This window comes from Pleurodeles waltl, chromosome 10 (assembly GCF_031143425.1).
Source record: "Pleurodeles waltl isolate 20211129_DDA chromosome 10, aPleWal1.hap1.20221129, whole genome shotgun sequence".
Taxonomy (NCBI): domain Eukaryota; kingdom Metazoa; phylum Chordata; class Amphibia; order Caudata; family Salamandridae; genus Pleurodeles; species Pleurodeles waltl.
The window spans coordinates 553,513,355-553,585,443 of NC_090449.1; the positions used below are offsets into that span (position 1 = coordinate 553,513,355).

A 72,089-nucleotide genomic window follows, 5' to 3' on the forward strand; every position below is an offset into this window, starting at 1 on the left:
GGTGCTTTGCCCTGTTCAGCGGTGCTTTTCCATGGCGGTCTCTGACCTGTTCAGTGGTGCTTTGCCCTCTTCAGCGGTGCTTTGCCATGGCGGTCTCTGAACTGTTCAGCGGTGCTTTGCCCTGTTCAGCGGTGCTTTGCCATGGCGGTCTCTGACCTGTTCAGCGGTGCTTTGCCATGGCGGTCTGCGACCTGTTCAGCAGTGCTTTGCCCTGTTCAGCTGTGCTTTGCCATGGCGGTCTCTGATCTGTTCAGCGGTGCTTTGCCATGGCGGTCTCTGACCTGTGCATTGGTGTGTGGCATGACGGTCCCTCATTGCCCAGCTGGGCTGTGGCTGCCAGGGCCCTCCTGGGCACTGACTCTGGCAGTGGCCTCCTGACCAGTGACGATACTGCTGCCCTCCTGGGCACTGACTCTGGCGGTGGTCTCATGACCAGTGACGATACTGCTGCCCTCCTGGGCACTGACTCTGGCGGTGGCCTCCTGACCAGTGACGATACTGCTGCCCTCCTGGGCACTGACTCTGGCGGTGGTCTCCTGACCAGTGACGATCCTGCTGCCCTCCTGGGCACTGACTCTGGTGGTGGTCTCCTGACCAGTGACGACGGTGCTGGCGGTGGCGTCCCAGCCGCCGGGGAGGATGGCGTCCTTCTCCGCCGTGCTGCTCTTACCAGACTATGCAGACTTCTTCTGGCCCCTCACCACCTTTGGAGGAGTCACAGCTGACTCTGCAATCCCCCTGGGACCCTTGTGAGCAGTTTTGCCGCCAGGAGTCTTCACCCTGTCCCGTCGGCCACTTTCCAACTTGAGGTGCTTTACAGGGGGTGGACTGGCAGTGCTTTGGCTCCGTGTCACACTGGCTGCCCTGGTGGCCGGTGCACTCCACACACCTTGAACACGCACCACAGGTCCTGGAGTTTTTTTGGCTGAGGTGCTACTACGGGACTTATGAATTTGAGGGGTGGGGGCAAAGAGGTCAACGTTGCTGAGGAAGAGTTGCTGACGAAGACTGGGATGGGTAGCTGGAGGGGGTCTGGGAGTGGAGGAAGAGGAGGTGGTTGTAGGAGGTGTAACTTTAGGTGTTTTGGGTGCAGGTGCAGGTACTGGAGGCTGTCGTGAGGTGGATGGATGTTGGGTGTGTGGGTGCCCGCGTTTGTGTACTTTGGGAGGGGGCGTCACAGACACACTGGGAGTGGACACAGGGGACGTGTAAATGGTAGTGGGGTTGGTGAGTGCAGGTGAGCGGGGTGTGGTGCTGGGTGTTCTGGTGCGAGTCCTAGTGCCTGTAGATGTAGTGCATGCAGGTGAGAGTGTAGACGACACTGGGAGGGAGGAGGGAGACAACGAGGAGGGGGACACAGTGGAGGAAGTGGATGTTGCTGTGTCTGTATGTGGGTGATGCTTGCGTGAGTGCCTGTGGGTTGTGTGGTGCCTATGTTTGCCTGAGCTACTTGTGTGTGTTGAGGTGTATGCATGCTTGTTTGATGGTGTGCTTGGGATAGGCTGGGGTACAGGGGATTGGGTCTGGGTGGAGGAAGTTGGAGGGGGGAGGCTAGACACAGGGACAATGGCTGCCATCAGTGCTGAGGCCAGAGATTGCAGGGTTCTATGATGGGCAGCCTGACCAGAATGAATGCCCTCCAGGAATGCATTAGTGTGTTGCAACTCCCTTTCTACACCCTGGATGGCATTCACAATGGTAGACTGCCAAACAGTGAGTGACCTGAGGAAGTCAATGGCCTCCTCACTGAGGGCAGCAGGGGTGACAGGGGCAGGGGCTGAGGTGCCTGGGGCGAAGGTGATGCCCACCCTCCTGGGTGAGCGGGCACGGGGCGAACGCTGAGGGGCTGCTGGGATTGCGGTGCTGGTAGGCGAGGTGGCAGCTGTACCTGTAGAAGTGGGGGGCAGAGATGGTGTCGCCACCACAAGGGAGCTCCCATCGGCGGACAAGTCCGTGTCGCTGGTTGGTGATCCGGTGACCGACGTGAAGCTCCCCTCGCCCTCCGTCACACTGGTGTATTCTGAGTCCGTGGTGTGGCCCTCCATGGCCATGTGGGATGCAGCTCCCTCGTGCTCCGGTGCCACTGTACCTCCGCCTGATGATGCTGATGCACAAAAGAACAGGGAGAGCAGAAAAAGGGGGGGGGGGGGGCGACAGAAGAAAGACAGGTTGAGTGCATGGCTTACCACTACCGTTGGCGGACAATACAGACACAGCAGCCCCCTGCACTACGCCGTGCTCTTGGCCACTACAGATGCAATTCCTGGGATCTGGCCTACATGGCTATGGTGGACATCTGCACACATGGATGCCACAGGGGCATGTATACCTGTACTTGGCCCTCTACTGAGGTGGGGTGGAGTGGCACATGGCCTGCATTACGGAGGGGCCTAGCCTACGTAAGTCACCCTGGCCTAGGGAAACCCACATCCCTCCTCCCCCACCCAGACCCCTCCACTGGCGCAAAGTCCCCAGAATGAGAGTGTACTCACCCCCTTGTGTTTGCTGTGATGCCCTCAAGCGCCCATCCAACTCCGGGTAGGCCACTGCCAGGATCCTGAACATCAGGGGGGTTAGGGTGCGACGGGCACCCCTCCCACGTTGGGAGGCCATCCCCACCTGAGCCTCTGCCGTCTTCTTGCTCCAGCGGCGAATGTCCTCCCATCTTTTACGGCAGTGGGTGCCCCGTCTCTGGTGGACCCCCAGGGTCCGGACGTCCTTGGCGATGGCATGCCAAATGTCCTTCTTCTGGTGGGCACTGACCTACATGACATGCACAGGGGAAGAAGAAAAGTCATTACCAACTGCACCGTTGATGTGAGTGGCCCCCATCCCTACCCTTGCCATGTGGCACATGCATTCACAGTCCTTCATGTTCCCTGAACTCTGCCCCCTTCCTTCTTACAACCAGCCCTCTCCACCCAGGCATAGCCCATACAACGTGCTCCCTTGGTACTTACCTGTTGGTCTGGAGGACCGTAGAGTAGCGTGTACTGGGGAGGACCCTGTCCACAAGCTTCTCCAACTCCTGAGCAGTGAAGGCAGGGGCCCTTTCCCCAGACGCAGCAGCCATTGTCACTTCCAGACCGAGGTCACAGCAGCACTTGCAGTGTAGGTCCTCTCCTGTTGAAGATCAGGTATCGAGTGATTGAACAGATAGAAAATGGCGGTGACGTCCACGGCGGTGACGTCCGCGGCGGTGCATATCATCACCGCTGGCGCACTTCATCATTGGCTCCTGGGACCCATAGGGTTCAATGTTAACCAATGCAGCATTGCGCCGCGGTCTACGACCGCCTACCGTGACGGGGTACAATGCCAGCGCGGATACCTCACATCCCATTGTCCTAGTTTAGAGGTCAGGCAGCCGCCATTTCAGGGGCCCACATGGCTTCATTTACTACTGTGTCACACATACCTAGGCCTACACTCAACACACATACAGGAAGGGTTTTGTGTTTGGTGTCGTGTTCTGTGTATCTGTGGGTACATACCTGGAAATTTGTTGACTCTGTGGTCGCTGTTGTCCTTCCTAGGCACCGTCAGCTTGGACATTTGAGAAGATGGCGGAATCCTCCGGTGTACCGACCGCTGGTGGACCTGTTGACAATGGAGGAGCGACATTTAATCATCACCTACAGGTTTGACCGTGCCACTATCCAGGAACTATGTACCCAGTTGGAGCCAGACCTGATGTCACCAATCCGCCATCCCACTGGAATCCCCCCTGACGTGCAGGTGCTGTCAGAGCTACATCGTTTTCCCTCAGGTGGAGGATTTGGCTACAGTTAAAGGTGACTCCTATGCCCTTGGACATATCCCCAACATCATAGGTGCTATTGATGGCACCCATGTAGCTCTGGTCCCCCCCACACGAGTGAACAGGTGTACAGGAACCGGAAGAGTTATCATTCGATGAATGTACAGATGGTATGTTTGGCAGACCAGTACATCTCCCAGGTAAATGCTATGTTCCCTGGCTCTGTGCATGACGCCTACATCCTGCGGAATAGCAGTATCCCGTCAGTGATGGGTCAACTCCAGAGGCACCGTGTGTGGCTATTAGGGGACTCTGGTTACCCCAACCTGTCCTGGCTATTGACCCCAGTGAGGAATCCCAGGACCAGGGCAGAGGAACGCTACAATAAGGCCCATGGGCGGACTAGGAGGGTGATCGAACGCACCTTCGGCCTCCTGAAGGCCAGGTTCAGGTGCCTCCATATGACACGTGGTTCCCTATTCTACTCACCGAAGAAGGTGTGCCAGATCATCATCGCCTGCTCAATGCTTCACAATCTTGCTTTGCGACAACAGGTGCCTTTTCTGCAGGAGGATGGTCCAGATGGCGGTGTTGAGGCAGCTGTGGAGCCTGTGGACAGTGATGAGGAGGAAGCTGAGGAAGAAGACATAGACAACAGGGAGTCAGTCATACAGCAATATTTCCAGTGACACACAGGTGAGAACATTTCTTTTTGACCATTACATTCACTTTCACACTTCTACCTCTATCATGTCTGTCATTCCATAGCACTATTTGGTCACTGAGTTGTACCTTTCCATTACGGTTTCACAGGTGTGGTTACCAACGTGTGTCATCTGCTTGCATCCTTCAAGGACTTGTGGTATGTGACATAGGTATGTTGGCTTTACAATTGAAAACGCATTTTGACACTGTCATTGATAATACAAATTTACCAAATCACAGACTGACTCCAGATTGTTTTGTGGTTCAAGGGTGTTTATTTAAGTGCTCAAAAATGGAGGGGGGTTGTAAAATGGCGATGGGGGACGGTGGAGGAATGTCCATGGCAGAGTCCAGTCTATTGGTCACACAGGTGCACTGCCCATATGGGCATAGGAAGTGGAGCTGGGGCAGTTAAAGTATGGACAGGGTAACAAAGTGGGACAGTGGGAGGACAATCAGGGTGGTCTCATTTCCTGGTGGGGTCTTGCCATCTTGCTCTGTCCTGTTCCTGGATCTCAGGGACCGCTTGCGTGGTGGTTGTCCGTCTGCAGGGGGTGGGGTGCTGGTGTGGTGGTCCTGTGGCGGGGCGTCCTGTCCACTAGCGCCGGCGGAGGTGGTGGGCAGTTCATCGTCCAGGCTAGTGTCAGGGGCCCCTTGGAGTGCCACGGTGTCCCTCATGGTCTTTTGTATGTCCTTCAGCACCCCTACGATGGTGCCCAGGGCGGAGCTGATGGTTCTGAGCTCCTCCCTGAACCCCAAATACTGCTCTTCCTGCAGGCACTGGGTCTCCTGAAACTTGTCCAGGACCGTCGCCATCGTCTCCTGGGAGTGATGGTATGCTCCCATGATGGAGGAGAGGGCCTCGTGGAGAGTGGGTTCCCTTGGCCTGTCCGCCCCCTGTCGCACAGCAGCCCTCCCAGTTCCCCTGTGTACCTGTGCCTCCGTCCCCTGGACCGTGTGCCCACTACCACTGCCCCCAGGTCCCTGTTGTTGTTGGGGTGGTGGGTTATCCTGGGTTCCCTGTAGTGGTGGACACACAGCTGATTGACGTGTCCTGGGTACGGAGGTATGGGCCCGCTGGGTGGGTGCTGTGCTGGTGTTACCAGAGGGTGGAAGGTCAGTGTTGGGCTGTGCCTGTGCAAGGGGAACCGACTGTCCCGAGGCCCACGAAGGTCCGGGCTGGTCATCAGGATCCAGTAGGGCAGAGCTGCTGTCGTCACTGTGGGCCTCTTCTGTGGGTGGAATGGAGATGTCTGGACCCTCCGGTGTGGTGACGTTCCTTAGTGGTCCTGCAGGGATATGAGAGCATGATTATTGCATGTGTGTGTGTAATGGTGTGCAATGGGTGGGTGTGCGTGTACCCCAGTGCAAGCATTCCTGTGCGTGGGTTTGTGTGATGATAGTTAGGGGGTTGTTCTGGGTATGTGCAGTGAGCATGCTTTGGTGAGGGGTGACCATGCTTAGTTGTGTCATGCAGGGCTTGGTGTTGGGATGAGTGGTTTGTGTTATTAGTACTTTGGTGAGGCGGAGTTGTGTGGGTGTCTGAATTTCGGCGGATTCCGAGATGTGTGTCATAATAGCTGTGGCGGAATTCCGCGGCAGTGTTTTGGCGGTCTTCTGCACGGCGATAAGCGGCTTTTACCACCAATGTTGTAATGACCCCCAAAGTTCTTAACTCCTGCTTCCACATCCTTGACACATTCCAGTGCACCCTTGCAAACTCTTGCAAAGTGCCCCTTCCTCCCACATTTCCAAAATATTGCATTCTTTGCAAAACAATTTGGGTATTTTTCTGTATGAAGTCCACTGCCACAACAATAACATTTGAGTTTGTTCTCGTTTTTAGGTTCTTTCACATTTTTGTCATCTTTCTTAGAAGTAGTAACTTTAGCTATCGCTCCTTCTTCACGCTCTTCTCTTCGCAACCATTTCACCCAACCAGCAGTATGTTCAATAGCTTCAAAGATAGCAATAGCTTCCTTCAAATTGGGATTTTTGGATAATAACTTTTCCTGCACCTTGATATTGTTGGTACAGCATACCAATTGGTCACAAATTAGTGAGTCAGTTAGTTCTTCAAATTCACACGTTCTAGCCAAATTTCTAAGACTCACTACGTAATTCCCAATACGTTCAGCCTTACCCTGCTGGCGGGCAAAAAACTTGTGGCTTTCTAAAACAACTTTATTTTGGGTTCCAGAATGCAGTTCTAACATTTTTACTGACATCTCATAAATATTTCTGGGGTCATCTTTCGCATTCCCCACAGGAATTTCATCTAAACTGTCATATATATTTCTACCCTCCACACCAAGGATGTGCATTAACACACCTTGTTTTCTAGAAGCAGAGAACTTCTCTCTACCAACCGCAACTAAATAAGAGTCAAAAAGCGTTTTCCATCTTGCCCACAGCAATGTGGGTTCACCCATATCACTTATAAATTGTGGAGGTTGCAACATCATACCTGTGGATGTCATTTTAATTACAATATAATAACCTAACACACTGTGCTTAGGTAAAACTAAAATAACAATCCCAAGCTACTATGTACAATGTACATAGGCAACCAGTCCTTCACGGGTGGTACAGAACATTTTCAAAGAACCTACCACAAGTTCAGGAAAACAGCGTGCTTATTCCTTTGAACTGCATGCTTGCTGCTGCTGCCACTTGTATCCTTCATTCGGAGTCGGTTGTTACAGGAAGATCAAAGATGTAAACAACATATTGCAACACAGTACACGTCAAGCATCCATACGCTCTTCCGTCTAAGCTTTTTGACGTACGCAGGCAGGCACTTCTCTTGGCAGTGACAGCGCTTGTGCTTCAATCCAGTTACAGTACTCCTGCATCCACACAACAATATGAGGCGTGCTATTACTCAACGTGCTCTCTGTTGTTACTCTCTGAGCAGATCCATGTCTCGCAGTGCTACAACTTCAATAGTAGGTAAAAATAAATCAACATATGTGTCCACACTGTACACAGTGTAGATAATAGTGGCAGAGGACAGCGACCTCTGTGAAATGTCCGAGGGGTTGGTGTTGACTCTGATCTGCCCCCACTACAGGCCCCACAAAACATCGCAAAATTTTCTAGTGTTGTGTTCTTGATAAATACACCAAAGAACCTTCAAGATGGGCAGAAATGGGTTCAATACCTTGGAAACTGGAACAACACCAAATATGTCCTGCCAATACTTCAGCCACCCTCCAACTGTCGTTTTTACCTTCCCTCAACATTCTGCCTAGAACCCCATGACATGATTGCTATTATGACATCATGGCATAAGTACATGACCAATAAAACATAACACTCTTCTTGTAATCTCTTTGCACAAATAAATCAATTATTTTTCTTTGTAATGATTCACATAATCAAGGTCCAAATACCTAATTATTTTTTTCTACTTCAATTTTTTCCTTTTGGAACTTCTCATATTTTTCAGATTGCTCATTTTTCTAATTTTGTTATTACGGGGTATAGGGCCAGATGTATCAAGCGTTTTTGCATTCGCAAATGGTGCGAATGGGCGTTTGCTAATGCAAAAATGCCTTTCATTATGTATGAAAGCCATTCGCTATGCAATTTTAAGGAATCGCTAAAATAAGGATTCCTCAAAATTGCAACCCTGTTTAGAGAATCGCAAATTGCGATTCTCTAATTAAGAAATCACAAATAAGGAATCCTTATTTGCGTTTTCTTAAGCACATGTATCAAGCTTTTCCTTAATGCGAATTGGGCATTGAGGAATCACAATTATCACGAAAAAAAAGTTGGTGGTAACCATGTGCAAATTTAAAAATGCATTAAAAATGCATTTTTAAAATTGACATGTAACACACACATGCCCCTTTGGCATGTGTGCGCCTTACATGTCCGCAAATATTTTTTAGGGGTTCAGCAGAGGGGGCATTAGGCCCCCAGCACCCTGGGGTTTGCATTTCTGAAATTGAGAATTCCAGTCAGTTATTCGCAATTTGGGAAATGCAAAAAATTTGCAAATATGGGCCTACAGGCCCATAGGTGCGAATGGGGTCGGAATCGCAATTTGCGATTTGGTAATAGCATTTGCGATTTTTAAGAAATCGCTAATACCAAATCGCAAATATGATACATACCATTTTGCAACACTGAAATAGCGATTTCTTAAAAATCGCTATTAGAGATTCGCAAAATGGTTTGTTGATACATCTGTCCCATAGTCTTGTCCCTTCTAGTATATTTTTCTCTACCTTTGCTGCTGTTCATTCCACATTGCATCTGTATATTTTCCCCTACCTCTTCTTGTTTATCTTTGGTAGTTCTCTCTCGCTCTAGTGCAAGCCATTTTCTCCAAAGCCCCTAGTGCTTCAAACTGTGTAGGTCTAGGAAGTGACTTCATTTCACAAAGTATTTCTCATAATCTTTAAATTATTCTCAAATTAAGTGTACCCCTTCTTGGAACACTCAATGGACCTTTTTTCTCAGTGATGTTGCACCACTGATAAAGCCATAGACATATATGTAACCCTTCCTCAATCATCAAATGACATGCTGGCTCACCCTCAGGATGTGCCTCTTCACCATCCGAACAGCATTGGTCACATCACCTCTTATTAGACTACTAATAGCTTTGAAACATTTCATGATTCCAAATTAAAATCAATTTATCACAATGAAATTAAATACTCTTTCTTCAATGTTTTGATTCAGGTCTGCAATGTCAATATTCAAAAAACCTTTCTTCCTATACCAGCATGATTCTGCAAACTAATCAACTAATCACTCCACAACGTTTCATGTAGCTCAGATAATCCCAGCCCGGCGTTTACACCATCCAACCAATACCAGTGTGGTACAACATGACGTAACAACTCGCTCCTTGCAGCGGCTCACCCTCCTTTACATTTACTTCGTGCACACACAAAGTTTCAATTCTATAACTCGAGGCAACATAGAATGACAATTATTGTCTGCTTCTTCTACAGGAATTATAAAACAATTCAACAACCAAAGTTTTGAGGTTCTTCACACCTTTTGACTTTTCAGTCATAGAGAATTTTACACACACAACAATGAAATCTTGACCAACAGGAAATCAGCTAGTATCACCTTTGTGCATCAAGCTCCACCAGCAATGAACAATATTAGTACAATCGCAACAGATTTGTTACAATCCCTCTCTCAATTGTACAGTCTAAGACATCTCCCAACCTGCACTTCAAATTATTATCAGACAAGAATACCATAAATCAACTCTTATTTATCTATCCTGGGATCATGGACTACTCCTTAGTGCAAAAACGTTTTATCTTCTTCTTTGACAAAAGTGCCTAAGCATCAACAATACAATTTCAACACCTCAACAACAATTCTACAGATCACAATTAAATATGAAATCAAAGATCACAATAATAATCACATATGCGATGCATAACCCTATTGATACCCTGGAAACAGGAAAATCATCAATCTTCAACTGCAACCAGCAACCGCTTCAGGAACTGCACTCCGTCAATCTTTGAACTTGGGCTTTGGGCAATCAGGCATTTATCTATATGAGGGTACTTTCTACTTTTTGCAGATCTTATTTTCTATTGTCTAACCATAACTCTGCTGCCAACTTTGATGAAGCTGCAAATTTAACACAGCCCTTGAGGACTACTGGGAACCTCTAGGAATATAAAGGTCCCACACCTCTACTGAACCCTAAAGACAAGGTCATTGAAGCAAGTTTGTAAATGACATTAAGAACTGCATATTCATTAATCAAGAACATTTAATTCAGTTCGAATAGAGTTGATAATGAGAGTTTGGGTTCTATGTGCAAGATTTTATTAAATCATTGATTCATCAATTTCTTTATTAGCATATCATTAAATCTCAATTCAGATTACAGAACAGAACATATTGTGTGTCCCAAAAAATCTAGTGCCTAATCTTATCTAATTTCATGGAAACTACAGTTCAGTTAAACCAACAAAGATTTTTAAGAAATTGCTATTTCTGAGTCGCAGAATGTAATGTAACAAAATTGCGAATCAGAAATAGCAATTTCTTAAAAATCCCTAATGCAATTTGCGAGGTCCAAATACTGAATCGCAAAATAATTTGCGATTCGGTGTTTGAAAATCGCAAATTGTGAAAACGCACACCTGGTACAGCCTGATGACATCACAAGCAGGAAGTGAGTCATCCCAGGCTGTTTTCAGGTGCCACACCCAAAGGAGCAGTGAGAGAGACATAGCCCAGCCCCAGGGAGCAAGTCTGTGAGCAAGCCAAGACTGCACATCACCATGTCCAATTCTGCTAATGGAAAGAAGAAGGGAGAGAGGAAGAGAAAACTGAAGTTCAGTGAGCAGGAACTGGAGGTGCTCACTGAGGAGGTGGTGAGGAGCCATGACCGGCTTTTTGGGAAGAGCTCACTCCAGGTCCCAGAGAGTGAGAAGCGCAAACTCTGGGCGGACATACAAGCCAAAATCTGCTCAGTGGGGGTTGCGCAGCGCTCAGTGGAGAAGATTAGAAAGAGGTGGTACGACCTGCGTTTCCGTGCCAAGGAGAGGGTGGCCATAAGACTACAGGAGGCAAGGAGCACAGGAGGCGGACTATCCACCCAGACACCCTCCACCCCCATGGAAGACCTGGTGGAGTCGGCACTCCTCCCAGAAGCTGTCAGTGGGGTCACTGACATAGACACGTCCGGCACACCAAGCACCAGTAAAGGTAAGTGCAATAATGAAATGTAACCCCATATGTGTATGTACAAATGCCCCTTAGGAATTAGCAATTAGTGCAAAGCATTGTGAAAACTAGTCCATTCCACATCTTAGAAGTGGCACAACAATGCCTTATGGGAGTGGTAGTCCACAACCCAGAGCTGAAAGTAGCATATAGAAAGTAATTAAGTAGAGCGAAACCCAGAAGAACACAACACGCACTACAAAGTGATATGATGTAACTGTACATTTATTACCATTGTGCAACATTTGGTGATACACACATAAATGACATGCTGCACATTGTCGTTGCAGATGGCGCAGGCCCAGCAGCATCAGTATGTGCCATTGTAGGGGATGCTGAAACACGGCCTCCATCAGACTCCAATACCAGCGAGTCAGTGAATATTGCACCAATCAGATGCAGAGCAAGGGCTGTAACTCTCTCCCAGATTTGAGCCAGGACTCAGACAACATGCGGGATGAAGGCCACACTTCATCCCCAGAAGCCAGATCCACCGTAAGGCAGAAGTCACAGTCCTAGCGTCACTCAACACCCTGCAGGAGGCCACAGTATGCAGGCACACAGCATGTGGAAGTAGGTGAGGGCCCATCATTCTTCGGTGGCCTGGAATTCTCTATGCTTAAAGTGCAGCGCCTGCAAAATAAGAACATAAGGGCAATGCATAGGCAGATGCAGGCACACAGTTCCAACATGGGGGGGCTGCAGAGGCAGTTGGAGTGGCTTAACTCAAACATTTGCAAGCTGCATGAGGGTCAGATCACAGCTGCGGAGAACACCAGGGAACTGACCAATGCAGTGAAGGAACTCTGTACAGTGACAAGGCATGAGAGAGTCAGCCACCGCAGGCATGAGAGGCGATTCATGGGGATGTTTAGTGGATTCTGTAGATCTGTCAATCGTCTTGCAAAATCTACGGCCCTCATATCACGGCGTGCTGTGGCCGCACAGGTGTAGGCAGCACACAGCAGTCGGGATGTAACCCAGGGTGGTCCAGATTACAAATGTTCTGGATACTATGCTGGGTAACCGCTCTGCTACACCCAGTGAACTTGGACTAGGGGAGACTGAGGACTCATCTAGCCTCAGCAGCCTTGCAGTGCCCGTGACAGATCCTATGCATCGCAGTGCCAGACACAGTACTACCACTGAGGCAGATACCAGAGGTGCCGACGAGGCCACTGCGCACTCAAGTGGATTGCGTGGCCGTAAAAAGTGACTTTGATGGCCACAGGGGACTGACTGCATATTTTGTTTCACAGTGAACTATGAATACAATAGTGAGACACTGTTAATGGTTCTTTTATGACACATGTGTTTATTTTTTGCTAGTGACACCTGTTACCTGAAGTTAAGGTAAGAAAGGTACTAACTAACAGAACACATGTCAGTGAAGTTGTGTTGTTATTACTTACATCTGAAATGGTTGTGCGTGATGTCAGCACGCCTTTGCCTGCCCTCTGCTGCACTGGTCCTGTCTGCTGGCTGTAGGGGGGGTATGGGATCATCATCCTCATCTGAGTCTGGATCAGATATTTCCACAGGTATGCCCCCTGGTGGTAGCTATATTATGCAGGATCGCACATGTGGCCACTATTCTGCAGGTCGTGTCCGGGCTGTACTGTAGTGCCCCTCCACTTTTGTGGATGCACCGGAAGCAACTCTTCAGCAGGCCAAAGATGCGCTCCACCACATTGCGGGTTGCCCTGTGTGCTGAATTGTATCTCCGTTCTGCTGGTGTTGTAGGATTTAGGTGGGGCGTCATCATGTAGGTGCGCACTGCGTAGGAACTGTCTCCTGGAAGGAACAGAGGGTATAATGAGTAGGTGAGCCATCTGACGTCACAACGCCATCAATGCACCAGTGTACAGAGGGACAATACCTAGTAGATAACCTTCACCAAACTCCCCAGCTAGCAGTTTTGTGTGAATCCCGCTGTGGCAAAAGATGTATGAATCATGTGTGTTCCCTGGGTACATGGCCACAAGATCAGTTATGATGTCGGAGGCATTGCATATCACCAGTATATTCATGGAATGTTGGTATTTACGATTGCGGTACACATACTCTGTGGCCGATGGTGGACAGATTGCATCATGTGTCCCATCTATGGCACCTAGGACGTGTGGGAACTGGGCTATCTGGTAGAAATCAATTTTTGTCTGCTGTATTTCCTGTGGGATGTGGGGGAATCTGATGTACTGGTGTATCCTACTCAGCATGGCGTTAAGAAATGCATTGAAAAATCTAGAGAGGGCACTTTGTGATACTCCTCCAGCTGCTGCTATGACCCCTTGATAGCTCCCTGAGGCAAGTAGGTGCAGGGAGCATAATACCTGCACATGGGTGGGTATGCTATTAGTCCTATGTGTTGTGCGCTGAAGTATGGGTTGTAGCTCAGCTATCAGGTCAAGTATCATGGCTAAGTTCAACCTGTACTTATCATATATCTCCTCCTCAGTCTGGTCAAAAAGGGTAATGTGCACTCTGAATATGCGCTATTGTCTTCTCCTCCCTCTCCTCAAACCTGCCAAGCTCCTCATTCTCCTCGCCATGACGTAGAGTGCAGCCATTGTGGAAAAGAGTCTGAGGCATTCTGGGCCTCTTTATATAGGTTGCACCTGGCTACCACCTGGTTTCACTCTGTGTTAATTTGCATGTGCAAAAGGCCATTCTGCGAAAATTTGCAATTTGCGAATTTTGATGCATTAAATTGCGACATGGTTTTGCGTGTCGCATTTTCGATTAAGTATTTCATGTCGCAAATTGCGAGACGCAAAATGGGACACGAAAAACCATGTCGCTTCGCAAAAATTAGCTAATTTTGCGATTCCTTGTTTTTGGCCTGCGAATGTCTTTTATGCATCGCAGACCACGTTTTTGCATTCGCAAACAGCCAAATTCTGTGATTCGCACTGTTTGCAAATGCAAAATGGTTTGATACATCTGGCCCATAGTTTTCCAGTAGAAAGATTGACAATTTGAGTAGAATCTCTCAACAGTAGGCTCAGCCATGATAAAGTTGGTCTTAGAATGAATCCAAGATACATCAGCAAAGAGAATACAACAAAATATGTCAGAGTCAGAGTGCTTTCTCAGAAGAACTGAGTTGAGACAAGCTGCATCAAGGGAGCCGAGAATCTAGAGAGTATAGTGAGTCTAGCCCCTATCTTAGCCTGGAAACACATTTTCATACACAACACAACAATACAATAAATTACAAGTCTTGCATAGGTAACTTCTGGTTCCAACCAATCAAAATTGATGACTTCATGTGAACAGGACAGCTTCCAACAAGATGGAAAGTTTTAACAAAGAACATTCTAAACACACGATACATTTAACTATTATCTAATGCAGCAATGAAACATGCTGGTTTCTTCCCACCAATTGGTGTCTATAAGATGAATTTATCTCAATCTCTCTGGATTTGCATCATTGTTGCCTTCTGAGCCACATTACAATCTTGGTGCTGATCGGGAAACATTTCCATTGGTTGTGTTGGGCACGCACTGCCTTCTGAAAGCACTCTTCCAGCATAGCATTGCCAGTTTCTTCGAGGGTCATTAGTTACAGACTTGCACCCTGGTTGGTGCTGTATATGAATGCCTTTCCTTTTTCCCCATGTGCACCATTCTCTTGCATATGTGGTGGGTGTTGCAATAGGTAGTCAGCTGGGCTTTTTGCTCAAGGGTGAAATATGACGTTGAAGGTATACAGCTGGAGCGGTACTGCCCACCTCTCAATCCTCGGCAAGGTCAGCTTTGTCATGCCGGTGAAAAGAGGAACTAGTGGCTTGTGGTCAATGATGACCTGGAACTCCTTTCTATAGAGGTGAAAATGGAAATGTTGGCAGCCCCAGTGGATTGCTAGTGCTTCTGCTTTTGATTTGTGCATATTTGGTTTCTGTCTCAATAAGCGCCCAACAAGCATATGCTATAGTGACCCACGCTCCAGGGGTTACCTCTTGAGTTAGTAATGCTCCTAGCTCTGTGCAGCACCGCTGGTCGAAGTATGCCATGGTAACATCCTGAAGGGAGGCCAACTTGATCTCCTCTAAGTTCCCGTTCGCCTTTTTGTCCCATGCCCACACAGCATTGGCCTTCGTGAGTGCATGGAGTGGTTCTGAGAGGGTAGCTAGATTTGACACAAACATTCTGCAGATCGTGGCCATCCCTAGGAAACTACGCAGTACCATCGGGTTTTGTGACACCGAGCGTTCTGAATGGTATCAGCCTTGCAGGAGTCCACCAGTATAGCTTCTTTAGAAAATATGTATCTGTTGGGACAGAAAAGGACTCTATGCAAACAGACGTGCACCCCTGCACTTGGTGCCCAACTGTACTGATGTCTGGATCCCTTACACTGATTTTCGCTGTCAAAGACAAACAGAGATAATGCGTGTGCACCATGACATAGGCCTCTTTAACAGATTGTGGTCTTGTTGGACTGGGTGGGGCACCCAAAGTGCAACCTTCATAGTGATGGATGGCTACTGTCTTCAAGAGGAGATAAGCAGCATGAGCAATGTGGTGGCTGCATTCCGTGTAGTGATCAGTAGGAGTAAACAGGTCTTCTTTAACCTGTGTCACTGGAGTGAGACTAAAGGCTCACTCATTCAAAGTTCAGCAGCTGCGTGCTTAACTCAGCCCTTGGCCTACATCAGTTTGGTGTGGAGTGCCGCTCAGCGAATGAGTGGTGTATCTGCGCTCAGTGTATGTCTGCCTACAAAGGGTACAGTGCTGTGCAGTGCATGTATGTTAAATTCATGTGCTGGGTGTGTGTGTGTGCCTATGAATGGTACAATTCATGGCAGAATATGGGTTCGATTTTGGAAGACCCAGGGTTGCATAGTGAAAGATGAGGAAAGTAGGTAGAGGATTTCTCTTCACAGACTTGTGTCTTGCTGCATTCCTTTAGGCTGGATGGGACACAGCTGGAGAAGTGAGAGCCAGGCTTCACCCTTACACTCCAAAGAGTGCTCTCTGATTCAGAGTGAGGTCACAAAGAAGGGGCGGGGGAACAGTTCACAAAGGAGATGGGGCTGATAATTGAATCATAAAGTGTAGGCCTGGGGGCCCAAGCTATCCTTCTGATACACATATCACTGTGGCTGACATCTAAGTGTGAACTCTAGTCACTCCACTGGCCTGTGTTGTGGGGCCAGCAGCTTGGAATACATTCCTGCTGTAACAGACTTCCTTCAAGAGGAAGAGAGGGCAGAGGAGTGGGCACTTCAAAAGGACGTAAATACTGAACATAAACCTCAAAGATTCAGAACCTAAATCAACTATAGGGTGTGGAAATGGACTATAAGAAGTGTGGCTTGAGATGCCAAAAATTGTCAACTCTCTAGCAGCCAATCGGGCTGTGTGAGGAGGAGAAGCACTGCAAGACTTCGGCCGGTTGCCAGGACTGGGGGGAGGGCAGCAAAGCCTGCTAGTCTCCCTGCTGGGTGAGGGGACATCACCTAGGGAATCCAAGACCACCAGCCCTGGAGCTTGGAGCACCAGCAGCTGCCTGCTTGCCAAGACCAGTGTCCCCTTTAAGGAAGAGGAGTGTGCTAGAGGGAGAGAAGTCCAGTGGATTCCTTGAATGAGGTGTGAGGAAACACCTGCACTGATCGGGTTGTTGCCTCTGTGCAGGACAAAGTTGGCAACCATTGTATGCCAGAGGAGGGCTCCTGTGAAGTGAACCATGGCTCTTGCTGTACTGCTTGAGCTGGAGCCCATTTGCAGAAGGTGTAGGCGACCATGTATGCCAGCAGGGGCCGCCGCAAAGTTAACTGTAATCTTCATTGTGCGGATCGGGTTGGACACCGTGTGCGGTGAGGGAGCGGCATCCATGTATGCCTGGGGCGGCCATTGTGGACAAACTGTCATGTGGAGTGGTTTGTAGACTTTACGCATTAAAGACCCAGCGACCCCGTATCCCAGAAAGGGGCCACTGTGTAGGCATGTGTTTTTCTGATCTGGTTGGTGCCTGTGTACAGGAGAGATACAGTGACCCCGTATACCTGAGTGGTCACCAGAACTAGCAATAAGTGTGACCTTACTAGGAGTGTCACCGAAGGAGTGAGGCCAGCCTTGTGAACGAATATGCTCCTACACTGGGATGTGCGATCAGCAACAGGATCTTCGCATCACCTTCCACCTCACCATGAGGCAGACCAAAGGCTTACCCTGCCAGGAGGATCCAGGAGGAACCTGGGGTCACTTTACTATTACCCCCTCCAGCACCCAGAGTGCGTACTCAGGAACTCTGGACATGCCAATCTTGCAGGTGCAGGCAAGACTGAATTAGATCCAGTTAGTCTGGGGGGAACTTGCTTCCTAGATTGTGCTGAGCCCTGAAACACTTTTGACTTTGATAGTGAGTAGGAGTGGACTCTTGAGATTTAGACTACTAGGTAGAATTACCCTGGATGTTGCCTATACTGCTGAACAGTTTATGGGATTGAGCCAATATGAGAATATCTTCCATCTGGATGCCTGTCAGGCCTTCCGGAGTTGGAACCGCTCATAGGTGGGGTTAAGTTGCAGGTCGAAGTGTACATTGAGTGCTGCTATGGCTGCACTGTAGTAGCCATCTTCACCTTTCCCAGGAAGGTTCTTGAATAGGGTATACACCTTCTCAGCTGCGAAGTGGACTAGCAGGGTCCTCTTCACACCGCTCCCGCCATGCACAGTTTTTTTGTCAAAAAGTTTACTGCAAATATTACATTGATATCATCAATTATGTTCTCAAAGATGTCGTGAGTGCCATAATTTGTGGGGTAATTATCAGTGCATGTTGAGGGCACGAGTTACGGTTACCTTAGGGCAGGAGTTGTAGTTACTTGAGATAACTCTTACTATAACAGGTGAACTTCTATTGTTTGGTATGTTTAAAATATGAGCCTAGCTATAACGTCCCTATAATGTTTGTTATTTTAAGTTAATTTCTATGTTTTGTTAAATTCTATTTCCTAACTAAAACATCCCTGTAACCTTTGTTTTTTTTTGTGAATTTAAATGTTTACTATAAATAATCCAACCACTGCTGCAGGCAGGGAAACAGAGAAAACCTCCGCTTCCTGCAAGTGAGATCTGTTTGGCAGCTCCCACTTGCTGGAACCGTAGTGTTTGCTCCAACTCAGCAGGAACTGTCAAACCTCCCACCAAGTCAGAGCAAAATGCTATGTCCTGGGGTGGGCACCCCAGGACATAGCAGGAAGCGGCCCTGAGGGGGTGGCAGTCCCCAGGGTCATTATCGGCTTCATGAGGGGGGCCTCATGATCGCACTCCAACCTATTTAGCCCTCAGAAGGTAGGCGGTCCCCAAGGCTGCATTTAATCTCAAATTGTGCCCAGGAAGGTGGTAGTCCCAGGGCTGCTGGGGGGTAGGCAGCCCCCCGCATTTGATTGTAAATTGTGCCCCGGGGAGGTGGGGGTCCTCAGGCTGATGGGGGGCTGGGTGTCTCCCCACATTTCATTACAAATTGTGTCCCAGGGAGGTGGTGGTCCCCGGGGCTGTGAGGGGGCTGGGTGCCCCCCACATGTCATTATAAATTGTGCCCTGGGTAGGTGGTGGTCCCCTGGTCGGCAGGGGAGGGGAGCTGGGTGACTCCCCCCCATTTGATTATAAACGGAGCTGTGGGGAGCTGGGTGTCTCTATTGCTTGTCATTACAAATTGTGCCCCTGGGAGGTGGCGGTCCCTGAAGATGAAGGGGGGGTTAGCAGACAGCCCTCCTGCATTTCATTTCAAAATCTGCCTCGGGAAGTGGCTGTACCTGGGGCTGAGGGGGGCCGGGTGCCCCCCTGCATTTCATTTCAAAATCTTGCGCAGGAGGTACTTACCTACCACTACCAATAATCCACTTTCCAACACTGTATGAGAGAGTAATACTGAGTTGTTCTCAGTAAGTAAGTGAGTTGGTGTGTTAGTGTCTGCATGGGTGACTGACTGGGTGTGCCAGTGACTGTACAGGTGAGTGACTGGATGTGGTAGCTGTTGTACAGGTGAGGTACTTTGTATGTAAGTGTCTGTTTCGGAGAGCGAGTGGCTGTGTCTGTGGCTAGACAGCTGAGTGTGTGGGTGTTTGACTGCTTCTATGGGTGAGTGAGTGGGTGTATTAGTGGCTGTGTTGTTTTTTTATTTGTTTTTGTGAGTGGTTCTACAGGTATATTAGTTTGTGTCTGAGTGGCTATATGAGTGTGTGAGTGGGTGTGTGAGCAGCTCTGTAGCTGTATGAATAGCTCTCTTAGTAATGTTTGGTGAGAGAGTCATTCTATTAGTGGGTGTGGGAGTGAGTGAGTGTGTGTCTGTCAGTAGTCTTGTGGATGTATGAATAAGTGTGGGAGTAATTGTGTTTGTGGATGTACAATTGTATACATGGAGGTATGAGTAGATGTTTGAGTTTTCTTTTGGATGATGTCATTAGTGATATCATTTGAGATGTCATCAGTGATGTCATTGACTATGGGGGTCATTACGACCCCGGCGGGCGCCGCCCGCCGCCCGCCGGGCGGAAACCGCCAAAAGACCGCACTGCGGTCAAATGACCGCGGCGGTCATTCTAACTTTCCCGCTGGGCCGGCGGGCGATCTCCAAAAGATCGCCCGCCGGCCCAGCAGGAAAGCCCCTGCAAAGAGGAAGCCGGCTCCGAATGGAGCCGGCGGATTTGCAGGGGTGCGACGGGTGCAGTGCCACCTGTCGTGATTTTCAGTGTCTGCAAAGCAGACACTGAAAATCTTTGTGGGGCCCTGTTAGGGGGCCCACGACACCCGTTCCCGCCATCCTGTTCCTGGTGGTAAAAACCGGCAGGAACAGGATGGCGGGAAGGGGGTCGGAATCCCCGGGCCAGGGGTAAACCGGCGGGAAACCGCCGGATCCCCTTTTCTAACCACGGCTTTACCGCCGCGGTCAGAATGGCCCAGGAAGCACCGCCAGCCTGTTGGCGGTGCTTCCGTGGTCGTTGGCCCTGGCGGTCAGAATGACCCCCTATGTCATGAGTGATGTAATATGTGAGGTCATAAGCAGTGCATTACGGGGGCAAACGTTATAGTTAGATGAGGTAACTATAACTGATGAATTTTGCTGGTTTTGTACATGTGAAATGTGAGCCTAACTATAACATCTTGTAACCTTTGTGTTTTTTAGTGAATTTCTATGGTTCCTGATAACCTATTGTTAGACCTGGCAGCTCTTGGTGTGGTTTCCCTATACTTTTTGCTTCTGACCTACTATTTTTGGGACCCTGTGCTGTAATTGGTTTTGGCTGGTTTTGAATTCTGGGCACTTTACCACTGCTAACCAGTGCTAAAGTGCAAGTGCTCTTTGTCTAGATTGTGTTGGTGATTGGTTATTCATGATTGGCATATTTGACTTACTAGTTAGTCACTAGTACAGTGCAGAGTGTGTGCCCAGGGCCTGTGAACTAAATGCTACTAGTGGGCCTACAGCACTGATTGTGCCACCCACATGAGTAGCCCTGTAAACATGTCTCAGACCTGTCACTGCAGTTTCTGTGTGTGCAGCCTTGCAGTGCCAATTCGACCTGGCAAGTGTACCCACTTGCCAGGCCTAAGCCTTCCCTTTTACTACATGTAAGTCACCTCTAAGGTAGGCCCGGGGTAGCCCCATGGGTAGGGTGCAGTGCATGTAAAAGGTGGAACATGTACTGATATGTTTTACATGTCCTGAAATACTGCCAAATTCAATTTTCACTATTGCAAGGTCTATCTCTCCCATAGGTTAAAATGGGGACTGCCTTTAAGTTTCTTTTAAGTGCAATTTCCCACTGGGAGCAGATAGAGATTTGGAGTTTGGGGTTCTATGAACTCACAATTTAAAAATACATATTTTAGTGCAGTTGGTTTTTAGATTGTCTGTTTGAAAATGCCGCTTTCATAAAGTGGGCATTTTCTTGATTAACCGTTCTGTGCCTCTGCCCGCTTGTGTATTCTACGTCTGGGTCAGACTGACAGTTGAGCTGTTTGTGAATTCCCACTGGACAGTGGCACAAAGGGAGCTGGGGAGTGTCCTGCATATCCTGATGAGTCTCCTAGGCTAGATTGGGGAGGGAGGAGCTGACACTTACACCTGAAGTGGCTGTGCTTGTCCTCACACAATGCAGACCCAAACCCCCTGGAAAGTGTCTGGGGCCAGGCCTGGGCAAGGCAGGATCTTGTGAACAACATAGACTTTCTTTGAAGTTTGCCTACTTCAAAGGCAGAAATGAGTATAAGTAGTGGACCCAAATCCCCACTTTTTCAGATCACTTCTGGACCAAGAGGAACCTCTGCTGAGGAGAAGAGCTTGATGCTTGAGGAGGACCTGCCACTCTGCCTGTTGATTTGCTGTGTTGGCCTGCTGCTGCTGCTTCTGCCTAAGAGGGAAAGGACTGGACTGTGCTTTTTACAATCCTGCTAATGAAGTGTCTCCAAGGGTTTGGATTGAGTTTGCCTCCTGTTAAGAAGTCTCAGGGACAGCAAATACTTCACTACTTGCTATGGCTCCTAGATCACCAGGTGGTACCTACTCCAGTCTGTGGACCCCTGGGAGTGAAAGCTGGTTGAAACACAAGAAAAACCAGTGCGCCGACTCCGGATGATGCCCGGACAGACGCTGCTGCTTGAGATCGCGACATCGCCTGCAACTGAGGCCGTGGTCCCCACTGGAGTGCAACAACTCCGCCGACATCGCAGGCCTGACACTGCTGCAGTCCCATTGATGTCCTATGACTTCATGAGTCTCGAGTGCGTCACCGATGTCCGTGACACCCGACATCGCCGCAGTGCCTGCAGTCCCATAGCGTGACCACGACCCCGTGAGGTCGCCCCACTGCATCTTGACCTACCGGGCATCCACCCTGCCGGAGTGTAAGGAACGGACGCTTCGCACCGACGCTGCATCACCTCCCCTAGTCCGTAGTAAGGAACCAATGTCACACTGGATCCAGCGACGCCTCTCCTCTCCAACTCTGTGCACCGGCTTGTTTCTTCATTATAAAAGGTACTGTACCTTGGGGTCTGTGTGACTCTGTGATCGGCGCCATTGGTGTCGGGTTGTTAAGAACGACACTGTCACGATGCCCCAATAACTCTATGCGCTATATTCAAGTTTAATCTTTAAAAAATCATAACTTTGCTTGTGTATGATGGATCTTTGTCATTTTGGTCGGTTTTATTTAGATAAATATTGGTTATTTTTCTAAACTGGTGTTGAGTCCTTTTGTGGTGTTTTCACAGTGTTACTGTGTGCATTTCTATGAATACTTTACACATTGCCTCTGAGATAAGCCTCACTCCTTATGCCAAGCTACTAAGGAGATGAGCAGGGGTTACCTGACCTGAGATTTTCCTTTACCTTAACTAAGGTGAGGGTCCCTCATTGGACAGAGTATAAATTGATTGCCAACCAAAGACCGCATTTTGAACACCTTTGCTTTTTTCCCAGTGAATATATATATAACCTGCTGGCGGTGGCCAGTAGGTAGTTATAGTTAGGTCTGTTTTTACACATATGCACTGCTTTATGGTTTGCTAATACCTTTAGCTCCGTTTGACTAATCTTGAAGAAACGTTCTAAAAAAAAGTTAATCCACCTCAGCTCCTTCCTGGAAAGTTTTGGGGTGATCTTTCAAGTGGGGCAGAGAAAAACGGGGGGGAATCCCAAAACATAATATAGCCATGCATTTTCCATAGACTTCTTTAGTTACAGCCACAGCAAAAACTGATGAATAGAATTTCACCAAATTTAGCACAAAGCTAGATCTTGGTCCACAGATTGTGCTCTTTGAGATTTGGTGTAACTTCTTTCAGTAGTTTTTGAGAAATTTAGGGATAAAAAGTAATTGTATATTTGGACAGTTAGGCTCCCGAGAGTCCTTCAGGAGTACCACAGAACAAATTTAAAAATGGAAGCCTGTGATTGTCCGGGAGGTTCTTGAGAGAGCGAGCGCTCTGATTGGCTAGATGTTGGAATATTAGAAATGAAATGGCAGCCAATAGTGTGTTCTGTAAAAAAAAAAAAAAAAGATAAAATATAGTTAAAAGCTATATAACGGGGCAGCAGAAAGGCTTGCTGTCTTACTAGATTTGGAGAGGATAACTACTGTGATAGAAATAAATGTATATCGTTAGAACTAATTGTTACCATCTTGCAGGACTCTCACAGGGTTTCAAATAGTAAAAAGTGGTAGATGAATTGTGAATACAGTTCATTAGTAGGAATGCATATTGTGGTCTTTGGGTTTGAGCGGTTCGAACGTTGGCACGGACAAATATGACGGCTCACTTTTAATCCTCTCAGGGCAGCTGAGGGCAGTCTGCTAACTTTTGTGACTTGTTGCATTTCGTTTGGTCGCGGCTTGGGTAATTTGTTGTCTTGGACGTTGGAGTAGTGGTTTCATCACAGAGGTGGAGCAGGACTGTTGGTGTAGTGCCCTATATGAAGAGAAGTCGTTGTGCTGCAGTAACCATAAGAACAGCCAATGGAGTGTGCTTACTTCAGTCTTCCGGCCCATTGTCAGCTCGAAGTTCAGAAGGAGGTGTTATCATGATAATAAGACTCCTTGACTCCTTGGAGACCGTCACTCAGCAAGGGGCATTACTAGCTGTCCCAAGGGTGGAGCAAGAGCCTAACTGTGAATACTCCTGTCGGTCTCTTGAACTGATCAAAGCTGGTGAAATTTACATAATTGGAGTGTGATCAGTAGTTTTGGCAGTTGAGAGAAGGGAGAAACATATATATATATATATATATATATATATATATATATATATATACGATTATGCTGTCCTTGATTGGCGTCCTCCGCGCACTTGCATTCCTCGGTGGTGCCGGTTTTACGGTCGGACAACCGTTATTTCATCTCACCATTACCCTCGACTTCCAAAAGGAAAAACCGCACTCCAAAGTTGTTAATTCGTCTTTATGCTTTAATGCTGAGCTCAATTCACTCCACAACAAATTATATTACCCGACGGGTTTCGGTCATTCCGACCTTGCTCACAGGCATTTCCTGTCGTGCCCTTCTAAGTGTTTATGTACATGAGAAAATAACCTCATTAGAAACAGAAACATACTAAACATCCCTTTGCTATCATACTTATAAGTTTTAAGTCTTTCATATTTCATTAAGAAGATACTATTAAGTCTATTTTATTTACTTTTCACAACCTTAGCTGTTTCGTGTTCCTGATGGATTATGGGTAATATAGTCTCATGTATTACCAAATGTTTAGCTTTTTTTTAATACACTTTTCTTTCTTTTACCTCTTATCTATATTCTTGCTTGTTATAATGCTTCAACCTGAATTTTACAGCAATTGTGTTCTTTGTTCAATTAAATATAAGCTAACAGAGTGTAAATACCCATCATTAGCAAGGTTTAAGTAACCCGAAGATGCTGCAACTACCACTGATATTAATATTGTGATCTAATGGTGCACCATATGCCCTTAACATCACATCTCCAAAATCCTTTAATGGCACTTGCATTTTGTGCCATATGTAATCTCCTTCATACCATTTACTCATTCCACATAATGTCTATTAGGTTAACTTATACCCATTTTTACACAATTACTAAATCCTTCTATACTGCTATTCGCTATACAAACAAGTCTAAACCTATAATACCTCCCGACTACATCCATATGATATTCACTACTATGGCCCTAAGTGTGTCATAAATTCTCAAGTCAATCAAACACTGAAAGGCATTTACAGGATTTTACAAATATTACATTTAAAAACAAAACAAGCCATAAGGGTACGCAGTACTGGAAAATATTAAGATACATTTATGTTCATAGCCACTTGTGTTAGCTTCGCACAAAGTTTGAACCGGTTAATATTCATTATAAATGTACAAATAACTCTTCATCCTGGTTCAGCCCTAAAGGAGTCAATGAGCGAATCTCTAAAATATATCTTGATTCAAGCTGGCGCAATTTTTTTCTCTCCATCTCCTCTCCGTTCATTTATGAGTACTTAAGCAATTGCATAATTGGTCATTAATTCCCATTTGCTATTATGTACCTGCTCCATATGTCTTGATGTTGCATAACTCTTGTCCAAATTTATAGTGGCCCGAATATGTTCTAAAAAAAATTTTTTGTTTCACATGTAGTGCTCCCTACATATTTCAAACCACAAGGGCATTCAATAACATACACTGTAAATCGACTTTTGCAAGTTATATGTTGTCGAATCAGTTTCACACATCCATTACCAGTAGAATATTCTTTTGTATTTCTCCCAATCTTGCATGCTTTGCACTCTCCACACTTCCAAAACCCTGACCTCTGTAACCAGTTTTTCTTTTTATAGCTGAAATGACTTTGCGTCAATTTGTCCCTTAAATTGGGCGCTCTCCTAAATGTCATTTTTGGTTGTTCCCCCATGATATCACCAACTATTGGATCCATTAATAATATAGGCTAGTGTTTTTCCAATTTTTTTCGAATTTCTGTAGCATTTTTGGAATATGTAGTAATGAACCGTAACTGGTTATCTGAATCCATTGTGGATGAAGACCTGATATTATGGATCAATTCCGTTCTCAAAACCTGATTGATGCATTGCTTTGCCATCACTAGGCACTTTTTTGGATATTTTCTGGCTACAAATCTTTCTTCCGAAGCCTTAAGATGTTTCTCACATTCACCAGGTTCCAAACAAATTATTTTTATTCGAAGGAATTCACCATAGGGGATATTCCATTTTGTATTGGGTGGATGAAAGCTATTTGCATGCAAAATAAAATTTGTTGCTGTAGCTTTCCTGTGTAATGTTATATGTATTGAACTGTCTTTGATATAAATTTCCGTGTCCAAGAATGTCACTCTTGTAGAACTTATCTCACATGTGAAATTCAATTTTGCTGTATTATTGTTCAATATTTTAAAGTATCCCTTAAATTCCATCTCTGCCATCCCAAATAAGGAATAGATCATCTTTAAACCTAAACCAGCTTATTATTTTTTGCTGATATTTCTCATTTTCTTCAGCCCAAGCAATACGTTGTTCAAACCAACCCATTGTTAGGTTACCAAAATTGGGAGAAAAGGAAAAGCCCATGGCTGTACCCTTAGTTTGTAAATACAATTGTTGGTTGAAGAGGAAGAAATTATAAGTAAGACCTAGATTGGTCATTTCTATCAACATATCATTTATGTTGAAGAAATTGAATATTTCTTTGACTTAGGAAGGATTTGCATGCTTGTCTCCCTATGTGGTGTTCACTATTTGTGTAAAGTGAGACAACATCCATTGTTATTAATGTATAAGTGTTCTGCCAGGGAATACCTTCCATATATTGCAAAAGGTCCCCTGTATCTTGCAAGTATGAATTTAAGTTACATGCTAAAGGTGCTAAAAACAAATCAACGTAATTCGACATGGGTTCTATTAATGATACATTAGCTGATATTATTGGTCTTCCTGGAGGATTTGTTTGATCTTTGTGAATTTTTGGAAGAAGATATATTGTAGGAGTGGTCGTATACTCCAGCATTAAGTATTTTGCTTCATCCTGATCAATTAGACCTTGGTCTTCCCATAATCTCAAACAAGACTGGATCTTCTCCTTCAATTGCTTTGTTGATTTGCAGCTAATTGGTTTGTAACACGTTCTATCTGACAGCTGCTGCGTTGCCTCTTTTACATAATCTTGTTTGTTTTGAATTACAATTTTGCCACCTTTGTCCGCAGGTTTAATTTCCAAAGTTGCATTCATTTGTATCATCATCATCAGTTTACTGTATTCGGTACAAAAAAGACCATAAAAGACATCTAATAAATAAAACATACAAGTTTCTTAATCGTAAAATTACTAGAAGCCTTGTTAATACATATTTCGAATTCCATAAGCAGCGTATATAAAATTTAACACAGCCTGAATTATATCCATATTTCCTAGGTTATGTATGTATAAATAAGCAAGCTGACTAGTTCTAATACTTTTTGATAAAAATAGCGGGCGTAAAAACCTTTTTCTCTGAACAACATAGAGAGTGCAAAAGAGCATAAAGTGCAATGTACTCTGGGGGGTCTTTCCATCACAGCAACACGGGGGAAGATTCTTGAACCAAGTTCCACGTACTGGAAATGCTACCAAGTAGTGTAATGTATTTAAGCGTAACCTCGTAAGTAGGAACCTTTGTCGCTCAAGACTAATGCTGGTCAGATATAGCTTTGGATACAACTGCTGTATCTGATTCCTTGCCTGTGTTCTACTTGTACCCAGGGTTGCCTCTAGGTCATGGCATTTCTGCCAATATAATTCTTTTACCTTTTTAATATCCCATTTTGTTAAAATATCCGGTTTGAGGAAAAATTCTCCTAGTCCTAAAGATAGTAGGGAGAAGAGGACATATCTAAGCCAATGTATATCCAAAGATCGTGATAAAAGGAGACAGTCCTGTATCACCTTTCTACATAAAGAGGCTTCTGGCTTTGTCCAAATTGTTTACCATAATAATACGGGTTGAAGCTTTATGTAACTAGATATGTATCTCAAACCTACTTCTTCATGACAGAACATTATTGATCTTGATTGGGGGACTGCTAGTAGCCTTCTTAGAAACTTATTTTCTACAATCTGGAGGCTCGAACATTCTGCATATCCCCAAACCCCGGCTCCAAATGTCGCAATAGAAAGACATTTGGTGGAAAAAACAGTCGTCATTTCTTTAACAGGTTTGTGTCGCATCTTTTTGCGAACCTAAAAACTGCTTCTATGGCTTTTTGAAATTGTATTGAACGGATGTTTACTAAAAATGAACAGTTAAAATCTATATCAATAGGGACCCCCAAATATGTAATGTTTGGGACCTTGAGTATCTCATGCCCATCTAAGGCAAAAATAATTGTTTTTGCTAGCTTGGGCCCAGTCTTCATCACAAATGACTTAGATCTATTAATTTTGAGTCCAATGTTCCCCATAAATGTGTTAAAAGCATACAATAAAATCTGGAGGCCATTTGCTGTCCTTGAAATGAGTACAGCGTCACTGCATACAGTAATACAGGAATTGGGGAATTGTTGATAACTGGAGAATCCTTCCCTGATTCAGAGAGAAATTTCTCAAGCCCATTTATATATAAAAGAAAAAGAAAAGGGGCCAGCACGCAGCCCTGTCTAACCCCCTTTAATGAGGAAAACTTCTCTGTTAGACCACCCTCCCGGGAATAGCAGACCCAAGCCACTGTGCAGGCGTGGTGTCTACTAAGTAAAATGATTATGTCTTTGTCCACACCCATATTCAACATAACCATCCACAATTTCTCTATGTTAACTGTATCAAAAGTGCAGGACAGATCCATAAATGCTAGATGTATGCACCCCCTTTTAACTTTGGTATATTTTTGTACTATAAGGGTCAGATTGAGAGTTTGTTCTGCTGTGCCCACACCGGGCCGAAAGCGAAATGGGACTTCTGAAAGAGAATGAGATTCAATCGCCCAGTTTTCCAGCTTATTTAGGATCACTCGGCCTAAAATGTTAACTGAGCTGTCCAGTTAAGAAATTGGTTGATAGCATAAAGGATCTGCCCTGTCCCCCTTCTTAAAAATCGGGACGATAATCGCCTCTCTCCAAGTATCTACTAATGGCCATGTCACAACAGATCTCAAGACATTGGTGAGCAATGGCCCCCAGAAATCTGGAAGCGCTTTATATAAATCAGCAGGGATTTTATCTGGGCCAGGGGCTTTCTCAGAGGGGCAATCTTGAACAGCTTGTTTTACATCATCCACACTTATAGCATTGCTGAGAGCCACACTAGACTGATCGTTTCCTCTTATCTTCAAACAGTTTGTCTTTTCTAGTTGATCGTTAGTCTCTGTTGTGAAATTTTTTGTAAAATAGTCCACCCAAATTTGGGCTGGAATAACAGTATCCATAGACGTCTCATGCTTGTCATTCAACAGTGGAGAATTGACCACACGCCAGAACGCAGTTGTGTCTTTGGTTTTACTAGCTTCCATCAATTCCTCCCAGGCAGACTCACTTAATTCAGCTTTCCTCTTAGCAAGGACTTCCTTATAATTATTCCTAGCAACTTTAACTGCTTGTCGATCTTGGGGAGATGCGGTAGTTGTTTTCTTTAAGTTATTTAAGGATATAGTACTTGCGTGGTTAAACCATCTTGGGCCATGTGCTTTATTAGTGCCAAAGGACTATAATTTCTCAGCCATATATTTTGTCAGAGAGGAAAATGCACAAACAATTTCATGGGGGGACCTATCTTCACCCAGGTTATCATGACATCTGACCATTTATTCAACTTTAAATCTTTAAAAAAGCTATTGCTATCTATTTTTCCCCATTTGATTGTAAGGCCTTTTTGGGCTGAAAACTTCATATGGGGGTGTCGCTTCTCTCTTCTCGAGTCACTCTTCAAGTCCAAACTTATTTCAATAGATAAAGGGTTATGATCGCTACTACAGGTTGGAGTCACCCTGAACTACCCAACAAGGGAGGATAATTCTCTAGAGTAGATGATAAAGTCAATAGTAGTGTGAGCGTCTCCTCTTATAAATGTTGGTACCCCTCTAAAAACTGGTATAGGGAAGAGTAGAGAATTGGCTGTTATCAGAGAGTTAAGAGCATTCCTGTATAGAGAGTGTTTGAAATGCTGAATGGGACTGTCATTTTCATCCAAAAGTCCACAACAATCCAAATACTCTGGCTCACACAGATGAGCATTAAAGTCGCCGACCCAAATTATTCTTAAGTCCTTTTTACTAATATTTGTTGCTTATCATCTCCAAGCTACCAACCACACTAGTGTCTGAGTTATCAAATGTGTTATTATAATAATTAATCAGTAATATATCAAATGGCTCTGCTAATTTCAGTAATAAAGCCAAAAAAAAGGGGGATGTGCCCACAACACGCGCATCTACCCCCCTAGCCTTTACTGATACAAAAGTGGCCAGGCCTCCCTTAGCCCTACCTGCAGAGGTCTTAATTGCAGGGACGCTATGTGTGGTATAGCCATTAATGTGCGGGGGCTCTACAAGCCAGGTCTCCTGGCAGCAAATAAAAAGATTTTCCGTCACTAATTCCAGCCAGTCGGGGTTTACAATTTTTGATTTCAAGCCTGCCACATTCCAAGAAATGATCCCTGAGGCTGCCATACCATGTATGTCATGTGTATCGAAATCTCCCTTGGGCTGCAAGAAAGACTGATGCAGTGTGATTGTCTCCAAGGGGCCTTGCAAAGGGGGCCCAGTTGCTGGTGGCCAATCTAGCTGCTCTGGTGAAGCCAAGGGCTCAACACTATTAGACAGTGGCAGGGCAATATCAGGAGAATTGGAGACACCAAGATTGCCAAAATTCTGTTTCCCAAAATGAATTGAGTCAAAGTGACATAGATTGGGTGTCGGGGGAATAAACGTAGATAATCATTGTACTTTTATAGACCCTGCAGGTAGCCTTATAAAATTGTGATACAGTGCATTGACTATCCAGGGACTCCTGAAGTTTATAATGATGCAGTCCCCTTGTGAAACTTTAGGAGATGGACCAACCCAGGGGACCCTTCTTACGGTTAAAATATCTACCCTCCCCCCTCACGAATGCTTTCCCACCCAGTGCGTCACTTTATTTAACAATGATGCATGAGTCTCATGGTGAGTGTTTCCTAATATAGATCCTTGGACAAGCTGTTTGGGTTCTTATAGACACCTGACCCACTGAACCCTCCCATTTATTTATGCCCCGCTGAGGCTGTAAATTTATGAAGTTTTGTGTTGCCTCTGGATTCAGGGGCTTTGGGGCTAAGTTCTGGGCAGGAATCGACCTATAATTTTGATGTTGATGGATGGCCGGGATGGGTGAGCGTACAAGGGCGGTATGATTGTTCTGAGGTTCAGCCCTCGGTAGTGTGGCAATCGTTGTCGTTGATATGAATTCAACCTTCTCCTCAAGGACGGCCACTTTCTCCAGAACCAAGGAACATAACTTTTTTATGTCCCTAAGTTGGTCCTCAATCTGGGAAAGACAGTTATTAGAGGGGTACAAGATCTTTCTGTTTTTTGTCTGTTTTCCTGTGTTTTTATTTTATGGATTAGGTAAACATTTCCCCTTTTTCTTCTCTGTTCCTGCTGAGTCCTTTTCGAACTCGTGTCCATTTGTGGGAGACCGGGCTGAGTCTGAGGAAGGTGTTACAGTGTGGGGGGGAATAATTTGCCTACTTTTCTTTGAGGGTGGACTCTCTGGGGTTATAGGAGTAATTAAGTCAATTCGAGAGTCCTTGTCCGTTATTACACAAGGATTTCCTGTTCTTATCTTGCCTAGTGGAGATTTTGCAAGAGGAATCCTTTCCTCACCCCCACCCTTCCCTATTTTCTCGAGGGTTGACTCTAAGTTAGCTTCCACTCTCCCTATCTCCGACTCAATAGTACCCATCACTGAGGTTAGGTAGCTAGTTATCAGCCTGGGGGGCCTCCTGAATGGGATCCCTCCTCCCACAGCCTCCTTTACATTTCCCTATCAGAACGGACTGGTCCTTTTAGCAAAGGAAAAACACCGTATATTTCTTAGCAAAATCCAGTGCCCAGTGCTAGGCAGGAGTAAAAACTATATTTTATGCAACTCCTGTCTTGAAAAAAATTCCGGTCACAGCTTCCTACCACAAATGCCCTAGAATTATAATACTATAATCCTCACCGTCGCCTAATACATATATGAGTCAGCAAGGCACAAGAGGGGCTAAGTAAAAAAAGTGTCTTGAATACCCAAAATGGCGAAAGCTCCTCTTTTCCTCCCTTGCATCAGCAGTGAATCAGTCTTATCCACCGAGCCCCCAATGGCAAAACTGAAGGGGGGTGCCCAGCCCAGGCTCTTCCTGGCGATGACGGGCGAAGGATGGGCCTGCCCTTGGCCTGGGCTTTGCCCGGGCGCTGCCCGCACGCGTCCCGCGAGGCGGAAGTGCGATATAGTTTTTAAAGGGCTCCTGCCCTCACCAGCACACCTGCAGCAAGCGAGTCCCGCGAGGCGGGAGCGCAATACAGTCTCCAAGGGGCTCCTGCCTTCACCAGCACACCTGAAACAAGCGCGTCCCGCGAGGCGGGAGTGCGATGTCGTTTTTAAAGGGCTCCTACCCTCACCAGCACACCCGCAGCAAGCGCGTCCCGCGAGGCGGGAACGCGATACAGTCTCCAAGGGGCTCCTGCCCTCACCAGCACACCTGCAACAAGCGTGTCCCGCGAGGTGGGAGCGCGATACAGTCTCCAAGGGGCTCCTGCCCTCACCAGCACACCTGCAACAAGCGCGTCCCATGAGGCGGGAGCGCAATGTAGTTGTCAGAGGGCTTCTGCCCTCACCAGCACACCTGCAGCAAGCGCGTCCCGTGAGGCGGGAGCGCAAAACAGTCTCCAAGGGGCTCCTGCCATCACCAGCACACCTGCAACAAGGGCGTCCCGCGAGGCGGGAGCGCGATGTAGTTTTTAAAGGCCTCCTGCCCTCACCAGCACACCTGCAGCAAACGTGTCCCGCGAGGCGGGAGTGCGATACAGTCTCCAAGGGGCTCCTGCCCTCACTAGCACACCTGCAACAAGCGTGTCCCGCGAGGCAGGGGACGCGATGGAGTTTTTAAAGCGCTCCTGCCCTCACCACCACACCTGCAGCAAGCGCGTCCCACGAGGCGGGAGTGCGATACAGTCTCCAAGGGGCTCCTGCCCTCACCAGCACACCTGCAACAAGCACGTCCCCATCCATTTGTAAATTGCGGAGAGCTTGTTTCTCCAACAAGGATATATTACTTTACTGTTTATGCCAATGTTTTTAATATAAATCATGGATTACAATTTCAGCACATAGATTTATTTTATTGTCAGCTGGTAATCCCGGATAAAACTTTGATTTTAGTTTTTTTCCTGTAAATCCTGCTCCCAAAGGTGAAATTGTCTCTACTTTTTTTATTGAATTGTCACTTTGTGTCATGTCTAAATTCACCAAAGTCATCAAAGTATCTTTGTATTGTACTGTCAAGTTATACCTGGGTCCTAGTAAATCTGTTTTCTCCTTTATATTCGCCTCTTTAAATATTTTCACAAGTTTAATTTTTCGTATATATTTATATAAATCAATTTGTGTTTGTACTAGATCCATGTCAGTTGCAGGACAGAAACTGAAACCCTTTTTTTATTAATAGGGATTCCTCTGCTGAGGATATTTCTCTGCTGGATAAGTTTATTACATTTAGCTCTTGAACAATGCTGCTGTTTGCGCTCTGGTATTTCTTTGTTTTACCTCTTTGTCCCCTTCTTGTGCATTTGTTCTTCTTGCGCCCCGTCCTCGTCCTCTCCCTCTTGTTTTGGTTTGCTGATCTTTTGATTGCTGTTGGAGGGCGAGGCGCATTTTGATTAAAAGAGTTAATTTTGGTTCCTGCAATGTTGTTGAAGTTCCTTCTCCTTCACTTAAATTATTATCAGTCGATATAGATTCCATACTGGATTTCTCAGATTTTTCTGATTGTTTTGCACTTTGAAATTTCCTAGCAAACGTAAAAATTCTTCCCTCCTGATAGTCTAATTTATCTCTCTGGAATTTGAACTGCTTCCATGTGTCTTAACACTCTCTTCATGTTTCTGAATTTTAGAACTAAGGTCACTTTTAATTTTGCATTCATCTTCTGTTAAAATTAAACATTCTATTTCTTGTTCTAAGATTCTTAGTTGGTTTTGGATCTTATCTAGCGCTATTTCTGCATGTTTGATCAAAATTAGTTTAACCCCCTGGAGGAGTTCAAGATATGTTCGCCCCATTCTTCCAAAAGCGCACTGCTGGCATCTTGATGGCTAGGCATAATTCCTATACGTAAGCCTCTTGGTATTCTATTTACTTCCACAAATTTCTTTAAAGTCAGTACTTCCCACCATTTGTTAATCTCTTCGCGGGATAATTTTTCCTATTCTAGCAACTTCATTTTCACATGGCCTTGTCCCTGAGCTGAACCTCCATTATTTCTGCTTGAATTCGAGTTATTTGTTATATCATTAAAAACTTCTGCGGCCATTACCATCCGTTTTGCTTCCCTTGCATCCATCTGGCTTTAACTTAAGTGCGAACAGAGCTCAAATTTTTTTTAACAACTTTCACCTCACTGCGACAGACTAGCAATTACTGCATTTCGATCCTATCTCTCGGTCCCATTTTTCACCATTCACGAGGGATGCAGTGATACTTTAGTCCTACCCAGCTCGTTGTCTTATCGTCAACTGCCACTTTCCAGTCGCTGCTTGTCGATTACAAATTCCGGTTACTTTCAAACGTCTGCCTCCCTCTATTACGGCGGCTGCCCACGCCTGCTTTAAAATCCAATTATGCTGTCCTTGATTGGCGTGCTACGGCGCACTTGTATTCCTCGTTGGTGCCGGTTTTACGGTCGGACAACCATTATTTCAACTCACCATTTCCCTCGACTTCCGAAAGGAAAAACCGCACTCCAAAGTTGTTAATTCGTCTTTATGCTTTAATGCTGAGCTCAATTCAGTCCACAACAAACACTCTGTTAGCTTATATTTAATTAAACAAAGAAATACACAATTGCTGTAAAATTCAGGTTGAAGCATTATAACAAACAAGAATATAGATAAGAGGTAAAAGAAAGAAAAGTGTATTAAACGTGAAACAGCAAAGGTTGTGAAATGTAAATAAAATAGACAATAGTATCGTCTTAATGAAATATGAAAGGCTTAATACTAATTAGTATGATAGCAACAGGATATTTAGTATGTTTTTGTTTCTAATGAGGTTTTTTCTCATTTAAACACTGAGAAGGGCTCGACAAGAAATGCCTGTGAGCAAGGTTGGAGTCACCGAAACTCGTCCGGTATTATAATTTGTTGTGAACTGAATTGAGCTCAGCATTAAAGCATAAAGACAAATTAACAACTTTGGAGTGCGGTTTTTCCCTTGAAGTCAAGGGAAATGGTAATATATATATATATATATATATATATATATATATATATATATATATATATATATATATATATATATATATAAACATATATATATAGATATATATCTATATATCTATATATACATAGATATAGATATAAATTTATACTTTGAAATAGTTAAAGTTCTTGTATATAGGCTACTGGCCAGTTCAGAGCAGCTCAGCAGAACATTTGTCTCACCTAATAATATCTTTCTGTGTAAATTTCTTCATGAGAAGAAGTATAATGATGATATCAGAGCAATATCATCTGTTCCTCCACTGTATCTCTAGATTTTGATAATGGAATTCAACATAGTACATCAAGGGCAGGCTGAGACTGTGATTAAGGTTTGTGTAGGAATGTGATTGACAAGAAGTAAAAGTCAGCCACAAATACCATCATAATTTCAGTATCCTACGATATACAAGTTAAATGTTGTTCGATCTCCTTGCTATTATAGGATGGATTCTTTTCTTTTGAACACTTTGCGGCTAATGGAAGCACCGCTATATCTACAAAGTTTTGTGTTCTACCGGCTTTATGTTCTCTTCCACCCTTGTGCATCACCTGATCCCTAAGTGCCTCCTTGTCAAAATCCAAATCTGCGAGAATGCTATGGCTAACGATAATGCAGCCCTGATCAAGGCATCTTCCACTGATTCCCTGCCAGCGTCGACTTTCATAGATTCCACTCTCACCACTCTCCTGAGTGAACTTAATGATATTAAAGACTCTGTTACACAGATCTCCTGTACGGTCTCTGCAACAAATTCAGAGGTACAGTCCTTGTGAAATGGCATTTGCTTCTTTCAGGTCAGACTGACAACCTGGAAGGGACAGCAGTTAGATGTAGAATAACGTCTAGAGGCTATTCTGGACTGGGGTAAAGATATTTGGTACTTCCAGCAGAAAGTTGTTGATTTGGAAGGCCACAGTCGCCGCAACTACATTAGGATTATAAACTTACCGGAATGCATTGAGAAGGATGACATGTCCAGCTTCTTGGGTACTTTAATCCATGAACTTCTGAATCTCACATTGACCCACCACTGGAATTCACAGGGTCCACCGAGTCCGCTCCAATCAGGCACCTAATGATCATTGTTCAAGTCATGTTTGGCATGTTATGTGCTGCATCAGCATACTAGACAGATCATCAAGGAAGCCAAAAGGCATGGTCCTTATCGGCATGAAGATACTCAAATTCTGTTTGTGGTGAACATCTCTGCTCATATCAATGCCAAGTGAAAGCAGTTCTTGGCTTTACGCCATCAACTTAAGATGGACATTAAATGTAGACTATTAGAACCCTCTACCATGCTCATCACTTTTCAGGGTAAAACATTTGAATAATACAAGCAAAAAGATCAGGAGTCATTTGAGACCACTCCATCTTTATCTTCCTCTCCTTCCTTGTCCTCACCCCGAAAAGAAGTAATCAACGGGGTTTATCTACCTCTAAGGAAGAACTTAAACACTGTGACCAGGTTACACAGAAATGGTTGCTGATTGTTTGGCCGCAATCTGGATAGCCTTTTCATCCAAGAGATAAATCTAAATCCCCCTTAATTATGGATGAATTCTCAACTCTGTGATATGTACTTGTGACATATACCTTCATGACATGATTAGGGAATCTCAATTTTTTCTCATTCTGCTCACTTCTTGACTATATACATTGTGGGAATAGATGTTGTAAGTCATCTAGTATATTGGGTTTGTTATCGTACTTTGTTTTAAGTTCTATGTTGTAGATGTTCTTTTCCAGAGTAGAATAGGGGGGGTTAACAGAGAAGAATTATTGGGATGAAAATTATTACAACCCTTGAGCCCGATATCATTTTACTTCTATTCAATTTCTACAGAACAGCCCTCCCTCCTTACTATCTCCCATTTTAGCATATTGCTTTCCAGTCTAATGGGCCAAATGGGTTTCTCGTACTGGTGGATGGCCCTGCTCCTATGGTATCTTAGGCTCTGCTCACAACCTGTCTACAGGTTTTATTTCAAGGTCTATCAAAGTACTTTTGGGGCTCTAAGATCTATCTCTGTTCTCAACACCGACTTTTCCACTTCCACTGAGTGTCCGGTTAGTACATCCTCTCCATCCACTCTCCCACCACACACACTTGCCCTTTCCCCATACCCGAGGGGCTTCTCATTATCATAAACATTTTTATGCCCCTCATTTGGGAACCCCCCTGTCTGCTGACTGATTTTATCCCTCAGGATTGCAGCTACAACTAAATAGCACTCATCAATCCTATATCAGGTCTCCAACCTCAAAGACCCTATGAAAGTACTTTCCCTCAAGGTAAAAGGCTTGACACATTTAATCAAATGGAAGAAACTCCTCACCTTTCTAGGCCAACATAAACCAGACATCACCCTCCTTCAAGAAACCCACCTGTACTTAGTAGAGAGAGAAAAGTTATAGAGAGATCGGGTGGGTTGTGTTCTTCAGGCTAACATCTCATCTATATTGTGGAGTCCGATTGAGATGGGTGGTCCAAGTAGAAAGCAGGGTGTTGCTATACTTCTTAATAAACACCTCTCATATAGAATTCTCTAAACTTGGTCAGATACCAATGGTAGCTATGTATTTACTAAGCTCTCAATACAGGGGACGATTGTTATTGTCGGCTCTGTGTATGCCCCACAGACTTTTAGGTCTTGGTTTTTCTCTCAAATCAGTAGGAGTTTGGCATCATTTGGTACCTCTAAAGTCATCATTGGAGGAGACTGAATGTGACTCTTGATCCTTTTGTGGACAGATCAGGCAGGCCGGACATATACCATGATGGGGCTAGGCATGCATTACGTGACCTAATGATGGACCATGCACTTTGTGTCCCTTAGAGACTCCTAAATCCCCAAGTTAGAGACTATACAATCATCTTGTACCCCATAACATTTGGACCGGCATTGATTATTTCCTTTGCACTCCTTTAGTGACCCAGCATTTAGTTGATGCAAATATAATTACTTGTGGAGTATCTGATCACAACCTTATAGACCTACATTTAGATTTAGGCTTGCATAAGCCCCCACATAGTCCTTAGTGCCTCAGTACCTCCTACTATAGAGATCCGCAGGCAAAACGTCATCTTGGAGAATATGTAGAATAATATTTTTAGGATAATAAGGACTCAGTGACTTCGGCACAGATGTTGTCGGGGGCATGGAAGGCTGTGCTTCACAGCATGCTGATGAGGGACTCAGCGCTCAGCACTGCTCAATCAAAGACTATCAGAGTCCAAATGGTAGCTGGAAACATAGGTCGGGCCCCTGACTATTGCCTATTCCTCTTCTCCGAATCCATCACTTCTCTGGGAGCTTCTACTGGCAAAATATCAGCTGAGCACAATCTACAGTACAGAGGCAGAGAAATGTCTTTTCCGCTTATGACAGAGACACCACGAAAGGGGTAAGAAGGCGGGTAGGCTTTTGGCTTTTCAACTCCATGAACAAGACTCTTCCAGAACAATCCCTGCAATTTGAGACTCAGAGGCTCGCCTTATCACTCACCTGAAAGCAATAGTGGGGGAGTGTGAAAAGTATTATGGATGCCCTTACACAGCCATTACACCCTCGGCCCCAGATACTGAATCTTCCTTTTTCAGTTGCTTAAAAATATCAAAGCTAATCCCCTCACAAACTGCGCAACTAGGAGGCACAATTACAGTGGACAAAGTTGCCTTGGCAATCAATGCCATGCCCTCAGGGAAAGCTCCTGCCAAAGATGGCCTTCCAGCTGAATTCTCTAAGGCCACCAAGGTCCAGATTGTCCCCATCTTAGTCTTGGTTTATCACGAGGCCCTAGATGATGGTCTCCTCTCTGCAGAGTTCTCCAAGCATGAATTTCAGTTCTTCCAAAACCAGAGTAAGACTCCCTGGAGTGTTCAAGCTATTGCCCAATTTCTTTGAGAAATGCAGATGTTCAGATATTGGCAAAGGTTTTGGTGACATGCTTGAATATAGTTATCACAACCCTTATTCATCCCTCTCAGGTGGGTTTTGTTCTTGGCTTCTCCTCGACTAATCATGCAGTCTCTCACATTTTATTTGTCGGGTGAGGGACGAGTTGGGTGAGAGGGTAATTCTCTCCTTGGATGCTAAAAAGGCTTTTGACCGTGTCGATTGGGGTTACCTTTTTCGGACCATGGAGAGGCTGGTAATAGTTCATGACTTTCTTACATTAACCAGGGGCATGTATTGTGAACCCACTGCCTCAGTCACTTGTAGAGGTTTCTCCTCCCTGTATTTTGAAAATCAGTGATGCACTAGACAGGGTTGCTCTATATCCCTGTTTTTATTCTTGTTGGCTCTGTAGCCTCTAGCAATTGCAATTCCATCTAACAATTATATTAAGGGTATTCTCATGTCAGGTAGTGAGGTTAAGTCCTTCTATAATGCAGATGACATTCTCTTGACACTATCAAACCCTTCAGCCTCAGCTGCTTCTTTGATGTCTCAACTGGATCCTTTTTCCCAGTTTTCGGGCTATAAAATAAATTGGTCAAAATGTGAGGCCCTGCCTTTATCGTCCTCCACCACGAAGGCGTCTTTGAGTAAGCTGCCGTTTAAATGGCTTTAGTCCCGTTTGAAATATCTTTGGGCACATATCAATCGTGGCCTAGAAAACCTGGTGCAAATCAATGTGCAACCATGATCGTATGGATCACGATTTTGAAAGGTGGTGTGCCTTGAATCTATCTCTGTGGGGTAGGTTCCAGATTATCAAGATGAATGTCCTCTCCTAATTTAACTATATCTTTTTAATGCTACCTCTAGCTATACTGGTCTCCTGTCTATGGTACAAACAGCACTCAATCTCTCGAACGGCACTCAATCTCTCAATTCATTTGGGGTTCGAAAAGACCAGGATTGCACGGTGCTTAACTCTAATCCACATCAGAGAGGGGTGGTTTATATCTTCCACAGTTGGCAGAGTTATTGGCTGGCTCAGCAGCTGTCTCATGCTGTGTACTGATTGCCTACTTCTAGGGGGACACACTTATGGGTGGTGATGGAATGTCTGATTTTACAGTCTTCCAGAGATCTGACTGTCTATTACACTTCAAGTACTTTCACTACTCCCCTCAGTAACCCGATCATTCATACTTCCTAGTGTGCTTGGCAATGAGCTCACAGGCTTGTGCATGTCTCAAGTCATATTCACATTAAGGCCCCACCATGGTGCAATGCAGCCACTACAGGTGGTGGAGAGGTAATTCACTGGTCTATCTGGGTTACTCATGGCATCCATCACATTGAGGACCTTGTTTCTATTGGTTTTATCAAGTCATTTTCGGACCTGAGACGGTATTTTAAGATTCCATCCTCCAAACGTTACTCAATATATGCCACATTGATAGACTTGTGTTTCCCTGTCCCCACATCTGTGGCATTGGGTATCTGGTAGAAAACTAATCTTAATACACAGGTCTTGGATAATGACTGGGATATACTACTGGTGTATTATAATAAAGGACTACGGGAAGCACGCCTTAAGTATAGTTTTTTTAAGAACCTGCACTGCTGCCACTGGTCCCAGTAAGGTTGCACAATGCCCACCTTCATGTGGACTCACGCTGTTGGTAATGTGGCTTGCCGGACTGTGATATAGTTCATATAATATGGGAATGTGACAGTCTGAAGGCCTTCTGATCGCAGGTTTGGGATCATGTGAGAAGGGCCCTCCGGTTACGCAGACCTTTGACAGCCTGGCTGGTACTCATACATGATACTTCTGATCTACCTTCAATGAACAAGCACTTTTGTATATGGCTCTCCACTGATCTATGGGTTTCTAAATTGGTGATATTACATCTTTGGAAGTTGACTCTGATACCCACTCTAAAGACCTGGTTGGAAAACACTTATGATACAGCATGTTTAGAACACCTTATTTATAAGCTAAGTGACAATTTGCAGATATTTGATGAGGCTTGGGGCTCTTTTCTTAAGGACTGGAGTTTCAAGCTCAACAACTCATTTAAGGTGTCTACGTTGAACATCCCAATCTCCTTTTTGTCCTTGTTGGTTGTGTGCTTCTTTGTTCCTCATTTCATTTGATTTCAGTTATCAATTTTTAATTACTTTAAAGAAAATATGGACTGCACTTGGGTTAGCATTTTACTCTGTTGATTTTCTCACCCTGTGTGGTGACTGGTTCGTGAATTTTTTTGTGCAATTTTTATTGCAGTAATGAGAAAAACTCAATAAACAATTGAAATATCGGAAGTGCGTAAGTACTGTAGGGAGTAGATGGCTAATTCCTATTTTGCTAAAAAGTTATGACCCTATGAGACTCTCGCTGGATCTTGACCAGAAGAAAGGAGTAGGTGATGTTTTGAATACACTGTAGTATGCACTCTTGCTTCTTTAGGAAGGAGTATTACCGGAGAAGGCGTTAGTCAGAGTGTACTATTTACGCCCATCAGGTTTGTAAGAGTTGTGAGTATGATGTAGTCTCTTCCTACACACTACTATGCACATCTATTATCAGAGAGAGGGGTGTTGGCACGGTCACAGTCCCTGGACAGAGCATCCTATCCACAAATGTAATCCAAGAGAGAAGTCTCACTGGAGAGGCCAGTCTTTCTCCCCAGAGCCTACTACACACACCTGTTATATGGGCAAGAGGTCTGGAAAGAGAAGCTAGTCCATGTACACACCTTAGTATGCACAGCCATCATCTGAGATAGACGAGGCTAGCCGATGCATACACGCCCGTTATCTGAGACAGAGATCTCACTGGAGAGGCCAGTCTTCCTCCACATAGCCTACTATGCATCCCTGTCATCTGAGCCAGAGGTCTGTAAGGAAATGGTAGTCCATGTACACTTCCTACTACACACCACCATCATCTGAGACAGAGGTCTGACAGAAGAGGCCAGACCATCTACACCCCCTAATATGTACACCTGGCATCAGAGGGAGGAAGTAATGTCTCTCTTTATACACCCTACTGTGCAAACCCATCATCTGAGAGAGAGGTCTGGAAGGAGAGGGCTGTCCATGTACACACCTTACTATGCACTCTCGTTATCTGAGAAAGAGAGGTGTGGAAAGAGAAGGCAGTCCATGCTGACACCCTACTATGCACATATTTCATGTAAGAGAGAGGTCTGAGGGAAGAGACCAGACTCTCCTCACACCCTACTACAAACACCCATCATCCAAGAGAGGGGTCTCAGTGGAGAGGTCAGCCCTCCCAAACACACTACTATGTACATCTGTTATCTGAGATAGAGGTTTGTGTGTAGAGGCCAGTCTCGCCTGGCACCCTACTAAACATACCTGTTATGTAAGAGATAGGTCTCAGTGGAGAGGATACTCGATCCCACACACTACTATTTCCGTACAATTTTTGTGAGATTCTGTGAGACTCTTGCATGAGTAGCTTTCAAGCTTCAGGGAGTGAAGCTCTCTGCATGTACATTTGCATTCTCATGAGAGGCTCGCGAGACCCAAGGGGAAATTACTGAGCCTGCCACCAGGTGTTTTATGATCCAGCAAGCCTCTTGCGAGACCCGCATAGAAAGGGTCTGCCACGAGGTGTTTTATGATTCTTCGAGAGTCTTGTGAGTTCGTATGGGGAAGTAAAACAAAAGGGCCAAGGCTCAACCTATAGTTACTATTTTTATTACATGTTGAAGAAATGTTGTGATTGGGTGCAGAACCAGAGATAGCCCAGTTTGTCCTTGATGCTTTGGAGGAGAAGGAAGTCTCTTTGAGTTGTGCTCAGCAAAACTGATTTTATGTGCAGGTGAAAGAGACCAGTAGGGTAATTCGCATTTAAGAAACAATTCCAAATTCAGGTATTTAGTCATATATATTATATAAACAGTGTTATGAAGTGTCAGTAAGTGTAAAAACACTATGTTTAAAGAGTGAAAAGTAGTTTGGGGAAATGTCACAGTATTAATAGCATTTGAGAGTTACAGATTAGAATGTAGAGAGATGTGAGCAAGGTTTACAGATTGTGTTAAAATATAAATATACAAACTGTGTGTACTTCTATGTAAACAAGGCAGTGTCTCTAAAATGAGAAAACAAAGAATGCTGTACGCCTGTTATGAATTCATTGTACATATACTTTAGCCCTATGAAATGTTTGAGTGGTGATATTTCTATTTCCTGCTGTGGTGAGTGCTCCCAAAGGTGTCTCAAGAAGAATGTGTAACTTTATAAATTTGTATGAAACGAGGTTTGATGGCACATTATAGAGTATTTGTGATTTAAAAAGTGCACTGTGTGAGAGTATGGAATTTTTCAGGAAGAAGAAATATCAATATATTGGAGCATTAGATGTGAACATGGGAATCTGGGTGAAAAATGTAGAAAGGTTTATAAAATATATTGATGTATCACTATTATTAAGTATTGACCAGTATGTAACTTTTATTTTTTTCGTTACATGTCTGTTTTTAGAAGAAAAATGTAAGCTTGTCTCTAAAGAAATAATTATCTGCTTACGTAAGCAACAAAGTGAGCCTTGTTGAGAGAAGCAGGATTACTGTGCTGTTCAGCAAAACCTACCTATTTAGGCACAGTGTATTCAGGTTGGAAGGATGTGCAGTCATATGAACAGTTGAGTACTTCAGCAGCAAGAGCTAACTGGATGAGCTAATCTTTGTGAACTGTATTCATAGATATGCTGCTTTGCTGAGACCTTATTGCCACCTAGCCTGCCATAACAGCACAAAGCTAAAGACTAAGTTGGATAAAAGTGTGAAAAAGTGCTTCCTACATCAACACCCAGTAGGCAAATAAAGCAAAAAATATGGGAGGGGGTGCTGTTAGGAGGTGCTTGTGAGCATCAGAAAAAATGTTATGTCTTTTAAATGTGTTTGTTTTTTCATGTTATAGTCGTTTATATTGTTTGTTAATGTTGTTACTGTAGTTTTGTATTCTTGTTAAATTGTTTGGTGTAATAAATACAGTTAAAATTACTTTTGATTTGTTTCCTTAATATTTATTATAAACTTCAGGTTATTACAATATCACAACATTCAGTAAAACTGGCAGTACCCTGTTGAAGGACTGTAAATATGGTATTACAAGTATATATATGTGAATGGTACTATGCTCTTCTCTTACCCTGTAAAGAGTTAGTAATAGAGGAGTCAATTAATTTGCATTGCAGGTATGGTTAGTTGTCATGTGACAGTGAGGTGTTGCATGCTGTTGTGTTTTTAACTCTAATACAAGAGAGGGATCTTAGCACAGAGGTAAGTGCATGTTTATACTCTAGAACACACTGCTATCAGCTGCTGTGCACACTCTATTATTATTGGGAGTTGCCATTTGGAGGCATTTGAAACAGAGGTAAGTATGCCTCTGCAACAAAATATGGACACAAGTTGTCCAAGACACAGTTCTGAACTGAGCTGATTCTCCATTTTATTCTCTACTACGAACATTCATCAGTATGAAGAGAGGTATGTGGAGAGAGAACAGTTTCTGCCCACTGCTTATTTTGTACAAATGTTTCTTTGGGGAGATGTGTCACCTGAGAGGGTAGTGTGTTTTTAGATCATAGTCTCTATAGATGCTATGCAAGACATGGAGTTTCAACTCCATACTTTACTTGTACTTCTGTCATAATGGGGGGGGGGGGGTTTGACCACACAGGTAGGTCACTTTTCACACCTTAATTTGCACAAGCATTATCGAAGTGACACTTCACAGGAGAGAGGCCAGTTTATCCACATACTATACTGCACAGAGTTATCATGCAAGAGAGTTCTGTCAGGAAACAGGGCAGTTTCTCCCCACAGTCTAGTATGCATACATGTCAGCATGAGAAGAGTTATGAGTAGAAAGATGCATTTTTTTCAAACCCTACTACAGACACCTCTTACTTTGGTAAGATGTGTTAGCAGAAAGGTGACTCTTTTTCCAGACACTGCATATTGCTGTTGTTCTAAAGAGAGGTGTGAGTACAGAGACCACTGTTTCACTACACCATACTGTGCATCCAAATTGTCCTTGAGATAGGTTTTAGTGTAGAAGACATTGTTTCCCTTTATACTACTGTATATAGCTTTTATTATGGAGAGAGCTGTTAGCGGACAGGAAAATCCATTCCCACACACTAATAAATATGGCTATTTCCCTGAGGAAAGGTCTCAGTGGGGAGGCTAGTACTTGTTATTCTTGCTATGGATAGTAAGGTCTTATATGTAAGGTGAGCACCTTCCCCACCCTGTTATGCATACTACTGAGCCTGGGGAAAAGTGTGAATGGAGAGGAGAGGCAGTGTCTCTTTACACCCTACTCTACACACTGGTTACCTTCATGAAAGGTCTCATTTGAGAGGTCAGTATCTCCCCATAGTCTAATAGTGGGGATTATAAGGGATAAGTAGTGGAACGAAGAAAAAGTTACATTTTTCCTATAAAGTAATTTTACGATCTCACAAGAGTTTCACTGGATTGTGTGAAAAAAGGGAGTAGTGAAAATCTGGTGCATATAAATTATACATATTGTAACAGGCTATGTTCAGTGAAAATGCAAACCATAATGAAAGTATGTTCTTGTGAGATGTTCGTGACCGCAAACCAGCAAACACTGCCCCCTGCAGGAGTTGCGGAGAACTGTGCGTATGAGTCTCTCAAGAGGCTTGTGAGAATCACCCATGCTATGTATGGGACTATCATTTTTCTTGTGAGTGTCTAGCAAGAGTAATCAAGAAGGAAAAATGGGGTACATAGTACAAGCAAGATATATAATGAAAGTGTAGGGTAGCTTTGAAAAGAGCTTTTTCAAGTAACATTTTTAACAACTGTATTTTTCGTGTTTTTTTACATATTTAAGTTTTTAGTTTTTTTAAAGAAGGGATAGAACAAAAACAAGAAACTGAGAGTAAAACAAAACAACATTTACTTCAAAACAAAGAGGAAAAAAAAACATAGAAAAAAATATTTAAAAAAAACAAACTACTGACTAGGTGGGCATTCATGATCCTGAACAAGCCTCTCCTTTGGAGCCCTGCTTGTCTCAGAAGGAAAAATAATCTGCTTGTATAAGCAGCAAAGAAGGGCTTTGTTCAGATATTCCGGGATGCTATCTGCTTGAGTAGTGAGTACCTGGGCAGACACACTATCGCCGGGTTGGAAAGATGTGGCCACCCCAGAGGAGTTATGAAGCTCCACAGCACAGGCTATTGAAATTTACAAATCCAAGTATAATGTCAATCACAATATAAACATAATGTCACTGTATGAATTTTGATGCTGCTATTCTGTATGGTGCCCTTGAACGTTCAGGTGTGCATTTTAATTATGGAAATGTGCCTGCAAGTTTTTACTCACACTCTTCTGTTTTTTCTCCACAGGGAAGAAAAGAAAGGCACTGTTGCAGGATTGACGCGAGTAATTACACAAGACTCGTCTGATACACAGGTAAGTCCTCTTTTATTGGTTGAATATAGTGTTATTTTGTGATGGATGGCTCCCTTGTGTTGTTCTTTCGCTTTCTGGGTGTATTCTCCAGGCAGTGGTTCACAGTCTCTTCCTCCTGTCTTTCTGTTCTTTCAGGTCTCTCGGGAAGCATATGTGAGAAGAAGAGAAACAGTCTTGGTAAGTGTTTATGTTTTCCCCTTGGTTTTTTTCTGTATCTGGCTCTCCCTTCTCCACTGTTGTCTCTGTCTTGTCTTTTGGATTTGTCTTCTCTCTTTCTGTCTGTCCTTCTCTTGTCCTTTCTCTCTCTGTGTAGGAGATTTGTCTTTACTTTGCCTTTTTCACTTTCTTTTCTTGCCTTTACCTCTTAGTGTTCTTTCCTATGTCTTCCTGGTATACTGTTTTTCTACTTCGGGTATTTCTCGTTGCCCCTTTTCCTTTTAGTATCACAACTCTTATTATCTTTTAGTGCACACCCCTTCCCTGCATGCCCCCTCCCCTTCCCTGTGCCTTTTCACTTGTGATATCCTCCCATCCGATATACAGTTACCCTCCCGTCTTCCCTACCCCTCCCCAGGCCACTTCCACGCACCTGGAGATGCCACGCTTCTCCATAAGCGTGGTGGGTTGTTGCCCTCCGCTTCCCGGAGTCTGCTCCTTCCGTTCCCGATTGGGACCTCCGATGCCCTGGACTCTGCACTTCTCCCGTCCCCGCCTGGGACATACGGCTCCGTATCTTCCGTGGTTCGTTCGTCCCGATTGGGACGTACTGCTCCGTGGTCACTCTCGGTCTTCCGCTTGCGTCCTTTTCTGCTCCTCCTTCCGTCTCCTCGTTTGCCTCCTTCCCCCGACAACCCGATGCCGGGCTATTTGACCGTCCAATTTCCCGCTGATCCTTACGAAGGCCGCCCGGATTGGTGTTTTGGTTGACCTCTTCCGGTTCAACAGGGGTAGCGTCAGCACAAGTAGGGGAATCGTGCGGGCCAACCCTGTCCGGCCCGTCACAGGGACTCTCTGGACCTGGCACTTGGTTACGAGAGGTGGTCCGTGATAAGGCCCCCTACCCTACTCTTCCATATCACACACTGTTTGGGACACTGATGGTTTGCAGGTTTTTCTTTATAATACTTTTATATCAATGCTGAATTCAATGTTTTGAGACTCATGTGTGGTTAAGTTTGCCCACTAGGGCTCACACATTTAATTGATTGAATCTAAATATACAACGTAGCTCTTCAATGCAACAGAAGATGAATTGTATACTGAAATTTGTACAAACATTAATTGTGAATTGGCAACATTATGTACTTTTGTTACTTTCAAGATGGCACCTGTTTGAACACTTTGTATACTTTGCAGCAGTCTACTTTTATGTTTGCTGTTACGTGCACCTATATGTTGGTGAATTACACTGAGGCTGGTGAGCATAAGCAGGACCAGATAGTGGAAATGCGTTGGTGAGCATTTCAAATAACTTAGGTTACATCGCAGTACTATAATATGGTATGTTTGGGTTTATATATATATAGATATATATATCTATATATATATATATATATATATATATATATATATATATATATATATATATATATATATATTTATTTTTTCACTTAAAAGAAACAAAAGTTACAGGGACGTTATAGTTAGGTTCTGAATTTACCCGCACAACACCTCAGAAATTCATTTCAAGTAACTAAAACTCACGCCTTAAGGTGACTGTAACTCGCGCCCCGCCACGGACAGTTTTTCTTCAATAATTTGGTAATGTTTCACTGCTATTTTTATTGACATTATAAAAGTTTTCATGAGTGCTGTAATATCTGGGGTAATTAGCAGTGCATTGCGAGGGTGTGGGTTATAGTTACCTTAGGTCATGGCTCCCCTCCAACATTTAAATAGCCTTGAGGAGGTGGTGGTCCTCTGGTCCAGGTGACCACGACAGAGTCCCTTCATTATTTAATTATAGCCCCAGGAAGGTGGCAGTCCCCAGGGGAAGTGGCGGGCCCCACATTAATTTGGGCTGTGGGGGAGGCAGTACGGGCCTCCCTCATTTGAAATTAATGTCTTGCTCTGCGGAGGCGGTAGTCCATTGGGTGCGTGGGCGGCGTGGCCCACCCGCATATTTCCCTGATGTTGCCCCGGGGTGGTGGCAGTCCCCGGAGCTAATACAAGCCCTAGGAGGAGAGCCTGGGGTCACCCCTCTGCTCTCAGTCCCGGGACCTGGCCCACCCAGGGGCAAAAATGAAAAAACAGCAAGGGAGACCTCCAGTGTTTAAAAAAAAAAGTTTTTTAGCCTTGCCAAAGTCCGTGGGGTCCCCCAATCCAGTAGGGGCTCACAGTGACCTTACCCTGGACCCTTTTCTTTTTTTCACTTCTTTTCTGGGACTCAGCTGAAGCCGAGTCCCAAGATGCCTGCCAACACTTTCTTGTTGAAGTGTTGGCAGCCAATCAGATTTCAGCACGGGGACAGTGGGATCCACAGGGTCCCCCAGTGCGCTTGCTGCTGATTTTGGTGGTGTGTTCTTGATTCCGGGGAATATGAGGACATCCCCACCAAACAAAGAAGCACTTATGGCATATAGCTAGGAGGAAGGACCCTGGTTTAGTGAAGATTTACATCTTTGTAGTCTCGTTGGCATGTCTATAGGAGGATTCATGTTATCAAAGAATTGTGGAGAAAAACGCCTGAGAAACAATCACATTGCTAAATGCACACAAGTTCACTGAAGACATTTCCTCACACAAGCCTCACCCTTTGCCATGCCCCTGCCTGGAGTGGTGGTCTATTTCAAGCACTCTACAGTGCATCGCGCCACAGGCAAACCTGTCTGTGCCCGGGTCACACCTAGCACCTGTCCCCCTATCCCGGCCCTAAACTTTACACTCAAGAGAAGCTATTTGCCCTTAATCCTGGTAAGAATTTCAATTGTTCTACACTAAATTGTGATTCAGTTAAGGTCAACACACCATATATTTGTCAGGTGTGTGGCCTGCAAGTACTCCTGGCAATGTTACATGCTATAATTCTGCAAATTGCAGCTCCCACAAAACATATATCTACACTCAGCAAATATTCAGCAGCCACCATTCATACATGCTCTGCATCTTGCGTGCTCATTAACACTAAATCATTAGTTAAACATAGTACCAAATTTTTTCTGTCTTTGGATACTTACAAACTTGACATAACATTCATAACATAAACTTGGGCAGACACTTCCAGGAACCCAGATTTGTTATTAGTACTACCTGATTGTTATTCTATTACCAAACAAGACAGGGTACTTAAGCGCGGGGCAGCTTAGCGTTAGTGCATAGAGATTATTTAGCAGTTAGAAGCAATCCTGTTCCCTCTCACCATTGTGAAGCTATTTCCTTTCCCATAGAAGTAGCGAACACTCAATCTTTTAACTGCATGTTAATTTATCATCCACCGAGTCCAAGGCAAGTCTTGATTCAGGAGATTGAATGCCTCTTTGAGGTGCAAATCCTGTCCACTGACTTCACAGATTTAGGAAACTTTAATTATCACTTAGAGGTACTCCAAGACAGTGATACATCATACGATGGAGCACACGCTATGCCCGTCCAATCATCAATAACTAGCTACCTATCTTCAGTTATCGGGGCCATTGAAACTGAAATTGTCCAAGTGGAACAAAGAATTGGGGTGGCAAATAACTTGACTCAAAGAACCTCTTTAGAACCTACGACTTATATACAGTCTGCAGTCTCTTCAATTGCTCCCCGTGAGTTCAATTCGCCTCTGCCTGAAGATGACGTTAATGCTTCGCATTCTTTACAGCCCTTTAACACAGCTAACATCGAATATTTAGCTGACACTCCCCCTTCCCCCAAAAAAAGGAAAGCTGGAGGACTCCGTAAGTGTAATAAGTTACTCAAATATCCAACGAAGGCTAAGGAATGTATTTCTACACCATTGGATACCCCGGCCGACCCTTTTCGAAAGGAAACTCCATTATTGGGCGAACTAGGCCCAGACTGCAGGATTCTAAGAGACAATCATTTGACCAACTTAGACTCGATCCTCAAACCTTTTTTTTCGGCTTTAGAGGAGAAGCTAACACTACTTATTGATTCCAAATTTGAGCAGTTACAAGAAACTATTTTTAAATATCTGCCTCAGCAGTCCACTCTAAAATCTAGTACAAATTCCCCTCCCTCTACTCCGAAATTGGTGTCTGATCCCAATGCCTCTCAGCAGGCCAACTGTTTAATGAATTGCAACCAACTCCCGTTCCATCGCATACCTACCCGAAATTCCCATGATGACTTATTAACTGATTCCCTGTCTACTCTGGCTGGTGGTGCGATTGCCTTACCGAGGCCTGAAACTGCTTCTAAACCTAGATCTTCCACTAGTACAAAGGAGGTTCTACAGCTTCCTCCGGATAGCTTGCCATATGTTTTAGTCTTAGCAAACGTTCCTCCTCTTGATTGCACTCAGAAGGAAGATACTCATGCGCTAATAAGGAAATGTGCACATTGGATGAGCCAAAAACTTAGACATCAAGATGATCTAAATAATAGAATAATTATGGCTAGAAGGGTGAAGTGGTTAGGCTTGTCTAAAAAAGCATATGAAGGCGACTGCATAGTGATTAATTTAGCAAATTCTCATTGTGTTAATCATTTGTTGGCGTCTCTACCATCGAGTCCAAAAGGGGAAGGTGGGATCAAAGTCTATCAATTAAGCTTTTTCTACAGGCCGACCACTTTATCACTTCCTCCTATGAGGGCTTCCCATGGTAAAAATATTCTAACAAAGGCACCTTCACAGAACCCCACCCTTGACTCTGGGGTTACCCAAAATCACTCTTCTCTTGACGCAATTGATTGACAATTGGAGGGCTTGGGGCTCCTAAAAGATTATTTACAGGAACCAGAGCTGACGGGAGTGCATACACTTTTGGAATCACTCATAGGGTCTGACGAGTTAGTTAGCTTTCCACATCTTACAACAGACACGGTCAGAACTGAGGAGTCTGGGAAAATGCCCCAGCAAAGTAACGCGTTGTTATCTTTAATCAGTTGGAACATTGCGGGGTTGCGTTCTAAAGTTGAAAATTTGGAATGGCTGGAATTTATATCCACATTTGATATTATTTCTTTTCAAGAAACTTGGCTTACGGCACCCTTCCATTTAGACGGCTACTACTCTGTATCTCAGCCAGCTACTCCATCTAGAGCAGGCAGAGCAAGTGGCGGCCTTCTGGTACTTGTGTCATTATTACTCCCAAAAATTGAGGTTTCATTGATTTGGTCTTCTCCTTTTTTTTTGGTAGTTTTATTATCAATATCCGGACGGAAAGACATTTTACTCTTAAATTTTTACAATAACATCCCAAGTGTTGCTCTGCCAGGAAGTCTCGAAGAGCTTACAGACCAACTAGACTCAGCCGGGAAACTTCAGGACAGGGAATTTGATACGATCTGGGTTGGAGATTTTAATGCTCAGTTATGCAAGTATGAATTACCTCACTTATGTGGTGCCGCTACAGAAGGCAGAGAGTCACTCACTCATTTTATTCACTCTAATTTAGGAAATGCCTTGAATACCCTTATTTATAAATTTGATCTTGCTTTTGCAAGGGATGTGGCAAACAGTCAGACAAGAGATACACCCACCTATACAGGAAGTACTAACAGCAGCATTATTGATTTTATTCTTATTAACTCCTAACTTTCACGTTCAATAGTGGATTTTAAAATTAAATCTCACTGTGCCAGTGACCATAACCCTTTGAGTATAAAATTATCCTTTAAAACTAGAGTAATCTTACCTAGGATTGCATATAAAGGGAAAGAGGTGTTTAAAAGAAATTCTGGCCCTCGCATAAGGTGGGAGAGAGTAAACCCTAACACTTTCCATACGAACCTTATAACTCAAAATAAGGCTGACACCAACACTTGCTTGTCCCTGCAATCCACTCCATTCCACCTTATAACTGCCTTTGAATCTTTAAGCTGTGCTATTTCTCAGGCACTGATGTGTGCCCAATATCCCAAAGGTGCAAAACCTCAACGGTGGTTCAATTCTGCCTGTACGGCTGCCCATAGAGATCTAAAGTCAGCGATCAAAACTATTCCATGTAATCGGGATTTAATTAAACAGGCCAGGGGCCGATATAAATCAATCCTTGAAGAGAGAAAGAATGAAATACGCACTAGCGCTTGGGAAGACCTTATGGCAGCGACAGAACTACGGAATCCCTCTCAATTTTGGAAGGTGGTTAATCACCCATATTTTTCAGGAAAGGAAAATAGGGATGACGACTGTTTGATACCAGAGGGGGTTTGGGTAGACCATTTTTCATCTGTATTTCAATCTGCAAATAATCCCAATGACGGAGGGGAGGTAAGTGGCCTCCCACGTTCGGCTACTCCAATTCCAGTTAAGAGCGGCATTTTACTTGAGGCACATGAGATCAGTGCAGCAATAACTAAAATGAAACTAAGGAAAGCTCCTGGCCCTGATGGGATACCGGTGGACCTATTTAAATCTCTACCTGATCTGTGGGTTCCATTAATCACAAATGTTCTGAACAGTGCTATTCAAAGTGCTATCCCCTCCTCATGGTTAATGGCAATAATCGTTCCGATCTTCAAAAAGGGTAATAGGCTTGACCCCTTCTGCTATAGACCCATCTCTTTAATAGACTCCACGGCAAAGATACTGGGGAGCGTCATTCTGACCCGGCTCGAGGATTGGGTTGTAAGGACAAACATTTTATCGCCAATTCAATATGGGTTTAGGCCTGGATTAAGCACAGTGGACCAGGCCCTAAATTTACATCTTATCCTCAGTAAATATGTTATTGCCAAAAGGGAACCTATCCACTTAGCATTTATAGATCTGTCTAGTGCATTTGATATGGTGAACAGAGCAAAACTGTGGGACATGATGGATACAATGGGGATTGAGCAAGATTTGTTAGTTTTGGTCAAACGCTTATACTCTGACCTCTATATTTCAATTCAGTTTGGACAACATGGCGAAAGGTCCCATCCCCTTGTTTCCAATCGAGGTGTTAGACAGGGCTGCACACTGGCACCTTTCCTGTTTTTACTGTACATAAACGGCTTGTATAATTGTTTGGTCCAAAATGGTAAGGATTTCCCAAGGATGAGTTTTAGACAATTGCCAATTTTATTATATGCCGATGATGCTGTTTTAATTGCCCGCACGGCCAATGGTCTACAGACTCTCCTGGATCTTTTTTTAACACACACACGAGAGCTTGATTTGAAAGTCAATTTTAAAAAATCACACGTTATGACCTGCGGTCCTAAAAACACTCGTACCAGATGTTTTAGAATGGGGGGGAATACTTTGACAAAGGTAAAAGACTTTTGCTATCTAGGTCTGTATCTAAGTTCCACTCTGTCTTGGAAATTCCACTTGAATTTTAAGTTTCAACAACTGGCAAGAAATGTTGAGGCAATCTTTCGCTTTGCCTGCAGATTAGGGCATAGACCGGTCCACCAGATCCTCACGCTCTACAACTCTAAATGTGTTTCGGCGGCGATTTATGGGGGTGGCCTTTGGGGATATACCAGTCCAAGCATTTTACAGCTTGCAGAGAATAAATTCCTTCATCGGTTACTTATGGTACCTAAGAACATAGCGAACATTTTATGCCATGAGGAACTGGGAATCCGCTACATTACAGATTTGATAGATATTGCCCCACTTTTGCTATGGATAAAAGTATGGTCAAATCCGGCGGCTACTTTAACACACGATTGTGTAAAAGATTGTATTTCACTAACAAACTGTAACAAAATTCCATGGCTAAATTTTGTTCACAATGGCTTCCGAAACTTGGATTTGGAGTATATGTATTTTAAACCAGAGCTCCTGCCAGCTAATGCGAAAGAAATTGTTAAACTTCGACATAAAGAGCATGTTATGAATCTTAGATACAAAGTGGCAGAGAAATTGAGCTCTTTTAATTCATACATACAAATTCTATCATCAGACTTGCTAGAACCTTATTTTGTTTGGTTCCCGACCCCTTCTTTATACTCCTTACTCGTACTTTTTAGATTTAATCTGATCCATTTTAGAGTGGCGTTCCCGATAAAATGTGTGTGGGAAAAAACACTACCACCATGCCCTTGTGATAACTTTTCGAAACAAAGTACTTGCCACTTTATTTTATTCTGTAAACTTTACTCAGTTCCCAGGAAATCCTTTTTATTACCCATTTTGCGTAACTTGCACACTTCTTCCTACAAAGAAGGATTGACTGGCATCCAAAGCCTCTCATCCAAACAAATCTGCATTTCTATTCTTAGTTTTATTAAATCCGCTATCACCATTAGAAACCGATATGAACTGGTAATGTGACTATTTATTAAGAGAAACTAGGCATTGTCTCATTACTATATTGTCTTATCATTATATACGCTTTTATAAGTATTTATTATCTTATACCGTTTTAGTAAGCTTGGGCGGTAAGCTTAGACTACTTAATAGATTTGCTTTTTATGAATGCCATAAGTACTGTATTTTATGATGACTTTTATGTATGTATGTATACTTTTATGGCTAAACGCCGAATAAAGTTATTTTGACTGACTGACTGACAATGATACATCAGCTCTCCTCCAAGACCTTAGATGGGCTTGGTATTTATCAATCTGTTTCCGAGGACTACCCATCAGGATGGTCACACCCTTGATTGGATTTTTACAAACAACAAATCATTACGTAACATAAAAAACATGCCTTTACTCTCGTCTAATCACCGTGCAGTTTTTTTTAGACTACTATTAAACATCCTTCTTCTTATTTTAAAGCCAAGCCCACCACAACCACTGTTTGTGCTTGGCACAACGTTCAAGAAGACTTTTTTTCCAAAGCCTATTTTCAATACCTATGCTCTCCTCTGATCTTGACACTGCGGTCACTGAATATACAGCATGGTTAGATAATGCAGCCAATCTTTTAGCCCCAGCAAAAAAGATAAGACTCAAACACAATAATATATCATCCCCATGGTTTACAGACAAGCTTAGAGTGGTCAAAGCTGTTGCAGACAGGAAAAAAGCTGGAGGACTAATTACAACAATGAAATGAAAACTAGCAAAGTAGAAGCCCCTTATCACTGATGAAAAAGTCAAATACTTTACTAGGAAGATTGCAGAAGTCAACATTTTTACCAGTGAATTGTTTCCAACCGTCACCATGTTGACTAAGGACTCTCCCAAAGACTCTTGTCCTAACTCTCAGTCCTTTTGCAATTCTTTTGCAACCTTTTTTCATGCAAAAACGGGAAGATAGTATTTAATAAATTTACCTCTTCCATCTCTACTACCTGCAGTGACAGGCCCTCCATGCTTCCTACTGAACTAAAAGGTTTTAACAAATTTACCACACCCTCGTTACAATAGGCCATTAATTTACTGAGTTCTGCATCATTTGGCTCACCTCTTGACCCATGCCCCCCAAGGGTGACCAAGTTGGCAGCAGAGATCATTGATCCCCAACTTACAGTCATCTTCTGCCCTATGTTTCAGTCCGGTCTCTTCCAAATGGCTAGGAAGAAAGCCTTGGTGCTTCCTTTGTTAAAAATGGCCTATCTGGATCCTAAGGAGCCAAATAACTATCGCCCTATTTCTTACCTCCCCTTGCCCGCAAAAATTGTAGAGAAAATTATGAACTCACAACTTTCGGAGTACATTCAATCAAACAATCTTTTGGATGCTACCTAATTTGGCTTCCATAGCGCCATAGAATAGAGACAGTCCTGATCAATTCCACCGAGGAGATCAAGCAGGCGCTCGATCCAGTGGGGGGGGGGGGGGAGGGTGCTGCCCTCGCATTGCTTGATCTCTCAGCAGCCTTTGACACGGCCAGTTACAGGCTGTTGCTTGATCATTTAGCCAAAATCGGAATTTGAGGTCTAGCTACGGATCTGCTGAAATCCTTTCTTTCTGGTCGCAAGCAGTCATTAAGAATAGGGAGCATGTGTCCGACCCCTTTTCACTTCCCTGCGGGGTCCTTCGGGGGCATCGCTTAGTCTGACACTTTTCAATATTTACGTCACCCCTGTTGCCGAACAATTACATTCTTTTGGCTTTACCTTAACCTCCTATGCAGATGACCGCAGACAGTCAACAGCTGGATGGGCAGGAATTGTGTTATGCGTTTAGCCTTCAAGAAACAATGAAAATGTCAAGATATCTCTTGTGCTTAATGTTCCTGCTAGAGAGAGATGGGAGTTTTGCCTAGTGGCAGCTTTGACTCAACATAATGTAACATAAAGGGTTAATATGCCTGCTGCAAAAAAACAGAACTTTGGGACATATTTAAGAAAAGTGGCGCTGCATACAGTGCAGTGCCACTTTTCTTTCACCCCCTTAGCGCCCCACCTAATGCCACCATGTGTGCATCATATTTAAAATACGGCACACCATGGCGATAGTTAGGGGACTAGCATCAGAATCTTTTACACTAGTCTGGCGCTTTGCAGGATTAATTTTGACGCTAATCTTGCAAAGCCCACTGTAACCAATAGAAGCCTCCTTTTAATGCCTGCTCTGAGCAGGTGTTAAAAGTGCCGGAAAAAAATGACAGTGCTTAATTTGTACTTGCTGTTTCTGGTGCGGAGCACTGGCACAGATTTTTGAGGACCTGCGCTTATTTTTTCGCCTCAAGCATTTACTGCAAGAAAAAGACACAGATAGGAAAGATGGAGGAAGAGAAAAACAAAAAAGCGCCACAATGGGGAAAAAAGCAAAAATCCGCAAGAGTGAGCTGAAGGGGCAGGGAGTGCCTGTAAATGGATTTAAGAGGCCCAAGATGACTTCAGGATTACGCTGCCTCTGTATTACGTGTTCACACATTTAATTGCAGCAGCCGAGTGTTTAAGAGGAGGGATTTGGGCATTGGCACCTTTTTGTTTACAAATTAAGCACTGCCCTATGGAACATATTTGAAAAAAAGTGGTGCTGCACACAGTGCTCTGCCACTTTTCTTGCACTCCTTAGCATCCCCCCTAACGCCACCATGTGTGCGTCATATTTAAGATACAGCGCACCATGGCGGTAGTTAGAGGACTAGCTTCAGAATTTTATATGTTAGTCCTGCGCTTTGCAGGATTAGCATAAATGTTTTTTACGCTAATCCTGCAAAGCTACCAGAGGCCCATTGTAACCAATTGAAGCTTCCTTTTAATGCCTGCTCTGAGCAGGCGTTAAAAGTGCCGGAAAAAATTACGCAAAGAAATCTGTCAGATTTCTTTGTGCCATTTTTTGCCCCCCCCCCCATGGGGGGATGCCCCCTTTGCATACATTATGTCTGGCGCAGGCATGATGTAGCACAAAGGGTGACAAAGTGGCGCAATGCATGCATTGCGCAACTTTGTAAATATGGCGCATCGTTTCTGGCTTTCTAACCCCTCATTAGCTTAAAAGAAATTACACTAATGTGGTGCTAGAATGGCACTAGGGGCTCTTAAATATGCCCCAGTGGGCATATTTGAAAAAAGTGGCACTGCACAAGGTGCTGCAGCAATTTTCTTGCGTCCCTTAGTGCTCCCCTAATGCCACCATGTGTGCGCTGAATTGAAAAAACAGCGCAACATGGCAGTAGTTAGGGGACTAGTGTCAGAATTTTTTAAGCTAGTCCGGTGCTTGGCAGGATTAGTGTAAAAAATGTTGATGCTAATCCTACAAAGCACCCAGAGGCCCATTGTAACCAACAGACGCCTCCTCTGAGCAGGTGTTAAAAGTGCCGGGAAAAAATGACTCAAAGAAATCTGTCAGATTTCTTTGCGCCCTTTTTTGTCACCCCCTAATGGGAGAATGCCACCTTTACATACATTATGCCTGGTGCAGGCATAATGTAGCGCAAAGGGAAACAAAGTGGCGCAATGCATACATTGCACCACTTTGGAACTATTGCACGGTGCTTTTGGCCTTATAACACCTGTACCTGTTAGGAAGACGCGCAATCTCGAGGCGCTTATTCATGATAAATTGAACTATATTGATCATGGCAATGCAGTGACATCCTCAGCCTTTCCTATGCTCAGAACTCTAAAAAAGATATTCCCTTCTATTTCTGTCCATTTTGAGAAAACCTTGGTTACGTCATTAGTGATGGCCAAAGTAGATTATTGTAATGCTCACCTTTACATTTTAAACATATTGCAAACTGTGCAGAATGCAGGAGATCTGTGAAAGAACCCAAAATAGCACTCCTTGTCTAATTCAATCAGGAAACTCCATTGGCTTCCTATTAAGCAGAGGATTACTTTTAAATCACTTTGCATTGTTTATAAAGCCGTAATTGGCTCTGGCCCAGAACACAGACTTAAATGGTACTCCCCAGGCATGACCCTACAATCGGCCAATGCCAAACTCATTGTAGTTACCAGGTTTAAGTTATCAGCCTGGGGAGGCAGGAGCTTCTTCCAAAGTGCCGTGAAAGCTTGGAATGCATTTCCACTGCATATCAAGAATGACCCTAAACTTCTAGCCTTTCAGAAACTGCAGAAGACTTGGCTTTTTAACTCTCTTTGATCCTAGCCCTTTCCCTTGAGTCTACCATTGTCTTATAGCCAGCGCCAAGACTCCTCCGGGTATTCGTTCCGCTTTATACATTTTAATAACTTAACATATAATATTAGGTAGTTGTATTGTAGAATACACACTGGACATTTATCCAACAAGGTAGCCCTTACTAACTAACCATTAGAAAGTACTCCAGTTGAGTAGACATTTTGTGCAAAACTGTGGACTCTTGTTGGATAAACAAGTAGGTGAGCTTCCATTCTGGCCATGATGATCATTCCACAGAAATTAAACCTCCACAGAAAGCACTTACAAATATAAATGTAGCAGGTGCCCCATTTGAAGCTCCACGTTCGTATTGAAAAACAATCTGAAATCTTTTGTGGAGGTGAATGCATCTTTGATCTATTGGAGTGCAAACTGTATGTGACTATGATGAGCAGGATCTTTCTTGTCCTTTCCTGGTGAAAGTAGAGTCCATGGTTCTCCCTTTTAATTACTATGAGTATGTAAATGGGCAAATCACCTGGAAGCTCCGCCTGCTTGGCCCCACCCTGTCCGACTGACGAGGAACAATCACTTTGCCAAATGCACACAAGGTCCCTGGAGACATTTCCTTATGGCCCATTACGCAGCTGTAGTGTGTGAAATACACTGGCCATTTACCCGGCACTTACTGACTAACATGTAGTAAGTACTTCAGTTGGGTAGACATTTTGTGAAAAACTGTGGGCTCTTGATGGATAAACAAGCAGGTGAGCTTCCGTTCTGGCCATGATGCTCATTTCACAGAAATTAAACCTCCACAGAAAGCACTTACAAATATAAACGTAGCATGTGCCCCATTTGAAGCTCAACTTCCGTATTGAAAAACAATCTGAAATACTTTGTGGAAGTGAATGCATCTTTGATTTATTGGAGCTCAAACTGTATGCGACTATGATGAGCGGGTTCTTTCTTGTCCTCTCCTGTTAAAAGCAGAGTCCATGGTTCTCCCTTTAAACTGCTACGAGTATGCAATTAGGGAAATCACCTGGAAGCGCCGCCTGCTTGGCCCCACACCGTCTGACTCACGAGGAACAATCACATTGACAAACGCATGCAAGGGCCCTGGAGACATTTCCTCGTGGTCCATTACGCAGCTGTAGTGTATAAAACACACTGGACATTTGCCCGGCACTTACTAACTAACATGCAGTAAGTACTTCAGTTGAGTAGACATTTTGTGCAAAACTGTGGACTCTTGTTGGATAATAGGGCAGGGGCAGGTTCCTTTAAGGCAGAGTCACTCACGCAGCTACTGACACACCCACACGGACACTCACACACCCACTCATAGACGCACTCAGGCACTCATTCACCCACTCACAGACCCACTCAGAGACTCATGTACTCACTCACAGGCCCCTCAGACACTCATGCACCCACTCATAGACCCACTCAGACATTCACGCACCCACTCACAAACCCTCTCAGACATTCATGCACCCACTCACAGACCCGTTCAGGTTTATGCACCCACTTACAGACCCAATCAGAGACTCATGCACTTACTCACAGACCCACTGAGAAACTCATGCACTCACTCACAGATGCACTCAGACTCATGTACCCACTCACAGACCTACTCAGACACTCACGCACCCACTCACAGAGCCACTCAGAGACTTATGCACCCAGTCACAGACCTACTCAGACACTCACGCACCCACTTGCAGACCCACTCAGACACACTCGCACCCACTTACAGACCTACTGAGATACTCACACACTCACTGTCGAAGGTTAGTGGTTACAATTAGGTAATATGTTTTTTTTAAATACTTAGAAATTCACTTAAAAAAAACAAAGGTTAAAGGCACCTTATAGTTAGGAAACCTTAAAAAAAGCTTACAAATTCACCAACAAAAACAAATATTACAGGGGTGTTATGGTTAGGAAATAGTATAACAATACCCTTAGAAATTCACTGAAAAAACTAAGGTTACAGGGACATTACAGTTAGGCTCACATTTCACTCATTCAAAACCAATGAAATCCAGCAGTTTTAGTTACCTGAGCTAAGTATCATTTTTTGCCCTCACAACGCACTGCTTATGACCTCACATATTACATCACTCATGATATGGTCAGTTATATCAGTGATAACATCACTGACAACATTTTGAATGACATCACTGATGACATCATCCACAGAAACACTCACACACCCACTCACACCCCTATACAACCTCATACACCCACTCACTCACCCACACAACCACTTACATTCCCATTCACAGACCCATACAAGTACTCACCTAACCACTCGCTCCTACATAGAGACACTCACACACCCACTCACTCACTCACACAGGCACTCACACAACCACTCACTTACCCATACAGCTACTCATACAACCAGTCACCTACCACACAGCTCTCACAGAGTCACACACTCACCCACACAGCTTACACACCCATCTTACCTACACAGCCACTCACACTCCCATACAGCCTCTCAACACATCGAGTTGTTTGACAGCTCTCCTTCACTGTGAGCAGAGTGTTTGGTGTAACTTGGTGGGAGCTGTCAGCTCTAGCCAAGTTACAGCAAACTGCTAAGTCCTGGGGCTAGGCACCCCTGGATTTAGCAGGAGCCGACCCTGGGGGGCGGTGGTCCTTTGCAGCCCCCCTCCAATGTCATTGTCTCAAGGAGGAGGTGGTCCCCGGAGCCCTGCAATGCATCCTCTATTTGTTTTACAATTAGCCCTGGGAAGGTGGTGGTCACTGGGACTGCGGGCGTGGCCTCATGGGCCCCCACACACATCATTTTATTTTGTGCCTTGGGAAGGTGGTGGTCGCTAGGGGTGTAGGGGGCAGCAGGCAGCCCCCCTTCATTCCATATAATTAGTGCCCACATGGAGGTGGCGGTCCCCTAGGCAGCGGGGGACTGGGCCTCCGCATTATTTACAATTAGTGTCCCGGGGAGGTCGCAGTCCCCGGGGCCACGGGGGGGGCGCCCAGCCACTCAGCATTCCATATAATTATTGCCCAGGAAGATGGCTGTCCCCAGGGCTGCGGGGGACTGGGCGTCAACCCCGTTTTATTTACAATTAGTGCACTGGGGAGGTGGTGGTCCCCGGGGCTGAGAGGTGGGCTGCACGGCCCTCCTGCATTCTTTACAATTAGGGCCCTGGGGAGGTAGCAGTCCCTGGGGCTGCTGGGGGACCAGATAACTCCCCCACATTATATACAATTAGAGCCCGGGGAGGTGGTTGTGTCTAGGGCTTCTGGGGTGTGGCGCCCTCCTGCATTTCTTTAGTTAAATGCCCACCACATAGAAAATTGAAATGCCCGGGACCTGGCGCACCCGGGGGTTTGTAAAAAGCAAGTGCAGGAATCCATGCTTGGTTTTGTTTTGTAATTTTTCCCGAATTCGCAACATTGCTCCAAATTTGTGGGATTTTTTGTTTTTTTTGCTCTAGGGTTTCCCCAGTATTAGCCCTTTCTGTTTTGCTGGATTTAGAACACTGTACACTTTACCCCTGGTAACCATAAGTAGAGTGCCTGCACTCTGCCTTTAAAAATGTCAACATTTGCTTAGATTTTATTGGAATATTAAACATTCCAATAAGCCCAGGGCATGGAAAGTTAAATGTCAAATGTTGACTACAGCACTGAGTGTGAAATCCACTACAGTGACAGGGAAAACATGGCTATTGGCATACCCTGCTGTAGCCGAATCCCGGATTAACACGATTTTGGAACATAACCCTTTTTGACAGGTGGGAAACCCTTCTTTTGAATATTAGTAAGTCACCTCTACATATACTTTGTCACCCACAAGGTAGGGTGGTTGATATTTAGAAGTGTAACATGACACACATAAAAGTTTAGCATGTTCCCCCATTGACCATGCTCTAAAAACGATTTTCAATGGCAGGGCTGAATCCTAGAAAATTTCAAAGTGCAGATTATAAACTATATTCTGTAACATTGGCAGGAAACGGCTACAAAAGTTATAAAACAACTATTTTGAATATTTAATAAAACCAACTTTAACGGCAGATTTGTAACGAATATTTCAGGAGGGTAACATTTAACCTGCCTGAACCTCAAGTACGATAATTAGCATTAGTTTACTGATAACTAGTCTGCCCTGTGCTTGGCATTATTGAGGTGTCAAAACTGCTCCCACATGTTGGGCCTGGCCCTTTTTGCAGGGTCATCCCCAAACCTTTTGCCTCTTTCCTCCTATTTCTTCTGACCTGGTTTTGTTGGATTTAGGACTTTGGGCACTTTGCCACTGCTAACCAGTGCTAAAGTGCATATGCTCTCTGTTTAAATTGTATTGGTGATAGGTTTATCCATGAGTGGTGTATCAGATTTACTGGAAAGTCCCTAGCAAAGTGCACTTTGTGTGCCCCAGGTCTGTAAATTAAAAGCTTCTAGTGGGCCTGCAGCACTGATTGCGCCACCCACAAGAATAGCCCTGTAAACATGTCTCAGACCTGTCACAGCAGTGTCTGTATGTGCAGTTTTAAACTGCCAGTTCAGCCTGGCAAGTGCACACACTTGCCAGGCACAAACCTTCCCTTTTACTACATGTAAGTCACCCCTAAGGTAGGCCCTAGGTAACCCAATGGGCAGGGTGCAGTGTATTTAAAAGGTGGGGGCATGTACTGTGGTGTTTTACATGTCCTCATAGTGAACTACTGCCAAATTCAGTTTTCACTATTGCAAGGCCTATCTCTCCCATACGTTAACATGGGGATTGCCTTTAAATATCTTTTAAGTGCAGTTTCCCATTGGAGCAGATGGAGATATGGCGTTTGGAGTCTCTGAACTCACAACTTAAAAATACTTCTTTTGGGAAAGTTGGTTTTTAGATTGTCTGTTTGAAAATGCCACTTTTAGAAAGTGGCCATTTTCTTGCTTAAACATTTAGTGCCTTTGCTTGGCTGCTGAATACACATCTGGGTCAGATTGACAGTTGGGCTGTTTGTGAATTCACTCTAGACAGTGACACAAAGGGAGTTGAGGTGTGTCCTGCACATCCTAATGAGTCTTTTTGGGCTAAAGTGGGAGGGAGGAGCTGACGCCTGCACTTGAAAGGGCTGTGTCTGCCCTCACACATTACAGACTCTGACCCCCCGGTGTTTGTCTGGGGCAGGGCAAGGAAGAGGCAGGGTCTTGTGCACTATATAGACTTTCCTTTGAAGTTTGTCTACTTCAAAGGCAGAAATGAGTATAAGTTTTGGACTGCTGACCCCACAACTTTAGATTACTTCTGGATCAGAAAAATAGATGCATCGCCCGTCCCGTGGTTGAAAATTCAACGCAGCACCTGCCTTGTGGCTTGAGAATTGACGCAGAGCTTGTTCTCAACACGGACTCTTTGACAGTGGGTCAGAATTTTCTACAAATTGACCCAGTGAATCAAAATCTTCAACATCACAGCACAGACCTGAGACTGCTTGCCCAGAAATCGATGCTTTTCTTCCCTGTGTGGAAAGAATCAACTCATCGCTTACCCTGCGAGGAAAGAATTGATGCACTGCCTCATTAGTGAGTAAGGAATTGATGCATCGCTTGCTTTTCCGACACATGCTCGCCTGTGCAACTTTATTTTTGACGCATACCAGGTACTTTGTCCAAAACCATTGCATCCATTGATTTCTATGGTTTAAGACTCTTTTTACTTTAAAAATGCATGTCTTTGCTTGTGTATGTCGTTTTGGTCTTGTTCGATTTAGATAAATATTGGCTATTCTTCTAAACTGGTGTGGAGTCCTTTTGTGGTGTTTTCACTGTGTTGCTCTGTGTGTCTGTACAAATACTTTACATATTGCCTCTGATAGAAGCCTGACTGCTTGTGCCAAGCTACCAAGGGGGTGAGCAAAGGTTATCTTAGCTGTGTATCTCTCTTGCCCTTACTAGAGCGAGGGTCACTACTTGGACAGGGTGTAAACTGACTGCCAACTGGAGACCCCATTTCTAACACCACAGCAGAGACAATGACCTGGCTGGGGTGATGTATTTCTCTTTTCCCTTGCAGGAAGACCATTTAGGGTGAAACCGGAACTTCTTTAACTTGTAAAGGGCCCAGTCCTTCACAAGTACATGTAAGATGAGACCTAGGGGCAACCTTTTCTTCCCCCAGTCAGGCTGGCACTAAATCCAGTGGGAGGGGTGCAACCCCCAGAACCGGTATTCAGTGACCACAGAGGAGGGGACTGCTCATTTACCTGGGAACACATTTGGGTGGACACATGGGCACTTCACATGAAAAGAAGGGCTTCTCCATCTTCATATTTAGCAGTAAGGTACACTGTGAGATTGTTTGCAAGTGTGCAAACAGGAGCTGCTACAATAGTGGGTAGGGTTGTCCCTGAGAACATTTACCCCACTTGTCAGTGAAAAGCTAGGAGGCACCCCCCTACCTAGTGCCAACCATAAATGAGGAACCCCAAGGCACCCTCATAAAAACCCTTTTGAGACCTGCAGAAGAAGACTGGACCTGCTGTCTGTGACCTGCGAGGAGCCCCGAAGGATTGGACGTGCTCCTCCTTGTACTCAGTAACAAGAAGTGGATTCCAAGTGTCAGCTGGCTGACCTCCTTTATAGCTACAGGGTCACAAAAAGCTGCAAGAATTCTTTTTTAATAAGTAGCCAGTTGACCAGTGCCAACTGTACCTGGACTGGACCTTGCTGGTGGCTCCTGTGGATAGAGACTTGGCACCTAAGTGCTGTCCTCACAAAAAATGAATCACAAGTAGTTTCAAAGCTTCTGCTTTTACACCTATTATCACTGGCATCATCCTAAAAGGTAGCAAGTAGAAATGTGTTGGCAGTGTCTTTATGTGTAAATGTGCATAGGAAGTTGCACCTACAAAACAACCACAATTAAAATAATGGCAATGATTATGTCAAATATGTTCATTCTACAGTACCCAAGCATTCCACTCAGCCACTAAAAGGTGCCACAAAGATTGAAATCTAGTCCATTCTGAGGCTTGTGTGGCTTCTCAGCGCAAATCCCTAATGCGGTCTATTTGCTTGTGTATGCTGAGGGATGTGTTGAGAAGATGGATGCAGCATTGGGAACCTACAATAGCACAACTATCTCCTCCTTTTGCTGCTAAAATGTAAACTGATACCATTCTGTTTGAACCAGCATTTTGGTGGGCATTTATAAATGAGCTACCACCAAGCCTAAAGCTAATGTGCTGGAGTTAGCAATCTCTTCCATGATTTCTGCATTTCGTCTCATTTTGTTTAAAGTACTATTATCGCCATACTTTGGGATTAAAGCAGAAAAGAATCTGGCTGTGGTTGACACAGCCCGCCTACCCCACATCCGCAGTAAAGGGTGGTCAGAAAAGTATTTTATTGCAGAAATGACATTTCAAGATAACTGGTTGCAGTTTAGTCCAGTGGCGTCCATGGATAGGTTCAGGACACGCAAATGAAATGTGCATAGCCCCTTTGCTGTTGATGCGTATAAAAAATAATAAATTGGGAAGACGGAAATCATAAGGCGAAATTTGAAATTAATGTTCTCTATGACAAGGTCACATACGATCTTTCAAAGAAAAACACTAGAGACGTTTTCTTTAAGATGCTCACAGATACATCATTGGTTCTCCTTAGATTCTCACAGTGCAAAATGAGTCATGCCTGGCTTACTTCGGCCCAAAGGATTAATAATGGCCCCAGATAGGAAGTGGGGGATATAGCGTTGAACTCTGACAGATGGTGCGCATGGTAGAAGAGACTAAGGCAGGTATCATTATGACTGATGGATATACTAATTAATGGTACCCCCAAACAACAGGCAAATGCATGCAAATCCTAGCAAGAATTAATATTATTCATTTGTCTGTATTTTTCCGGCAACAGCATCTAGGAATTGTTTACTCTGGTACTGTGGGGGCTTCATCCAAAGATAGGTTCAGTACTGTTAAGCGTTGGAATAATTCCCCATCCCAACAAAGAGAAGCTGTGGGAGGCAACTTTGTGCAGCAGGGAGGGAGCAGACAAAGAAGGTAGACATGGAGGGTCTACCCCACTGGCAGGCAGCAGGATTTGAGCAGAGGCAGGCCCAGCAAGGCATACGGAGCTCGGCACAAGTCCAGAAGCAGAAACGTGAACTGTGTTGTTTGTGAGAGGAACAGCTCGCTTAGAGTTAGATGAGTGGATTCACATCACCAGATCATAACATTTTATGGTTGTATTGGTGATGAGTAGAATCTGGTAGGGTCCACTCCATGCTGGTGAGAGAGGCAGGCCTTGGTTAGACACTTATTTACGGTTGCTTGAATCTGAGGAAAGAAACCGTAGAGCTATATTATAAGCTTTCTGCAATACTGCAAGATTGCATCATCATTCAGTTGTGAATCTAAATTTCAGCAGAGACCGGAGGATTTGAGGGCAACATCAAGCCTTGGTCCATGACTGTTTCGTAAGGGCTCAATTTTGTTTTCTGTGAGGGACTCTCTCTGAGAGGCCATAGTGCTAGTGGCAGGGCTTCAGGCCACTTCAATTGGGATTCTGAGCATATTTGGGAGGACTTGTTCCTAAGGGTGCCATTTCTCCTCTCTACCTTTCTCAATGAATCTGGGAGATGTGCACAATGAAAATGCTGATCTGTCTCTAGCGCCTTGGAAACTGCTTGTACTACTGCTGATTCAAAGTGTGTTCCTTAGACACGCAAGATCTGCTTCGGGACCCCAAACTGAGGGATACAATCTCTTATTAATCATTTAGCTACTCTGATAGCATCTGCAAGGGCACAGTAGTATGCTTCCACCCATCATGAAGTTGAAGTTGGTGGTAACTACAATTGTTTTGCAACCACATTCATGGTCGCAAAACAATCTTACATGGCCCTGTGACTCGCTATTAGGAAGGGACGCCCCTGGCACGCCCCTTCCTAATAGCGACTCACAAAAACATTTTGCGACTCGGTAATGGATTACCGAATTGCAAAATGGGGTCTGTAGAAGCAGAAATGCTTTTTTTCTGCTCCCAAACGGCCTGATCCTATCAATGTTATGAAACTGACAGAAGGTAATGTGCAAGTTTTATTTTTTGAATAGGGATACCAACTTGTAATCTTTATATTATTGTATAATTGAAGAGCGCATTAAAATAATAGACATATTAAACACTGACCATTGATGCAGGGATCTGCCCAGATTGGTCACCTAGTGTGCAGCACCCAGCCTCACCTATAGCAGCCCTAGCCATTCTAACAATACTGAGTGTTTGTCCTCTGATTCTCAAAAACCTGGTGCCATTGTTAAAATACTAGTAAAGCCATTCATTCCTCTGCACCCTTACATCATGTCTCATACATGGCACTATCCAAGTGATGGTCCAAAAACAAGGGCCGTACAACTGAAGATATCTAATCTACTTCTCTAAATACAAGGGAAAAAAACAGACAAACGTACCATTCATTATTTGTGGAAGTACACACATGTCTCCCCATACCCCATCAGGATCTCTTTCATATTTCTACTTGATCCAAGACTGTTTTTCACTTTCGGAGGCCTGCTCTTGCAATCAAGACAAATATTTCAGTGAAGAGGCAGGCATGAGATTAGTTCTCACAATAGACACAGAAACATAAGCTGTTTAGACAAAGCAATAGGTTTAGTGGTTGAATTGGCTAAGGAAGTTTCCACTTGAGACCTAATGGTGAGGTTGCTGGAGTGTGGCAAATTTGATCACACCCACCTTCTTGGGTAATTTCAGTGTGTTTTTGAAGATTTTGAACATACTGGCAATGCTCAAAGTTCCAGCAGATATTAACACCCCCCCACCCCTGCATCTAAAGGAGCCCAAAGTCAAGTGCTGCTCCAAATTCATACTTTCAGTCTGTAGAAAGAGTAACACTCTTTTCTTTGGCTAGGATGCAAGCTCTAGTATTGGCAATGACCTTCACAACTTGAGCAGATTTCACATTTGCAAAGTACAAGTTTCCACAATTGAATACACAATACATATCGCAACAAATTGTCTTTTTGAGGTGTACCTAATTTGCAAGATTGTAAGCTCCTCACAAAGGATAGCAGTTTTCTGAATAAGCCCGGTAAAAAAGCTTTGTGGTCTTTCTCTTATCTTTCCTTTGTCTCCCCTTTTCTATATTTTCTTAATGAATTTCCTTTTTTCACTGCTAATGTAATCATCGCAGACAAGTGTACACACTCCATGAGGTAACCACACTCTCTTTATAGTCCCCCAGGGGTTATGTGGCGCCCAGCCAATAGCTGCAAGACCCTTTGTAGTTGGGCTTCCAAATAGTAGGCTTCAAAGGACGGGGCTCCACGCCCTCTGCCCATTGGCAGCTGCAACTTCAACACAATTCAGTGGCATTTGTCTTCCCAGATGAATTCACCAGGCAATGTAGCAAGATCTCGAAAGAAGCTCCTAGAGGGGTTAGGGTGATGTTTGCAAAGAAATAGAGGAGCCAGGGTAAGATAACCATTTTGGGAGGAGCTATTTTCCTGGTGGTGTCCAGGGGCAGATGTTTTCAACACTGCACTTGTGAACAGGGGGCTGAGAGGGCCTTCTGTTGGTTACCCTTGTACTCGTACTCGTATGTCAGCGATGGGCGCTAAAGTAACAGACTGTGACTCCTCGCCAGCCAAAGGGGGTTCCCCCAAACTGCACCTGGAGTGGGGTTGCATCTTGGTGGAGTGGGTGTACACAAGATTTGGACCAGTTGACCCGGAGATCAGCTGTTTGTACAAATGTTTGAAGGTTAGTGTAGACGGCGGTAAGGACAGAGCGAGTGTTATGAAGATATAAGAGTAAATCGTCTGCATACAGGGACACTACATGATTCCTCTTATCCTGGGGGATCCTCTAGTCTTCGCATTCCTGGCGGAGCCTGATGGCGAGAGGCTCCATAAAATGGCAAAAAGCAGAGGGGGCAGAGGACATCTCTGCCTAGTGCCCTTGCCTACAGGAAAGGGCGGGGATATGAGCCGGCCTAACTTGATTCTGGGGATAGGATTAGTGTACAGTAATTTTGTGTACCCTAAAAGACGTTTGCCTACTCCTATCTGGACTAGCACTCGTAATAGATAATTCCATGTGACGGTGTTGAATGCCTTTTTGAGATCCATCCTCAAGAAGGCAGTGTGGAGAAAATGCAGAGGAGTCAGATCCTGCATATGGAAGAGGCACTGGATGTTTTGAGATGTGCTGCAATCTGGCATAAAAAAATTGTGGTCTGGGTGGATGAGATCAGGCAGGATCTGGGCATATCTGTCAACCAGGATCTTCCCTAGGATCTTATAGTCTGTGCTAAGGAAGGAGATTGGCCTGTATGAGAAAAGATGGGCCGAGTCTTTGTTGGGTTTCGGAAGAAACACTAGGAAGGACTCTCAGAGGGATCAGGGCAATTCCCCATTCTGCAAGGCTGCGTTGGACATCTCGGCCAGCTGAGGAGCCAGACTTGAGGTAAAGGTGCTGCAGTATTCCACAGGTAACCCATCATGGTCCGGGTTTTGTTTCTGACCAGGCGTCGAATGGAATGTTTGATGTTGGTGGGTTTAACAAAAGCTTCTAGGCTAGCTGCTTCAGGAATTTGGGGAGAAGGATACATGCCAGAAAAGCGCCAACCGTGTCGGCAGCAGGAGAGGGGACCGTCTCATAGATGGAGGAGTAATAATGAAATAATGCCTTCAGTATATCCCACTGAGCATAAAGGCTATCGCCAGCGGGTGGAGTTATCTCCAGGATAGAGCCCTTATTGGAGTCTTGGTGGGATCAGTCAAGCAAGAAAGTGAACTGATTTGTCACTTCCCAATGTGTCTTTGCCGCATAGGCGTTAAAATTGAAGCAGCACATTCACTCCGGTGAGTCTTGGCCTCTGCCAGAGTGAGCCTTTGGTTATGCTGTGTGTCATAGCCTTTTCCAAAGTGGGCAGGAGACATCCTGCCTCTCCTATCTCCCACTCAAGTTGCCACCGTACCCTGCCACCTCCTGCAGGCATACTTCCCTTGTGATCACCTTAAAGGCGTCCATTCGAGCACCCTAGAGGATGCGGAATTATGGTATTCGCTGAAGTAATGCCTAATGTGTGACTCATGGGACTTGCAAAACGCTGGACCCTTAAGGCAGTCCTGGGGAAGATGCCATATGGGTTCCAGAGGGGCGGCGTTCCAGGCCATGTTTACAATATGCACATTGTGATCGGATACGACGTGCCCAAGGTAGTCAGCATGCGTGACTGTGTCAAGTATAGAATTGGAACTGAGGATTCATCTGAGGCACACGTATAGGTTGTGTGCAAGGGAGTGGAAGGAATAAATGCACAAATGTTGATGTCTGGTCCTCCAAGCATCTGCACGTGCCCATTTCTTAGCCCACCCGTCAAAGCGCTGCGACTAGGCTTGTGAGGGGGAGCAGTGAAGGGGGAGAAGGGACTAGCGGGGTATTGAGCATGCAGTTGTAGTAGCCGCCTAGTACCCACAGCATCTACATTTTGTGCACCAGTGTCCCTAAAAGCTTGTCCCAAAAGGCCCCCTAGTCCATGTTCAGGGCATAAATGTTACCCAGGAGGACGTCCAAGCCATCTAACCTACCAATCACCAGCCCATATCTCCCCTCCCTGTCCACAACCGTGTTGATTGCCTGGAAGGGAACACCTGGCCAAATCCAGATCAGTGCCCCCCGGTGTAGGCGGAATAAGTAATGGCGTAGATTGACTCCTCCTTGACCGCTTCTGCAAACACTGGATCTCCACAGCTGTGGTGTGTGTTTCCTAAAGGAATATGTTGTGTGCATGTTGGCGTTTGAGGTAGGAATAAATGGAGTAGTGCTTTCTCACCATATGCATGCTGTGCACATTTATTGTAAGAAAGCTAGTCATAATGGGTGGAGCCATAGTGGAAAAGGATCTGAGTATCAAGTATGTGAGGGTGGTGCACTGCATCTGATGCCTCCCCTTGCCTTGGTGCTGCAGCTCGTCCCCTGTGAAGCAAGGAATGCCTG

The 72,089-nt window shown here is 44.5% G+C and overlaps 1 long non-coding RNA gene across 1 annotated transcript; it reads right to left on the minus strand.

Annotated features, from left to right (window-relative positions):
* Positions 1 to 11,436: 11,436 nt before the first annotated feature.
* LOC138260792 (uncharacterized) lies at positions 11,437 to 47,431 on the minus strand. Its single transcript, XR_011198992.1, has 3 exons — positions 47,140 to 47,431; positions 12,604 to 12,985; positions 11,437 to 11,824 (listed from the first exon to the last, which is right to left on the minus strand). It is a non-coding gene; the product is annotated as an uncharacterized lncRNA (long non-coding RNA).
* Positions 47,432 to 72,089: the final 24,658 nt, after the last annotated feature.